The 70,860-nt window shown below is 41.4% G+C and overlaps 1 protein-coding gene across 1 annotated transcript; it reads right to left on the bottom strand.

Annotated features, from left to right (window-relative positions):
• Positions 1–19,173: 19,173 nt before the first annotated feature.
• On the bottom strand, positions 19,174–38,742 carry LOC134528606 (titin-like). The gene is made up of 5 exons (XM_063362357.1): positions 38,725–38,742; positions 37,877–38,035; positions 33,822–35,569; positions 33,551–33,737; positions 19,174–20,292 (listed from the first exon to the last, which is right to left on the bottom strand). The coding sequence occupies exons 1-5, from the start codon at positions 38,740–38,742 to the stop codon at positions 19,174–19,176; spliced, it is 3,231 nt and encodes a 1,076-aa protein (XP_063218427.1).
• Positions 38,743–70,860: the final 32,118 nt, after the last annotated feature.

Genomic DNA, 70,860 nt, shown 5'->3' with positions numbered 1-70,860 from the left:
TGGGGGGGGGGGGGGGGGGTAGGGGCGTTAATCCGGCGCAGATGAGATTTTTATCCCCGGAACAAAGGTGCGCGGCCCAAAAAACACAATGCGCGCTCCGGGACAGTTTTCCAATTTTTGTGTCCAAATAGACTGTTGCTGTCCTTGTCTTTCCTCGCACCCTTCCCCTACACTCTTTCCACCCGTACCCCCCTTCCCCTTCCCCCCTCCGGCTAGAGTTGTTCTCTTCGCCTGCCTCCACATAAGTATACCGATCATACTTGACTGTGTCGCCTGCTTGGGTTTTTACGAGTTTTCCTTATACTAAACATGTACATTTTAAACTCTGCTGTTATAATTATTACGTTATGCATTAATATAACAAAACAATTCTGTTTTTGTGTTTTTATCTTAAATAAAAAATTTATTTACTTAAAAGAAAAACTTTTTTCTGGAAAGAATTAAAAAAATATTTAATTCAAATAACTATAGAGCGTCTCACACTTAGATTGCAGAACACGGCTTATGGCTTGCGCTGTTGCCAAATCTTTATTACATGAAGAATTTTAGGAAATGTGTTTCTTTGTAATTCTGATTGTACAAGGTGCATTTTAAGAACTCGTCGTAATTTATAATATTTTATGCTACTACGCTTATAAATTTGTAATATATCGACCTTTTTTTACTTTAACTTAAAACAAGAAACCGTTCACACACATTAATCGATACGTATTCATATAATAATTGCGAGGTGAGCTTGATAAAGGAACTAATAAACTCGCACGCCTTGCAATGACCGCCGCTACCGCTGACAATTAGACGCCCTCCACCAATACTTGTGAAGCAGGAGGGGGGGGGGGGATGACTGGGATGAACGTATCCTCGCTATCTTCACAGCTCTTCTTCCTGGTTTCCCACCATTTCTTCATCATTTGACCGGTTTTATTTTGATACGTGGTCATAAACTTGTGTTGTTAAGGACTCCACATCAAGAACTTTGAAAGTTGTGTTATGCAGTCTTACGAACGTTTTCACTTGGGCCGATACTATTTCAATAAGGTTGAGCTTGTAGCTAGCAAAGTACGGTTCGACATACATTTTTGGCAATTTCTTCAATTGTTTTATTTATTTTACTTATGCCTTTCCCATCCCACTTAATCATACTGACACCATAAGGAATGCTGCTCTCCGTGTATCCCCACACTACAGCGTTGCACACATCCTGCTATGGTGTGACGCATTATCTAAAACAATAACATATCCCTCTGGAGTGTTTGGCCAAAGTTGTTCGGCGAACCACTTTTCATATCGAGTGTCAGCTGTAATCTTTCTGCAGAAGAAAGTAAGGGCAGAGTTTTGAACCAAACCGTCCTCGTTACCTGCGTGCTGTAGGAGGTTTAAGGCCTTCATTGGCTGCCTGTCGAGCGCTCTTCTCTGTTGTCTTTCCATGCCTTTTCCACACTGAGCCCACATTTACCCACGATGCATATGTTTAGACAACTGCCTTTCCTAAATCCCTAACCCTTTTTACTTCTCTCAAATAGGTATGCCGCTACCGAATTATGTCACCACATTCCATAAATCCCGACTTGTTTCCCCTCTTAAACACTCAAACCCAATGTCGTGAAGAATCCTGTGCGAAGTGGTGCGAGAGAAATCTGCTAGTGAGTTGTCACTATTCACTTTTGCTTAAAATAACGTTTACAGTGAAAGGAATTTGAGCAAAAAAAATCTTCCGTTACCCACTCTGTTCAATGCTATCGTAAGTTCGTTTTGTGGGAAATTTTCTGTCTGTCTTTTCTTTTAGATTTTGCTTTACCAGGCGTACTTAGGGTACCATGCCGCTGCAGTTCCGTCCTAAATGCGTGCATGTTCCTTTCACCTGTTGCTTTGGACGCTTCCTTAATTGCATTGTTCTCACTCAGGTTATTTTGAAAAATACTAAAATACTTTCAACACAATATTGCGCTCCCTCTCTCATAGCTACTAATGTAGTTTCTTTTCGGTGTTCCACCTGCCATAGTTTATATGTATGTAATCCAGGTAAAGGCAGAAAATAAAATCTCACATGTGAATAAATACCTAGTCGAAATTGTAACTGTACATAGTCGTATGAAACAACACATCACTTGGTGGTCGCTTACTGGCAGGCTGGTTTCCAGAGATGCGGTGAAGGAAATATCTGGACCAAGAAAGCCTTTAACTCTGAACTTGCTTGCAGGACAGAACCCCACTTCTCCCAACACACGGCCGTGTTTACTCTCACGACGGCAGTGTGGGAGTGAGACTACTGCAGCGCACTCTTGCTCTTCACAGCTGTGGACTCGAAAACTGTAGGAGCAATTGAGACGGTGTTGCTTTTAAAAACAAAACCCCTTAAATTGTGAACACATTTCATGCTCTGACCCCTATCTAACTATAATTACAAAATAACTACAGCGTCCCAGGACTACAGAGTCTTTACAGACTACAAAACTGCATCGTGCGTCGAGACAAAGTCTGGGTTGTGCTATACAGAAGTGTATAAAACCATTGAATGTGTGTTAAGTCAATAAGAAATAAATGTGAGGGCAAACACTTGCAACATTCGTTTCAGTTATGTTTATTCAAAAACATTAAAGCATAACGTGCTTAAATATTACACACAAGATAACTTTATAGTTATAGTGTGAAATTACAAATTATGATTGCGTGAATTGGCATAGCAAGTAGAGAAAATATAAAGAACTGCCGATACAAAAAAAATCAGCTCAAGTAAAATATTTAGAATTTCAATCATATAAATGAACCTTGTGTCTGCAACAAGTTACTAATGACACACATAAATACTTAGATACAATTCGCAATGAGCTAAGGGTATAAAATTAACGCATGAATTGCGTTTCACTCAAAGTTATACATTAAGAATACAAAATTTACGAAGCACGCATGCGTTTACAAAATTTACACTACATATACCATACCGTGGCACGTAAATTAGTATATATATATATACACCTATGATGCTGAAACATTAATAGACTATACGATCGAGCATTGCTCCAGGCTAATCAGTTACATGAAAACTAGACGTTAATAATTTGACATAGAACTGTGTCATAAAGAACTGAAACTTCATGAATGAACAAACGTGTTGAATGTGCACGCACGAAAAATCCGCAACAGGGGCAAGAAATCCTGCATGAATCAAAAAAGAACAGATCAAATACAGAAATTCAAATTATTAAAGAATTTACGTACAAGAAAGAAAAGAGAAAAATAAGGTTAAACTCAACTGAAACGAATATTGCAAGTGTTTGCCCTCACATTCATTTCTCAGCACACATTCACTTCCTGGTATCTGTCTCTCCGCAGTCTGCAGTATGTCGGGTCTCTGCAGTCCGTGGATACTACAAAACCTCTTTATGTGTCATATTTTGAGGAATGCAATTTAGAATTTATAAAATATTTTGTATAAATTAAACAGGGAGCATATTCTTTCGAGATTTATTCGGTGGCTTCCTAAAAATATTAGTTTATTGACAAACAATATGAATTTAATACACCTTAAAGTTATTTTTCTTTATGTTTTACAGTTTGGAAAACTTTAAAACAGATAAAACAGATAAAACAGATTATAGTGAATATGTTAGGGTTTAAATTTTTTGGGGCTTTTAAAATGCAATTACTTATAAAATATGAATCGTTTAATTCGATGATACACAGTATGGAAAAATGCTTTGTTCAAAAAAATTCAAATTGGCATTAAACTTGGCAACAGCGCACACAGAAACCAGAGAGCCGCACTGCAGTGAAAGAGTGCAGCGCTGAATAGCGCCTGGAAGGTAGGCATCTCGGAGACCGCTGCGCACCGCGCACTGCCTACCCACAAGGCGTTCCTCCGCACGTCATGAGCGCTAGCCATGCCTTGAAGCCCGAGCATGGATGCCGTATATTTGGTTTCTATTATTTCCGCTCGCCGGCCCGAGGAGGCAGATAGGTCCGTCTCACTCTCCCGCAACTCTTTCAATAAACGCGCGACGGAAATAAACGGGAGGATGCGGAATCTGGGTTGGGAGGGGGGGAGGGAGGTTGGGCAAAGGGTTCGCTGGGGCGAACAGCGCGGAAGGGGAGGGGAGAGTGTGCGCGCTTTTTAAACAGCGACGCTACATGACGCCTGGGAGGGCGGGGCGGGGGGAGGCAAGGCATCAGAATCCGATTGTTCATCTCCATGACAACGGCGCGGAGGGAAGGAGTGGTTTGTGCTCGCTTCTAGCTCCCCCCCCCCCCACCACACCCCCGGCAAACACCCGGCCCTCCGACAAACCCCGCACACGTCTGAGCGCTCCACTTGTTACCTCGGCCTCGTCTCGCGGCGGCTTAGGGCCTGGGGGCCTGCAGGCCTGTAGCCTGGAAGCCTGGGGGCCTAGAGGCCTGCGGGCCTAGAGTCCTGGAGGCCTAGAGGCCTGGAGGCCTAGAGGTCTGGAGGCCTACAGGCCTGGGGCCTGCAGGCCTGTAGCCTGGAAGCCTGGGGGCCTGCAGGCCTGTAGCCTGGAAGCCTGGGGGCCTAGAGGCCTGTAGCCTGGAAGCCTGGAGGCCTAGAGGCCTGTAGCCTGGAAGCCTGGGGGCCTGCAGGCCTGTAGCCTGGAAGCCTGCGGGCCTAGAGTCCTGGAGGCCTAGAGGCCTGGAGGCCTAGAGGTCTGGAGGCCTAGAGGTCTGGAGGCCTACAGACCTGGGGCCTAGAGGCCTGTGAGCCTGGAAGCCTGGGGGCCTAAATTCCTGAGAGCCCGTGGAGACACCAGCTCGTCCGAAGTGAAGCTGGGAGAGTTGGTCCCCGGTCAAGGTCACAGGGTAGCAGATCATGGTGCATCGCTCTCCTCTGTGTTCCCTTCGTTCCTGGGCAGCATTTGGCTAGCGCCGGGTTGTCCTGCAAGAGTGGGCCTTCTGCTTCAAGAACAATCCGTCTGCTGTCCACAGCCACTCTCTACCAGTTTCCAGTTGTCCCTTCTCAGACACACTCCTGCTCTACCCTCTGCCATTACTCAGTTCTATTCTGCATTATTATCATCTAGCTAACAGCTAGTCTACGTATAAAACATGACGTCAAGAAGTGTGCAAAAATATACTGTTATGTTATTATCAATTGATATTTAAAACATTTCATGACATGGGCGGTTGATACTCTGACAGTTGTTTGCACGCCACCTGCCAGCTGCAGTTGTCAGGGGGGCTTAACTGCTACTGCCCAGGAACCTCGATGGTGGGGCTGCTGTTGAAGGTCTCTCCCACGGGAACTGCCGGCCACGTTCAGTATTAGATGTATTTCTTACCGTTGAACTGGTAACCCTTGTTTGGTACGGAAAATGTTTCTGGAGAATCGTTTAAGTTTTAAGACCACCATCATGTCAATTTTTTTTCGAAATGATGAAACATTTTGTAACCATGCTCTTATAGCCAAACTGACTTTTGGTTATTTTTTCTTTTCCTTTAGAAAAATTGAGTTCGTCAGGTTCTGGCTTGCAATTTTTTGTCCAGCAAGTGCAAAACGCTTACTTACACTTATAAGTTCTTCTATAAATAGTTCGCCTATAGCATTTCTAGGGGCTGAGAACGTAAAATCTTTTTCAAGAGGTTTACAAAATTTGATATAAATTCAGAGCTGATAGCATTTGTACGATAAATTTTGTATCTTTCTTGGAAAATATCAAAGCCTGCATTACCTCGTGCTTTTTACTGTACATTTTGAATTTTTTTAAATTACGAAATAAACAAATTAATGGAAGGCTATATTTCTAGTACAAAATAATTTCACATTAACGAACAAATGTTAGAACAATTCTTAGTATTCGAAGAAATTTATATTATGGAGTTTCAAACTTTTTGCAATTATATTTATAATGAGAAAAATAGTATTTGCTTGCTCGGGTCGATGTTTCCTGTAAGAAATAAAAGTAACGGTTTCTCGTTTGGGCAGACACTTACCACATGCGAGGATAATGTGTATGTACACACATACATACATACATACATACATACATACATACATACATACATACATACATATATATCCTAGGATAAATCTCCCCTGCCCCTCATTTGCCACGCTGTAATTATTTATAGAGCGAGACAAATGTTTATCCCTGTATTGTTTTCTTGGGCCAATATGCTTTGAGCGGCTATGGAAATGTTCGCGCTCGCCACGTCTGCGCGGGCCGCGAGTTAATGGAAACAACAGAGACGAGCTCTCAGCGAGGGGAGGGCGGGCGAGTTTGCAAATGAAGGTTCGTAGCTTTTTAATTTTTATTTCGGAAATGTATTGGAGGATTTCTTGTTTAGGTCAGGAAGAATATATACATTTTTAAAAGTGGAAATGAAAAGGGGGGAGGGAGGATTAACGTAATTATTGTTTCTAGCTGCCCGCTGGGTCCGGAAGTCGGCGGAGGGCAGTATGGTCCGGGGGGTGGAGGGGGGGGGGGAATTGTGTGTTTGGAAAATACGGTAACCGGGCCTCGCTGGAATATTTTGAAATCCGATTAGGAGCGAAGCTGTGATCACACGATAGTTGACGGTGCTTTTGTTTTATGCGGGGTTTTCAAAATATTCCAACTCTGTATCTCCGGCTTGCCACGATGAGAGCTATTTTTTGGAGCGTGTTTTTCCAACCCCCTTCGCCCCGCCCCCACGTGATGAACCCCCTACCCCCCCCCCCCCCCCCGAGCCGGCCCAAACCCCTCCGTCGCGCTATACAGTCAGTTACCCGAGTGTCGATCCCAAACAGCAGCTGATGCGATCCAATCACAACACTTAGGTGTGTGTTGCGATACAATAATTACTCTAATGCCACAACCATGCGACTAAATCGTCTCCAGTGGCTTGTTCTCAGCGAGACGTAAAGCACTAGGGTCGAAGTCGACACTTGTGTGAATAGCGGGGTGCGCCTGGCTGCTCGTCAGCTCGGCAGCCCGCAGTACACATGGCTGTAGCGGGAACACCGCCCTCCAGGGGCACGGCCTCTCTGAGCGGAGTGAGCAGTGTACAGGGCTTGTCTCAGCGCCAGCATGCACTCTCTCCCCAGCACTGCTCTGCCCGTGAGAGGCTCGTTCACTCCACTTCCACTCCCTTCAACCTCCTGGCGACACTTGCACTGTGAAGTATGTTCACGTGAAATACTTGTGAACGTTATAAACTCATGGTAAAGTTGCTGCAGTTGTAATTTACTGCCCGCAACGAGTCGAAGAATTCTCGGATGAGTACATACTTTACCCCTGATTGCCGTCCTGCCTGCAGACTCTGACGTATTCCCGGTTGCCTAAGACTCGCCTGCTGCTACCGTGTGTCGAGCTTGAGTCGCGAGAGTGGAGGGGGTGACCACGTGATACCCCTCCTCTCCTGGAGAGAGGGGAAGTGTCTCAGGCCTCATCGGCCGGTCGAGGAGTGGACGAGCCGAAGGGGCAAGAACAGGCCTGACCTGGCGTCGTGCGCTCAGAGCGAGGGAAGCTCTCGAAGACAGACACCGCCGCTGCGTCCTTCTGCCCGAACGAGCGCCGAACACCAGACCGTGCTTGACCTCAGAAGATGGCAAGAACTGTGTTTCCTGAGTTCTCGCCCAGCGCCGAGGAACATGGTGCAGGCGTCGTGGTGATAGCGCCAAGAACAAGTAAGAGAAGCCTAAAATGTACATCGAGTTCTGTCCCTGCCCGAACACGCCCGAATATTCACCTTCGGCCAACCTCGGGATTTGTTTTATTTTTGCGCAGGAAAAATGAATTCAAATATTAAAAGTGGTCGGTTAGGTTAGCTACATTAAAACACTTTAAAACACTATGGACGGTTAGTTAGGTTAGTATAGCTACATTAAAATAAACAGAGAAATATAAATAAACCCAAGGTTGGCCGAAGGTGAACATTCGGGCGTGTTCGGGCAGGGACAGAACTTGATGTACCTACATCTTAGGCTTCCCGAAAAAGTAACCTTACTCGCTCAGCGGCCAGTGGAGACAACTCGTGCAACGAGTTGGCACTCGCCGAGTGAGTACTTAGTGAAAACTCGTTCTGCAGGATTTAGGACCTTTTGGGTTTATTGTGAGAGCACCTGTGGTTCAGAAAACACTCGCCGTCGACATTACCGAGTCTACTCGCCGAGCGAGTGAGACTGAGAGAGTAAGAATGTATGTTGAAACTATAAGGGCATTTGCAGGCAATACCTAGGTGACAGGAAGGAGTGTGAGGGTGGTTAGTCGGCGACAAACTTAATGAGGCAGTGTGTAACAGCCCGAGTAGAGACAGGAAAAATTCACGGGTTCAACGACCTCCAGAATAGACTCCACTATCCTCTACACACTCGGGCAAATGCCAACTGTTCATTGGCTGCTGACTTGTGAGTCGTCTCGACTGGGTGGCCTGTGATTCGACACTTCTATGAGTGAGGGTCTCTAATTGGCCCTCAGTCCTCCAGATTAACAGTGAACCAATGACAGAACCAGCACTAAAGTATAATTATTTGGATTTTAGCATAAACACGAAATGAACCCGCGAATTGTTCAGGTCTCTAAGCCCGAGTTTGACTTGGCCGACGAATCGCTGAAGTCTGTGGTGACGAAGCTATTCCGTCTCTGGAGTGCCTGCAGCACTGGTAGTGTGTGACAGTGAGCGAGTGTGGAGGTGCGGGAGAAGGCTGGGCTCGGAGCTCCTCTCTTCCTGCGCGCGTCCAGCCGGCCTGGCAGGACCTCCTCTGAAGGACTCCAAGGCGAGAGTCCTGCGGGTTGCGACACCGCCTCACAAGCATGTCGTGCTGATATGCTCTACGAGGCACCAAGCCTGATAGCTTTATAATCATAAGTGTCTTTGGTGTGCAGTAATTTGTGATGTATACTTATGATAATTTGTTAATATTATATGAAAGAGTTAAGCTTCTAGATAATATTTTAATTCAAGGATAAGTTATTGTTTTAAAATACATCTTGGAGTTGGAGTGAGTTTCAGTATGAGTTTGGTAGATTCTCCTGTAACATAATTCAGTGACAAATATATGATTGTTTATTGTTGTTAGCCAGTAATGATCTAAAAGAAAGTTCTTTACTATATGCTTAAAAATGTATTTTGAATTTTAAACTATAGTGCGAATTATATTTTGCAAGGAGCTCCGGTAGAAAAATTTAGCTGTATTAATCCCCTTTGTTTATAATTCTTTTGCTCGTGCTGAAAGCCATCACTGTTGTTGTGATTTTGTTTTGTACGACTAGGACGAAGAATGAACAAGCTCTAAGGCCCACACGAGTGTTCGATAATATTACATTGTAAATTGTTTTTTTGCAATTTCCTGTTGGTAAAACTTGTCTCTGTCACAAGGGTTTTTTGTGTTCGCTCTAGTAACGTCCCTTGTTTCCGCTCTCAGGGGGCAACAAAGTTAAAAAAAGAAATGACATTGGAAAATATAAGGAATTATTACTAGACTAATAAGAAAAAAATTACTTTACAAGTTGTAACTTTGCAAGGCTCTGCGCTCGCCAGCTTTTACAAGTATTTATTAAAATAATAAAAATTGCGTTTTCTCAGAACTGCAATAGATCAGCTGACTTATCCTTCAAGGTCGTAGCGAACTAGTTTTTCATACTTATATTTCATTATTTGTAATATTATTGTAATTAATTTTAATATTTAAGTATTTTATTTTGAAAAGCCTCTTGACTATAATTTTATTGGCTTTCACTTTGCTGGCTTGTATATCTAAATATATATAACTCAAAGGTGACTGACTGACATAGTGATCTATCAACGCACAGCCCAAACCACTGGACGGATCGGGCTGAAATTTGGCATGCAGGTAGATGTTATGACGTAGGCATCCGCTAAGAAATGATTTTGATTAATTCTACCCCCAAGGGGATAAAATAGGGGATGAAAGTTTGTATGAAACTTTGTCAATTTTAAACCGATCGGGCTGAGACTTTGCATGCATAAAGCTACTATGACGTAGGCATCCCCTAAGAAAGGATTTTGAGATGCAGGCTATATAAGATTAGTAACTTTTCAGTTTAAAATATACGAATTTCTGTATGCTGACTTACTCATCACGAGATCTCTAAAACTATACACCCGATTGACTTGAAATTTAGCATAGTTACTGATTTTGTGATTTAGACGCTCACTAAGAACGGGTTCTGCGGAAATCCGATCCCAAAGGGAGTTTCGGGAGCGTAATATATCATAATTTCCAGTTTTTGGTAGGAAATCACCATGGCAACGGCTGTTGCTTTGTTGGTGCTGCATTCGTCTCTGTGGCAACGACTATTTCATTGTTAGTGCAGTCCTCATCACCGTTGAAATTTTGCGGGTACTTTAAATATCAAAAATTGCCCTTTTTTTCAAGTATATATATTTTACAGACTTGAAATTTCACAGTAATGTTCCTTATGTTACGCAGGATGACATTTTCCGAAAATTAGATCCCATGGGTGGTTAAAACCAGGCAACAGTGGGTACTTTGTCTGCATGAGAACAGGATTTTGCATTGTTCATTCTTTCTGCGTCTCCATGGCAACGGGCATCGCGCGGCAGTGGCGTACCCACAAGGAGGGGCATGTATAATGAGCGGCGCAAGAGTTATCTGCCTGTAGACTGCCGTAGCGAAGTACGGGTACATCAGTTGTACGTTGCGTGCACGAGTCGGGAAACCATCGATGCTATTCATTTTCTCTCCGGTACATAATACAGCATTGTAATAAATTTTCACTGAATTTTTTTTATTTACCATTACTGTAAATGGGAGATGTGGCTTAATTTTTTTTCCATTAGTATAGCCGTGCGAAGCCGGGGCGGGCAGCTAGTTATTTGTATAAGTGTGAATTTCAGTATTGTATTGCATTTAAATATTCTTTTATAATAATACACCTATGTATGTGTTTTGTAGTGGATTTAAGATAGTGCTGTGTGAATAAGGAAAGAAATATAGGCGTGCGGCGACACAGCAAACTTTAAATGAATAAACATATTCACAATTATTATATGTGGTTTATTAATATATTTCAAATAAGTAAGCCATGTCCGTAAATAAACGGATACATTTTTTACATAATTTTTAACGTCTAAAACTCACCTAGGGAAGATATATATGCATATATATTTAACTACAACATGTACAACGTATATTTTGAATACATCAGGAACAAATATGGCACATAATTCAATACACAAATAATGTACATATCTTTATAGTGCATGGATGTTTTTAAATTCTAGGTTTTTAAGTACGTATTTGCAAAAAGGCCCATAGCTATAGATATTCTGGAAGTATGTAATGTAATACATGTATTTATTTACATTTGACTGATGTAATCCTGTAGAGCGTGCCCCGCTACATGTACCTTAATGTTGAACTACTACTTGAGGAGTACTTCAAGTCGAGGTTCTGGCATGGGACCAGAATGGCCATTCGTAAAACCAAGCGAAATGTTCTTGTAGGGTTAACACATTTTTATCAGCAACACACATCACATATAAACTGAATTAACTAAATTTCTTCTAAAAGAGATGTAATATAGCTGTGTTAATATTTCGATGCAAAGCAGTTAGAATTTATGTTTGCCTACCATTTGAAAAATGTTTTAAGTATCCATGAAATTTTTATTTGTAAACGTGAAAAAATACAAAATTGATTAAAATATTTGTTCTAGTAATATAAGGTAGTATTATGTATTGTTTATATTTTTAAGTTTGATTGATTTTGTATACATTTAAACGTATGATTTCCATTGTATCTCATGTTTTTTACAAAGAAATTCTAAAGATATACAACACAAGTAACTAAAATTATCAAAACAAAAAACCCATAAAGATTTAGGAACCACGTATGATCATAACAGTCAAATAACCATCGATAAAATGGTAAAAATTATACACAGTAAAATTCTAAACAAGTAAATTCACCAAAATCACTACACCGAATGACAAACACTTGTCTGTAAAATAGCTACGAATACTAATTACAATCTATTAAATTATTATAGCTATAAAATAACCATGTTAAAAACCAATAAAACAGTAACATAAGACACAGCCATTGTAACATGAAGTAGAGGCATACAGATAAGACAACACAGACTTGATGTTAAATCTCGGTGCACCAATAGGAGGGAAGTAGTCTCTGATTGGACGAGAGAGGAGTGGATCTTTTTGGACACAGAGCGCCTTCTTTTGAGACTGTTTGGATGATAATGTATTTTAATTTTTCTAAAACATTTTCTGTTTTCTGCAAAGAATGCTTCGCTCTGAACTTGTCAGTCATATTCCTTTTAAGGCCCTTGCCCACCCGGACACACGCGCTGCGCACAGCTTCAGGGAAAACCTCGCGATTTGAAAACTACTCAAAGATATCCGAGTAGCGTCTGTTCACCAGAACTACTTAAGAATTCGCTGAGGGCGGATAAGTAGTTTAGTTCCCGCATTAAGTTTTTAAACAGTATTTTTGGAAGAGTTAAAATAACTAAAACGCGTGTTCTCAGAGTAAGTTTAGGCATGAAACAACGGCACAGATTCCTTAAACCACTTAAGGGTCTTTCATTACACATTCATATTCATTTATTCGCCATATAATATATTGGTTACCACTCAAATATCATAATCGCTATATGCACGAATAAAAGTCAGCGCGCCAGTTCACAACCATGCGCTTAGAGGCGATACCGCCGTAGAAGCACCAGCAAGTGTCGACTTTATCATCCCGCCTCACTAACACCCCTACACCCCTGACTAGGTGGGCCCCTTAATATTACACTCTGTTGGTTGCTGACGCTTCTGTTGCAGTCAGTGGAAGCCATTTCCTTGATAAGTATTTGTTGACATGTTTCTGACAGTATTTTATACAATTATTGGTGCAGTCATGTTCTATATTTATTTGGAGTAAAAAAATACTTTTAGTTATTATTTTATTGAAAAATCATGTTAACATAAATTAACTGTCCGGTTTGAAAAGAGTGCCTAAGACATTAAGTTTAAGAACTACAATTTATATTCGGAACAACTTGTTTTTATTATAAGCCCACGCTTAAGACACAATTACAATATTTCAAATGCCACAACTCCTACATTGTGTGCCACACCAAGTCTCGATATTCCAGTAATAACAAGGTATTATCAAAGAAACCCGTAAATACGTAGTGAATAGTCACACACGAGCGGCTGTCAAAGGTGCCGCTCGAAGTGACAAGGGTCGGCCAGCATCAGCTCACGTGCTCACGTGCTCACGTGCTCGCAGCTGCAGGGATAGAGGGGTCACGTGACAGCGAGGAGGGGGGAGTGGAACCCCCCCTCAGAGGCCAGGCTGGGAGGCCTAGAGGCGTCTGAGTCCACCTGACTGCCACACTGGCTTACAGCGACGTTGCAAGTAAAGTAACAATATCTCATTCTCTATCAATAGCACTGCAGTAGAACCTCTCATGTCCGACCATAACGGGACCGGGCCATGGTCGGAACGGCCAAAAAGTCGGATATCCGTAGGAGCAAAAAAAAGCCTTTCCCAGCTATACAGTATGTACAGTAATACAACTGTATTTGTAAAAATGATGATGCATACATTTCAAACATTTACTTTTGTTAAATTATAGATGAGAAGATGAATACAATGTAAGCATACCGTATTTAAAGAATTCAGTAATATATTTTTGTTTCAGTTTTGCCAAATCTTTATTTTGCGGGAGTGTCCCTCCACTTTTTTTTTGCCCACAATACACAAATTTATGTTTAAAAAAATTAGTTGTCTGTAAAGTCGGTTTACGGACGATAGTTTAACGTGACGTCATAACAAAACATCGATGAAATGATTGATCCAGAAGAAAAGGAAATATCATATTCGGCCTGAGGCTGAGCTGTAATAAGTTTTTGCAACCAAACCAGTTAGGCATTAAAAATATTATATTCTTTGAGGAAGAAATTTTTTAATTTTTATATCTTTTGTATGATAAAATCTACGTCTGCACACTTTTATGAATAAAATTGAATCATTTTTATTGAATTATCACTATTTTGTATGGATACAAAGGAGTGAAATGAAATGTACAATTTAATTTATAAATTTACTTTTATTTGAATTCATTAATTCAAATTTATTTATGACTTTTGAAATGTTGCGTGCACCGTATTTATTTTTACAAGTACAAAAAAAACTCGCAGCTGCCGGGATTCGAACCGTCAACCAGTTAGCAATGCTGACCGCACGGCCACGAGCCCATACTAAGAATAGAATTGTTTCAGATGTTATATAAGATTTATAAAAATTTTGTTCACGGTAAGGGAATAATATTATTTCGTTTTTATAATACGATTTTATAACAAATACGCATCCCAAATACACCAAACTTATTTATAATGTGTTACAATATTTTTTAAAAAATTTGTGCAAATGATCCCGTGTGTAATTTGAATTATTATGTGTAACTGTAAAACACCATTGTTGGTTCAAAACGTATTTGAATATTCAACATTACTTTTAAATAACCGTACCGATTGTGCTGAAAATCGGTGGACGATCGTTAAATTACATAATATTAATAATCCAAACGACGAAAATATGATTGAAAAGTCAAATCGATGGTTGTTCCAATCGAGTGGAAGAGAGATGCCACGCATGCGTACAATGAGCAAACAGAACACATCCGTAGTGGGACATCCGTAGTGGGACACTTTTTCGTGCGTGCAGCCGGCGTTCATCGATTTATTAGACGTTGTCACGTCAAAAACATAGAAGAGTACAAGATTGTAGTACGAGCACATTCTACACCAACAATCACGGCTGAACTGACAGTTTGCGACACGAAAACATGTAGATGCGTCATTTTTTCTAGTCTGAACAGGCTCGCCAACTACGGAGACTAGGTCGGATATCCGGAGGAGTCGGTGGTGGGAAGGTCGGATATGAGGGGTTCTACTGTAAATAAACTGCAATACTTAGATAGGGTCACTGACCAGTTGCTATCTTGCATTTTGGTGACCTTTGACCTTCAAACTTCCTCAAATATGACCAGGAAAATTTTCCAATTCCAAGGAAGATATTACGGTTGGTGATGTTGGTACACCTAGCGCCGGGATCTCCTCCGAGGGCGTCACACCTTCCATAGATGTTGACATTGGAAATACATAAGGAGGCTTAACGAGAGCTAATCCCCACTCCACCAAAGCGACAGGCTAACTGAGTCTCCACCTTGCCTCTGCTTGTATACTCTCTGTGAGTTGTGCGATTTTGTGAGTCAAAACATTTAAATTTTAATTATTTGAATTGAATTTTATTTGTGTTTATTTTATATGAATTATATATACACATTAACATTGCTAAAGCTACATTTAGCTTCAGCTAGTTCCAATGGCCCCAATTGTTCCAACTGGCTTCATATTGCTACAATGTCTCCCATTGCTCTAACTAGCTTTACATAGCTCCAATGGTACAATTTCTTCAAATGGACACAATGTACATATGTACAATGGACATATGGACAATGGACATATGGACACAATGTCTCCTCCTGATCACATTTAAATGCAATAGTACCAAATGACTGAGTTCAACAGTCGTATGTACGTTATACTAACAGTTAATGTTATGTCTCAGTTCTTAAATATAGTCCATGCTTCTTTGGTGATGGAAAAATAATCAGAATTTTGCGAAAGCAAGTAGAAGTGTTAACTTGCTGACTAATACATATGGATCGTTCCATGACTTGTAATCAATTTCGTCTGTTCCTTTTATCTTCTGTTCATGTTTATTGTTAATTTATTTTTCAGTCTCTAGAGTCTTCATTAATGTTATCATCAACATAGACATGATACAACCCATTATTCCAGTGATCATTGACATCGTATACATTAAAACTAATATTTCCGTTCATTCCGTAACGACGTTTATATCGTTTTTGTCGCACAGCCTCATCATAGTATTCAATATTGCAAACTTCATGTGTTTCTATATTGTTCTAAAGTTTATGGTGAGTAGAAATTTGGGGAAGTAATTTTTTTCGTTTTTCAAGTAAATGCTTCACGTCTACATAAATAAGGATGTCGTGATGTCACACTGGTTGGAGTTATAGCGACAATGCATTTGTATAGGTGGTGGGATCAGTTGACTTGTAGGTAAATATTGTGAAGAGAACGTGTGATTTTTTTATGATTGCATTAATCGGAAATCCAAGCAAGTACTCTAAAATTTGTGCAGTAAGTAAAGTTTTTAAATGCATTATTAAAATTGTTTGGTGTTTTAATTATAATGTTATTAAATTGCTCTTCATGACATTATAAATAACTTAAATTCATATATTTATATATTCTATTTTTTTATATTTGAACTTGTTTGGTAAAAACACAATTTGTGTGTCACATTTCAGTCTAGATCAGCGGCTTGGTTGAAATTTTCAGAGTTTTAAGCAGCATTGAGGTTATTTCAAGCCACCTTTATTCATACATACTTAAAAACATGAATTTTTCTTTCGAAATAGGAAACTTTTGAGTTCTTTATGGTATTTTGAGTAATTTTTGAAGAATTCTTGTCAAAGGTCACCAAAATCCAAAGTGATGACTGGTCACTGTCCTATGCACAATCTTCAATCCCAGACTTAACATGTATTTACTACTATCAAAATATTTGAATAGTAACTTAACCTAAGAGTATGTACTTTAAATAATTTTTAAACACTGCCCTGGTGAAAAAAAAAAACATTTACACAATTTCAAATCTAAAACTCATTAAATAAATAAAGAAACCTTCCGTATTTCTATGAAGCTATGTACATGTCTGAAATTCTAATAATTACATAGATAAATACGGTTACATCATAAGTTTATCTGTACATGGGATACATAAACCTTTTACATCCACAGCTTGATTTATAAGGGATTTAAAACTTATCAATGTCAGTCCTTAAACTTAAATATAATTAGAAGTCGGATAATTTATAGCCGAACATTGTCAATTACTAAAAGTTATTTTACCATTTCTGTTATTAAAAACACTCATGTCGATAGGTTCTTCCCCCACAGTAGAAAAAGTCCTGTTTCAGTCATATTAAATAAAACTCTTAACTTTAAACTAACACATTTGATTTACCTAGCTGTCCATCGAATGCTATACAGAGAAATAACAACATATTTAAAAAAAAAGAGTTTAGAAACTAATGGTACAAATAAATAATTATTATATATATAGGTTACACTTAATTCATATCACATTCAGTCAAAAATAATCATCACAAGTATAACACGCCTTAACTTTGGTAGTCCATGCAATTGTTTGGTTTTTGGGTAATACTGTTGAATCAATGCCTATAAACATTTATAATTTTGTTTGATTTTTGACATCTCTAGGCGGTCCATCAATAAAATATGTACACAATATACAATGTACATCTCAAGCATTAATAATAGTGCTTGTAGCAGCTCCGGTACCACCTCCTCACCAGGCTGGAGGTACCAGACCACGGAGTCCCTGAGGACTGCTCACAGCTGTCTCATGGGCTCGTTGCTGGTCTCTGTCACCTCCTCACCAGGCAGGAGGTACCAGACCACGGAGTCCCTGAGGACTGCTCACAGCTGTCTCATGGGCTCGTTGCTGGTCTCTGTCACCTCCCCACCAGGCTGGAGGTACCAGACCACGGAGTCCCTGAGGACTGCTCACAGCTGTCTCATGGGCTCGTTGCTGGTCTCTGTCACCTCCCCACCAGGCTGGAGGTACCAGACCACGGAGTCCCTGAGGACTGCTCACAGCTGTCTCATGGGCTCGTTGCTGGTCTCTGTCACCTCTCCACCAGGCTGGAGGTACCAGACCACGGAGTCCCTGAGGACTGCTCACAGCTGTCTCATGGGCTCGTTGCTGGTCTCTGTCACCTCCCAACCAGGCTGGAGGTACCAGACCACGGAGTCCCTGAGGACTGCTCACAGCTGTCTCATGGGCTCGTTGCTGGTCTCTGTCACCTCCTCACCAGGCTGGAGGTACCAGACCACGGAGTCCCTGAGGACTGCTCACAGCTGTCTCATGGGCTCGTTGCTGGTCTCTGTCACCTCCTCACCAGGCTGGAGGTACCAGACCACGGAGTCCCTGAGGACTGCTCACAGCTGTCTCATGGGCTCGTTGCTGGTCTCTGTCACCTCCTCACCAGGCTGGAGGTACCAGACCACGGAGTCCCTGAGGACTGCTCACAGCTGTCTCATGGGCTCGTTGCTGGTCTCTGTCACCTCCTCACCAGGCTGGAGGTACCAGACCACGGAGTCCCTGAGGACTGCTCACAGCTGTCTCATGGGCTCGTTGCTGGTCTCTGTCACCTCCTCACCAGGCTGGAGGTACCAGACCACGGAGTCCCTGAGGACTGCTCACAGCTGTCTCATGGGCTCGTTGCTGGTCTCTGTCACCTCCTCACCAGGCAGGAGGTACCAGACCACGGAGTCCCTGAGGACTGCTCACAGCTGTCTCATGGGCTCGTTGCTGGTCTCTGTCACCTCCTCACCAGGCTGGAGGTACCAGACCACGGAGTCCCTGAGGACTGCTCACAGCTGTCTCATGGGCTCGTTGCTGGTCTCTGTCACCTCCTCACCAGGCTGGAGGTACCAGACCACGGAGTCCCTGAGGACTGCTCACAGCTGTCTCATGGGCTCGTTGCTGGTCTCTGTCAACTCCTCACCAGGCAGGAGGTACCAGACCACGGAGTCCCTGAGGACTGCTCACAGCTGTCTCATGGGCTCGTTGCTGGTCTCTGTCACCTCCCCACCAGGCTGGAGGTACCAGACCACGGAGTCCCTGAGGACTGCTCACAGCTGTCTCATGGGCTCGTTGCTGGTCTCTGTCACCTCCTCACCAGGCTGGAGGTACCAGACCACGGAGTCCCTGAGGACTGCTCACAGCTGTCTCATGGGCTCGTTGCTGGTCTCTGTCACCTCCTCACCAGGCTGGAGGTACCAGACCACGGAGTCCCTGAGGACTGCTCACAGCTGTCTCATGGGCTCGTTGCTGGTCTCTGTCACCTCCTCACCAGGCAGGAGGTACCAGACCACGGAGTCCCTGAGGACTGCTCACAGCTGTCTCATGGGCTCGTTGCTGGTCTCTGTCACCTCCTCACCAGGCAGGAGGTACCAGACCACGGAGTCCCTGAGGACTGCTCACAGCTGTCTCATGGGCTCGTTGCTGGTCTCTGTCACCTCCTCACCAGGCTGGAGGTACCAGACCACGGAGTCCCTGAGGACTGCTCACAGCTGTCTCATGGGCTCGTTGCTGGTCTCTGTCACCTCCTCACCAGGCTGGTCGGCGCTGGCCTCGGCCTCTGGTCCTCGAGTCTTGGGCCCGCCCTCGTGCTTCACGTAGTCCACCACCAGCTCGAGGCCGATGAGAGCACGCAGGTCCTTGCAGCTGGTCTTGCCCTCGGCGCTTGCCGGCTCCTGGTCTCCACCGGCCTCCTGCTCCGGGCTGCGCGCCTGGTCGGGCCCGTCCTCGCGGCTCCTCAGCTCCTGGTAGATGCGCCCCAGGTGGCGTAGCACGTAGTTGGTGCTGGCCGTGTTGTCCGCGCGCGGGGACAGCTCCCTGGCCTGCGGGCCCCGGGGCTGCGGCACGCTGAACGCCGAGCAGTGCTTGGTCTGCTTCACCAGGGAGGATGGCCCGGGCGGGGACCTGGGGGCAGGCTTGTCGACCGCCGCCGGTAGACTGTGCTCTGCTGGGGTCGACCCGCCCGCCTTGTCACCCGGCTTCCTGTCCCAGATGTGGCCCGACACCCGCAGGTCGATGAAGAAGTGCAGCGGGTCTATGCCGTAGGGTGGCTGGGGCGGCAGGGGGTAGAGGGGCGGGTACCAGAGGGGCGGTGGTGGGGGCAGCAGCATGTCTGGGGGCAGGGAGCTGTCCGGGGAGGGCAGTGGCAGCAGGCCACAAGGAGGCAGCAGGAGGGGAGGAGGAGGAGGTAGCACGGGGGCCGGTGGTGGCTTGTTGTCCTCTTGTTTGGGAGGAGGGGTGGAGGGCTGAGCTCGGGAGCCGGTGGTCAGCTCGAGTGGCTTGTCGGAGTAGCTGGCGAGCTTGGCGCCTCGCTCAGAGCTGCCCTCCCGCCAGGAGCGCTTCCTGGAGCGCCTTGGGGCGTGGGGCGCAGCCCGGGGAGGCGAGCGGGCCTCTGCCTTGGCCTGCACGAAGCTGCGCAGCATCTCGCTGAAGAAGAAGCTCTGCGGCACGACCGGCATGTTGTAGAGGTAGGGCGGCGTGGCGGCCAGCAGGCGCGACACCAGGTTCCCGTTGCGGTAGTCGAGCGGCGACTGCAGGCGCGGCTTGGAGTGTCCCATGGAGGCTGGGTCCTGGGGCGCCCCCACGTCCCCAGCCGAGCTCATCGCCTGCAACACCGGCACATCCCGGTGGCACGCGTGACAACACATTCCCACACATCACCCGCAACAAACCATTACAACATCCCTGCAGTCAAATAGAGGGGAGTTGTATAATGTTCAGGTACTTCATTATCTTGATGTCCGTGTATCTGTTAGTTATTTGGTGCTATATGTCACATTTATGTTGGAGAATGTGATCCATATTTTTGATAGTTTTATCAACTGTTACACTCCTCAGTCATAACAGAGTAAACTCAAGTTATGTTATAACTTTGTTACAATTCACTCTCTTGATGACCAGGGGTAACTAGTTGATCTTTTTGTTTCAGAAGGCAAAATAATGATTTCGTCTAGTTATTAGTACCCCTGTTTTTATTTTACTTTTGATTATTTTTACATTGGATATTTGATATGTTGATTAACAAAAATATACCTATATAACATGGATTTATATTCACATTATTAAAAGAATGGGCCGGCCCTTATTAGACAATTATATGGTTCATTAACACAATTTAAATACAATTCGTAACAATAAACATGTTAAGGAGTCGCAGTTCCAGATAATGGTGGATCTCTTAAGTCCTAAAGGAAACTTCTGGCGGTCTGATCTGAGCAACGTCGTGGTTGAATGCTAGTTCGAAAAGGTTAAAAAAACTGAAGGGCTGGCGGTTTGAAGGTTGCTGGACGAAGTGGAACAGCTGACTGGGCGTCAGAGGGCCATCCGGCCCGTGGAGACTGATCTGGTCCTTGGAATGTGTCCGGTTCTTGTACCCTGGTCCGGTACTTGTGCCCTGATCCGGTACTTGTAAACGGTCTGGTACTTCGTCCCTGTCTGTGAACAGATCCGAAACACATATGTTCAGGACTGATTCACAGACAGTTGGCGAAATAGGCACAAAATGCCTTCTAATCACGATGATGGTCGGGGAGTAAAAGTCGTCAACTCACCAAACAGGGAGATGGCTCGGATCAGCCCGGAGTCGCGGCGCTCGCGGACTCGCGGTTGTCGCGGACGTTTCCATAACTAAAAAATTAATATATTAATAAATTATGCAGAATAAAACATGACTACTCCTATGAGGTAGAGGTACATGGACTGACTAAAGGCTAATCACTACAGTTCTGGGAATCATATCCCATGTCTAACTGATTACATCTTAAAAGAAAAACGGAGAGGCGTCCTGATGACAAAGATACGATGTGGTCAGTCCAAAATCGCGGCGCGCAGTAAGTTTGGGGCGGCAGCGACACATAATTAAAAGGCGAAGTTAAAGAAAGAAAAGGGGGGAGGCTTCGGCTTTCGGACCGAAAGGTTCCTAAGATTACCGAGGGGCTTGTCGAGAAACACTGACTTCGATATCTCGAAGTTGGTGGTACTGGCCGATGTCAGCGCGACCTACTGAAGTGTGTCTGAACCAAGTAGAGGTCAACTCACACGAGGCGACTGCTAGCAGCATGGGGCTTATGGAGCGGACTAGGCCAGCGCTCTGGTGGCCTGGGAAGGAACTACAGGGTACGGGTTACTGCGGGAGACGCCAGAGGGCAGGCGTTAAGCGGACGTTCAAACACCCAGGGGAAGTGATTCACAAAACTACTGCCAGGTGGCATAAACATGTACTATTTGGGACTAGTGTCGTGGCCTTGGGACAGGCCGACCCTGGCTGGGGTTAGTGGTCAGTCAGAGCCCTGGGCAGAGTTCCCAGGAAAACTGGGAGAGGTGGGGGTGTGGGGACTGCTGATGACAGTGGGAAAGGGACTCTACTGAGCCCGGAGGCGTGACTGAACGCTGGTGAAAGTGGCTCACGTCAGGCGAGGTCTTAGAAGCAGCCTGCCCTGAGAGCTTGGAGGACATGGTAGTTCTCGTCATGGATCGGAGGCGAATTACAGGCGACATTCGTGCGCCAAGGCGGGAATAAAAGGATATCCAGACAGACTGGCCAAAGACTCGGCAAAAATCGGATCTAGAGCTGGGAAAAATTGGGGAGGCAGGCCTGGCAAAGATTGAATGGGAGTGTACAGTAGGAGGAACAAGTTTAAGTTCTTGCAGCAAAAGATTGACTGGAGATATTATTTTTTAAAAATTCAAATTTAAAATTGCGCCAAAATACTAGTTGGCGGCACACAACTCATATTCACATTTTGAAAAATCCTTTCAAATTCAAATAGAGCTCATAGAATATTATTTCCATTAAACTGTAAGGGTAATCACTTCAAAATTGAAATATGTGTGAGGATGAGAGTATACCGCAACAAAATATTCGAAAAAATAGTAAAATAAAAATTAAAAATTTGCCAGTACGATGTGCAGCAAAATACTGTAAATGGCTAGTAGTATATTAAGGCTGGTCCATTGTAACTAATCCCTGCAAACAGGATTCTAATATGTATTAACTTTGTTCTACTCGCACAATTCCTGTTCTTTGACCTTTTCTTTGGCTTTTAAAGTTAAATGTTTTATATAATTCGTTATATAATTTTAAAAAATTATTCAATAACATTAAAAAACCATTTTCACCCCAAAATGATATTCTAATCCAATATTAATGTGTTATGCCACAGAACATTACACGCATTCTGTGTCAGAACCAGCCAAATAACACCACTTCAAATCAAATTTTGTTTAGCTAGTTTAGTTTTTTTGGATCAATAACGCTTTGTCCAAATTATATACTTAACTTTTGTTTTCCAACTATTTATGGTAAAAATCTTAATTGAAACAAGGCTTTATTCAGTGATAGTAATTAAATGCAGCATAGTTGTTTGGTAGTTTAAAACATATCTGCTCAGCATTTTAAAACAGTAAGAAAAATAAAATCAGTTTGACAAAGAGGTAAGTAAATGACTTTAAGAAACTGGTCAGTTTTAAGTGTTGTAATGAATGCTATTAACCAACATCCAGGCAGGCTCTAGAATCCCTGGAGACAGAGACAGTGGAGGCAACTGTTAATCAACAAAAAAATATGCTCGGTGTTAGAACCGAGAGAAGACGAATCCGGAAAGTGTGTTATACTCAAGGTGTTAAGTAGCTAACTGATTCACTCAAAAAATAACTGTATTTGCAAAAGGTTAAACATTTATTGTAAATTAACAATTTTCAATTTACTTGAAATAGTCAGCCTCTACAACAACAATGTTAAATAAGGCTCGTTTACACCTTCTTATAAGTTTATATTTAAATCTGCAAACAGATTACATCGTAGTGACATTAAATATATTTAATGTAAGTTACATGAACTTGCTGATATCACCCAGAGCGCAGCTATGATATTATTAATGCAAAAGTCATTTTTACTGCGAACCAAGCTCCTACTATGCACTCTACAAACATAGTTATAAAGGAATATACAAAGCTGTCATACTCATACGAATGCAGTATGACTAGAATATTAGTGAACGATTAATACTGTAGGGTAATAATTACTCTTAAGATTTATCCAAATCGATCTCATAACTATGCTGAGCGAGTGCAGTAAAATGAATAAATGTACACATGTTTTTCTCTAGTTTCACTAAAGCATGAAAAAACTTACACTGCACGTGTAAACGAATACAATGTAACCTAATGACTATAATACGAGTATATACACAACTTAACGAAAATATCCAAATGCGAGCGGCAGTATTCCCACAAACATGATTACCGCGGAGTTGAAGATACAAATTTTGTTCTCCGCCAGCAAACAAAAAGGCAACCCAATGTAATCGATCCTGCCAAGCAGACGAACTAAGAAGACCAAAAACTACGCAGTCTAAGCGCGTACAGTCCCACGACAAAATTAAGAGCCTGACCTACCATTCATCAAAAACGTAATTCTCTACATAAGAATCTCAAATGCAGTAGAAATACATTTAAAAAAACAAACGACGAAACAATATTCAACCCCGGCGCACACGTCACTTAACGAGAATAATGACTTTTCTAACAATTACTGAAAGTTACATCATCCATCCGATGACAAAATAACATAGAAACCAGAACAGTTTTAAAGCGGTGGATCTCCAAAAATTTAATTTAGCAAAATCATCAAGAGTATCTTAAATACAAAAAAAAAATATCAGAAAGAGAGAGCAAGACAATCTCTTGCCAGACATCAAATTTAAAACTACTTATACTTAGCCATGCTGTCTCGTCCGCCCATATCGCAGTTTTTACTAGAGACCCAGTCTCTGCCTATTTACAAATCATAGTACAAGCCAATAAGACCGTCACAGGGCAGAAGCCTCCTGCGCGCATGCGTGGCTCTCTGTGGGGGAGGGGGGGGGGCAGCCCTGACACCCTGCCAGCTCTAAACTGACGATACTGAATCCACTTCACTGTCTTTACGTTTACTGCATTTACATGTTTCTTTTCTGGCAAGGTTCTAGATATCAAGAAGTAACTACAACACTTTGTTACTGTTACAGTTTTATGTAGATTGTTTCAGATTCCGCTGCCTACTAAATTATAATTTCTTGAAATAGTTCGCCACCAAAATGCCTCGTAGTTGAGAAATCATGTCAGAATACATTAATGCATTCCAGTTTGATTGAAAGTAATTATAAGGTTGTTGAGATTAAGTGACCATATTTATAAATATGGGGAATACTTATTCGCTATAAAAGAACAAGTGTGTCGACAACAAAAAATTTCAAGAACAATTTAGTTAAATTAAAATGCAACAGTAAACCAATGATTTTCCTAAAAAAAACTTTAGTTTAAAACAAGTAATATTACAACTGCCTACTTGCATGCTATTCTTATAAACAAATAATAATACTTGCTTGCACAACCAATACCACTAATTTTTGCAACATTCATACAATAGCAAGGGCTTATTTTTCTGTGACAATGCTTGATTTATGGTACTAACATCATGGTCGCTTGAAGAAAATCATCACAGGGTCTCTTTGACATAAATGTGCGACTAAAGCATTGATGAAGCATCAGTATACCTGTAAAAGGCTTCCCTCTAATGTGATTTCCAAAAATAGGTTCTTCTAACATTCCAATGCCGAATTCTCCTTTACTTTAAACTTCTAGGTAGACTGTTTTGTAAATACCTTTCCTCCTTTCGAACAACAAAACCCAAAACAAAGGGAGACAGAAAAATCAAAGGCAGTTAACTAAAGAAAAGGTACTAGGTTAAGGAACTCAAGCAAAGCAAACAAGTATATTTAATTTCAATTTATCGGTCACCACCAATATCTGAAGATAATTAGTAAGCAAGGGAAGATTAAAAATATCTAGGATCTAAGTACAGGCTTGTGTGTCCTGGAAATACACATGCACTTCAACACCATAAATGGTTAAAGTCTAAACATACATTACATAATTATATGACTCCAATCCCAGGCCTGGCTCACCAACCTTTATATACCACATAGATTAGAAAAATATCCTTACAGTTTATAATTATACATTTATACATGAGAACAGGGGCAAGTCAAGCCCCAGAACGTATTAGGTGATCTAGTTCATGCAAGTTTAAGGTTTTTATCTAAGACTCACTCGAAAAAACACACGTTTTAATAACTTTTCCTCGCATAAAATTATTTTTTCCAGAGCACTATAAACTGCATTTTTTTTCACCTAAGAATACATATGTATTTCCTCTCTATTATTTCGTCTCTATTACTACCCATAAAAGAAAAATCCATGTTTTTTCTGTGATATTACGTATAATTCAAATATTAAAGTTATTATTAAAAGTGCTAAGATTAACATTGCTTCTCGAGCTAGGCAACAGACGCAGCAACTTAAGAGAAGAAGCTATTATTCCGTTCTGACGCAGGAACACTCCTGAGGACTGCTCATCTCCCTGACCAGATATCCCTCACGAGCCGTGCATTTCTGCTCTACTTTCCAGTGAACATTATGATTTGAATATTTTTGGAAACACGATTTTTGACAAGGCTAAGTATTAATAATGTTCGCAGGCTTTCGCGGCCATTGTCTGAAGTAGCTTGGCTTCTGGGTTGTAGCCACGTCCTTGGCAACGTTTTGGTTGAAATTGCAGTCACCATCATCAGGGAGCAGTTACCTACTGAGTAAGTCCAACAAACCTTCCAGACGTGCAATGCAAATGAAACGTAAGTTCACCGTGGTGACGCAGTTATGTTTATTTCAAATGTTTTCTGGGCCGCGTTATAAAGTGTTAACTGGTAGTTTATAAAAGTAGCCGGGTTTGGCGGGACGGTGCTTGGATCGGGAGGCGACGGCCGGCAGCCCTGCACGCTGACCGCTGGTCCCAGGCAGAGCCGGAGAGACTGCTCCGGAAAGGTAACGAGATATCGTCGCCGCGGGAGGATGAGGAATGATAATAAGGGAGAACGAACCGGGCCGCGGGGAGGGGGGAAGCAAGGAAACTTCGGGCGCGCGGATTCCCCAAGTTGGGGATCTCCCCGCTCCTTTGTGCGGCTGTCTCCCCGTCGCGCCGCCGTCAGCCGGGGACGGGAGACGGTAATAAGCTTTTAAGAATCTGCGGCGAGGCATTGTTAGTTAGACTAGTAATTATCGTTCTCGCAGCGCGCACCGGGTGTTGCAGCCCGCCGGTTGAGGGGAAGGGGGGGGGGGGTGTTGCAGCCCGCACCGCAGAGATCTGCTGGCTGCCAGATACCGCCTCACCGCTCTGTGGGCCAATAGCTAGAGACCTGAAATATTCGCGGATTCTTTTCGTGAAATGCTACACTTCAAATAATTATACCTGAATGCTGCTTCTGCCGTTGGTTCACTGTTAATCTGGAGTAATGAGGGCCAATTAGAGATCCTCACTCGTAGAAGTGTCTAATCACAGTCGGTCCAGTCGAGACGACTCACAAGTCAACAGCCAATGAACAGTTGGCATTTTCCCGAGTGTGTAGAGGATTGTGGAATCTATCCTGGAGGTCGTTGAACCCGCGAATTTCCCCGGTCTCTACCAATAGCTGTTCAGTGCTGGCCTCACGTCTTGCCAGGCAGCTGGCGCGCGGCCCCCACGTGACATCACGGTGACATCACGGTGACATCACGGTGTCAGGCAGCGGTACTCGCCGAGATCCGTCCTTCACGTGGAGAACTGAGCGTGGCGTGACGGGTGCAAGTGTGTGCACCAGCGAGGCGGGAAGAGAACATGGACGACCGCTGGTGCTGCTAGCGGCTGGCAACAGTGAATATAGAGCAGAGAACCTGCTAGCTCAACAGGATCACATTCGAGCGTCTTATCACAAAACTCTTTTTTTTTTCCAAACATTTTGCAAAAAGATTGTAGAAAAAAATTGGTTGTCTGTAAAGTCGGTTTACGGACGATAGTTTAACGTGACAACGTCATAACAAAACATTGATGAAATGATTGATCCAGAAGAAAAGGAAAAATCATATTCGGCCTGAGAGTGAGCTGTAATAGGTTTTTGCAACAAAACCATTTATGCATTAAAAATATTATATTCTTTGAGGAAGAATTTTTTTTTTAAATTTTCTCTATCTCATGTATGATAAAATCTACCTCTGCATACTTTTATGAATAAAATTGAATCATTTTTATTGAATTGTCACTATTTTTTATGCATACAAAGGAGTGAAATGAAATGTACAATTTAATTAATAAATTTACTTTTATTTGCATTCATTATTCAAATATATTTATTACTTTTGAAATGTTACGTGCGCCGTATTTATTTTTACAAGTACAAAAAAAAATATTTCGCACCTGACGGAATTCGAATCGACAACCTTACAATTAAAAAATAGCGCCGCTGATCGCTCACCCACGAGGCCACATTCGATAATTAATTGTTTCAAATGTTATATATACATTTATAAAAATTTTGTTCATGGTAGGGGAATAATATTATTTCGTTTTTAAAACACGATTTTATAACAAATACGCATCCCATATACACCAAACTTATTTATACTGTGTTACAATATTTTTTAAAACATTGTGCAAAAGATCCCGGTTGTAATTTGAATTATTATGTGTAACTGTAAAACACCATTGTTGGTTCAAAACGTATTTGAATATTCAACATTACTTTTAAATAACTGTACCGATTGTGCTGAAAATCGGTGGACAATCGTTAAATTACATAATATTAATAATTCAAACGACGAAAATATGATTGAAAAGTCAAATCGATGGTCGTTCCAATCGAGTGGAAGAGAGATGCCACGCATGCGTACAATGAGCAAATAGGACACATCCGTAGTGGGACATCCGTAGTGGGACACTTTTTCGTGCGTGCAGCCGGCGTTCATCGATTTATTAGACGTTGTCACGTCAAAAATCTGAAATGTATGTTTACTGGAATTTAAAAATAATGAAGGTGTTTCGCACGGTTAACCCTGCTACTTTATATCCAAATGAAAACAGTTAAATATAGACGATAAGGAAATGATTCAGCAAGCATTGTTTTGGTGAAATAATAAACGCGTAAATCAACTCGTTATTGTTTACACCACGTGTCACGTGACCACGCCTAGTAGGGCCTGCGCATAGCAGAGCCCAGGCCTAGCAGAGCCCGCGCCTAGAAGATCCTTTGTCTGGCAGAGTTCTGTTCTAGTATGACCTTCGCCACACGTTTCCTTTTTTTTCCCCTTTGTTCCTAGTTTTTTTTGTGAAGTATTTATGAAATAACAGGAAGAGGAAGTATTTTATTATTTATAGCATTGAATTCAATGTAGGTACTGATAAATAATTTTCGATTTGAAATTAGTTTTCATTATTTCGTTTTAGAAAATATTTTTGAGATATTTAAATTTCTCATATAAAGACTGGATTTCAACGGAATTTTATCATTAATATTTATAAAAATAACCCGTGAATAATTTATTTGGATTAGAAATATACATTTTCTAACCTAAATTAGCAAAAATTTATTCGTATTTAAAGTAACTGGTATTCTTAAAAATATTTGTTGAAATAGTTTTTCCTTTTATATATGTTCCACGGGAGGGCTCCTGAACTACTTTTATCCTCGGAGGTGTATTCCCGGACATAGCCGCTCCAATAAACATAGGGCGCCGCAGTAGCAACTGGGCAGGGTCCCACAGAGTCTGCGAGCGCACAAGTTACCACTACTCTAGTTTATGACGCTCCACTTTCCTGTCCTTCCTCCATGGCGACAGGCCCAGTTCCTCCGCGGCGGCTGGCAGTTATTAATGCGGCCGGCAGGAGCGCTGGCGGCAGCTGTGCGCGGACACGTGACGTCACCGCACGCAGGGACATTAATATCGCACCCCGCGGGCCGGTGTGACAGTCGCTCGGGCGACCTCTAGACTGAACACACACACCACCTGCCCTGCGCCTCCGAGTGTTTACAGCGGCCGTCCATGCCACACACGGGCGGTCCCCTGGCCTCCAGCAGAGCAGTCTTGGCGTAACTTTATATCTGCATGCATGTCATTATTATAATTAAAAAAAAAAATAAAAAATAATTGGTTGTCTGTAAAGTCGGTTTACGTACGATAGTTTAACGTGACAACGTCATAACAAAACATTGATGAAATGATTGCAGTTTTTTATGAATAAAATTGAATCATTTTTATTGAATTATCACTATTCTGAATGGATACAAAGAAGGAATACAATGAAATCTACAATTTAATTGATAAATTGACTTTTATTTGCACTCATTAATTCAAATATGTTTATTACTTTAACGAAGAGATTATTTTAACTATAACTTTTATACATGTTTGCTATTTAACTTCAAGATCGTCGAGAATATTTTACGCTTTTTCGCAATTACACATTTAACGACGAAGTTTGTTTGTCGTGAAATTAAACGTAGAATTTAATAAAAATGCCCTTGCAGTTAATAAAATAAGTATTAGTAAGTTTAAGAAAGAATTTCGGCTTTAATCTCCAACCCAGACGCTCGTGGTGCGCTGGGTACGAGATTAAAATTCGTCGAGAATATTTTACGTTTTAATGTCTTCCAGTGCTCAAAATTATATGCAATTGTGGTTCCGGGCACGAAATTTATTTATAATTAATTAATAATAACGCCCCTCGCGATAAACAAAGGAAAATATGTATTAACTAGTGCCTGGTTGCCATGGAAGCGGCTAGATAGCGCGATTCGTTCGGTTCGCGTCCGTCACCGTAGATGGCAGATGGCAGCACCGTAGGGGAATAATATTATTTCGTTTTTATAATACGATTTTATAACAAATATGCATCCCAAATACAAAAAAATTATTTATAATGTGTAACAATATTTTTTAACACATTGTGCAAAAGATCCCGAGTGTAATTTGAATTATTATGTGTAACAGTAAAACACCATTATTCGTACAAAAACGTATTTGAAAATTCAACATTACTTTTAAATAACCGTACCGATTGTGCTGAAAATCGGTGGACGATCGTTAAATTACATAATATTAATAATTCAAACGACGAAAACATGATTGAAGACTCAAATCGATGGTTGTTCCAATCAAGTGGAAGAGAGATGCGGCGCAAACGTACAATCAGCGTAACAGGACACATCGTAGTGGGACAATGTGCGTTACGGGACACTTTTTCGTGCGTGCAGCCGGCGTTCATCGATTTATTAGACGTTGTCACGTCAAAAAGACTGCATTGATAATACAAATAAATACGTTTATGCAGTACTAATTCAATCAAATAAAAAAAATTAAAATAAATAGGTACTCATAATTCAATATAAGTAATTATAAACATGTGTATAAAAGTGATTGTTTAATTTAGTAAAATAAAAGAGATGAATTTTAATTAATAATGTAAACCAATGAATATGTAAATTTTATTCAATTTAATTCATTTAAATTATTTAAATATTAATGAAATCATTTATAATGCAAATAAATTATACATAAGGGAGCACAACCTCACAAAAACTCCCATGAAACGCCCAGGAGACTACTAAACCCTCCACAGACACTCCCTGCCAGCGACAATGGAAGCTTACAAGAAAACCGACATACGGGAACATAACCTCACTTACATAAATACACTTGAAAAAAATGTTTATAAACACAATTATTTCTATCAATAATATTCCCAATAAATGTTTTTAATAATATGTACAAGTATTCAATATCAAATCACTAAAGTATAAGAGTTTGGCTCATAAGAATAATTATTATTTGTATGTAGCTTTTATTTTTCATCCCGTGATAATTTCATTGCATGGTGCGCGCACATCGTAATAATTCACTTCCGTCATTTTTCCATAACGCGCCTAGAGAAGTATAACTTCAGTAATCTTATTCTGCAAGAATCGCTCCGACTTGCATACGGACACAGCCTGGAGGATCTCTACATGGCATTATGTCTCTCGGCGATGAGATACAAAGACATGAATCGTCTAGGAGTCGAGTGGCATCTGTGGAACATAGTTGTTTCTCTGTGAAGTCAGATGCAGGGATGCATGCAAGTACTTGCCAGAACATGTTGTATTGTGGAACAATTCCTGGTTTATTTTCTATACAGATCCGATACTTTTATTTTTTGACGTGACAACGTATATAATAAATCGATGAACGCCGGCTGCACGCACGAAAAAGTGTCATGTAACGCACGTTGTCCTGTTACGCTGTGTCCCGTTACGCTCATTGTACGCTTGCGCCGCATCTAGCTCTCTTCCACTCGATTGGAACAACCATCGATTTGACTTTTTCGAGGCACATTAAACTTGAAACACTCCCATTCGTTTCCTACTTTTCCTATCATCGTCCTATCCTTAACAGAATAACACAGATTGGAAGAAGTTAAATAGCAAACATGTATAAAAGTTATAGTTAAAATAATCTCTTCGTTAAAGTAATAAACACATTTGAATTAATGAGTGCAAATAAAAGTAAATTTATCAATTAAATTGTAGATTTCATTTCACTTCTTCTTTGTATCCATACAAAATAGTGTTAATTCAATAAAAGATTCAATTTTATTCATAAAAGTATGCAATCATTTCATCAATTTTTTTTGTTATGACGTTGTCACGTTAAACTATCGTCCGTAAACCGACTTTACAGACAACCAATTTTTTTTACGTGTGACAGGCCGTAAACGTCCATCACAGACGCCGCCGCTAAGTTGCGACATGGAGGACCTTGCACTGATGTTGGTCTCCAGCAGTTACTCCTGAGTACACTTGTTATCTCTGAGGCTCACTGGCTCCGATACAGCTCTACACGCTCTACAGGATGAGTCATGAGCCTCCATACTTATTCATTTTTCGTTGTCAGAAAGGTGCACCAACTGAAAAGAGATGCCAATAACGGGAAGCCTTCTTTTCATAGACGAGAGAGACAAAACCCGAAGTTCCCCGAAGTTCATTGTTTTTTCCGTATATTTAATGTAGCTATCCTAACCAAATCAACCGTCCACAATGTTTTAAAGTATTTATAATGTAGCTAACCTAACCTAATTGACCATTAGTATCCTTTAATCAACACCGCCATATTTATTTACAATGAACCAAAAAAAACCGAAGATGAACGATCGGGCGTTTGGCTCTCTCGTCTGTGAAAAGGATTCCCGCCAATAACGAAGGTAGAATGGGTTGACATTAGTTTGTCGGCAGGCAGTGGTACCAACCGCCGTGTAGTGGTACTTCCAAAACGTAAATAACCCATGACACGTTTTTTTTTTTCACAGGTCGACCAAAATCGAATTTTTATTTTTGCCAGTGGAAAAGCTTGGTAACAAATAACACGAGAAACATTGTCACGTGTTCGCCTTAACTGATCAGATCGACTGTCACTGTATGTTGACATGGTAGGGAGACATCTGGAATATATCCTGTAACTGTAGCATCATATGATACCTTTTGTTCAACAAACTAAACATTCACCACTGTTTCCTTACGTATGGAGACTTGTGACTCACCCTGTATGCACGGACACCTCCCTGGGTCGCGAGTCACGCAGAGTCACGCAGAGTCACGCAGAATGGAAAGGACAGACGCCGGGTTTGAGTCCACCTCCCCCCCCCCCCCCCCCCCCGTCATAATCAGGACCAAATCGCCAGAGTCTCTATCTGAAGTCGGTATTTGCGAGTTGAATAATTTGCAGATAGTTAAGACATTACTCAGGCCAGATGATATGGATGTTTCCGCTAGTTTCCCAGTGGTATCCACATGTTTAAGCATGATGTTAAAGACATGTAATTGGTTGAAAGCGAAGGGAGTGACTGAGGCCGCGAGCCTCCAGCCAAGGCAGACGAGGCGACGAGGGGTGTTCGGGCCGACTGCTCCAGCCGACCCCAGGACTGAGCTCACAATCACAAATGCGCGGCCTCGCGCCGTTTTAACGAAGGGCGCGACTCCTCGTTACCCGCGGCGCGAGACTCTTCTTGTTCTTCTGCGTTCTTCTGCGTTCTTCTGCGTTCTTCAGCGCCGCCGCGCACCTGCAGACCACGCAACAATTACTCCGACAATTACTGCGGCGCCCCGCCCCCTGCTCCGCCCACCCGGTGGCGCGCCAATCACCCGCCTCCTCCAGGCCCTGAAGAGCGAGGCTGCTGCCGCCAGAGGGCGGCCAGACGTCCTTAATGACGCCTCGCCAGCTCTTCTCTACCGCGAGCCCTGCTCTGAGGAGTCACTACCGCGAGCCCTGCTCTGGCTTGGAGACTAGTCGCTGTGGCTTGGAGACTAGTCGCTGTGGCTTGGAGACTGGTCGCTGTGGCTTGGAGACTGGTCGCTGTGGCTTGGAGACTAGTCGCTGTGGCTTGGAGACTGGTCGCTGTGGCTTGGAGACTGGTCGCTGTGTCTTGGAGACTGGTCGCTGTGGCTTGGAGACTAGTCGCTGTGGCTTGGAGACTGGTCGCTGTGGCTTGGAGACTAGTCGCTGTGGCTTGGAGACTGGTCGCTGTGGCTTGGAGACTGGTCGCTGTGGCTTGGAGACTGGTCGCTGTGGCTTGGAGACTAGTCGCTGTGGCTTGGAGACTGGTCGCTGTGTCTTGGAGACTGGTCGCTGTGGCTTGGAGACTGGTCGCTGTGGCTTGGAGACTAGTCGCTGTGGCTTGGAGACTAGTCGCTGTGGCTTGGAGACTGGTCGCTGTGTCTTGGAGACTGGTCGCTGTGGCTTGGAGACTGGTCGCTGTGTCTTGGAGACTGGTCGCTGTGGCTTGGAGACTAGTCGCTGTGGCTTGGAGACTAGTCGCTGTGGCTTGGAGACTGGTCGCTGTGGCTTGGAGACTGGTCGCTGTGTCTTGGAGACTGGTCGCTGTGGCTTGGAGACTGGTCGCTGTGTCTTGGAGACTGGTCGCTGTGGCTTGGAGACTGGTCGCTGTGGCTTGGAGACTAGTCGCTGTGGCTTGGAGACTGGTCGCTGTGGCTTGGAGACTGGTCGCTGTGGCTTGGAGACTGGTCGCTGTGGCTTGGAGACTAGTCGCTGTGGCTTGGAGACTGGTCGCTGTGTCTTGGAGACTGGTCGCTGTGGCTTGGAGACTGGTCGCTGTGTCTTGGAGACTGGTCGCTGTGGCTTGGAGACTAGTCGCTGTGGCTTGGAGACTAGTCGCTGTGGCTTGGAGACTGGTCGCTGTGGCTTGGAGACTGGTCGCTGTGGCTTGGAGACTGGTCGCTGTGGCTTGGAGACTAGTCGCTGTGGCTTGGAGACTGGTCGCTGTGGCTTGGAGACTAGTCGCTGTGGCTTGGAGACTGGTCGCTGTGGCTTGGAGACTGGTCGCTGTGGCTTGGAGACTAGTCGCTGTGGCTTGGAGACTGGTCGCTGTGGCTTGGAGACTAGTCGCTGTGGCTTGGAGACTAGTCGCTGTGGCTTGGAGACTGGTCGCTGTGGCTTGGAGACTGGTCGCTGTGGCTTGGAGACTAGTCGCTGTGGCTTGGAGTCTAGTCGCTGTGGCTTGGAGACTGGTCGCTGTGGCTTGGAGACTGGTCGCTGTGGCTTGGAGACTGGTCGCTGTGGCTTGGAGTCTAGTCGCTGTGGCTTGGAGACTGGTCGCTGTGGCTTGGAGACTAGTCGCTGTGGCTTGGAGACTGGTCGCTGTGGCTTGGAGACTGGTCGCTGTGGCTTGGAGTCTGGTCGCTGTGGCTTGGAGACTGGTCGCTGTGTCTTGGAGACTGGTCGCTGTGGCTTGGAGACTGGTCGCTGTGGCTTGGAGACTAGTAGCTGTGGCTTGGAGACTGGTCGCTGTGGCTTGGAGACTGGTCGCTGTGGCTTGGAGACTGGTCGCTGTGGCTTGGAGACTAGTCGCTGTGGCTTGGAGACTAGTCGCTGTGGCTTGGAGACTAGTCGCTGTGACTTGGAGACTAGTCGCTGTGGCTTGGAGACTAGTCGCTGTGGCTTGGAGACTAGTCGCTGTGGCTTGGAGCAGCCTTGGGCGAGTGAGAGCCACTGCAACACACGGAGGTGTTGGCTCTGGAGTGTGCTGAATGCCTCGGTGAACTGCGGCATACACACGGGTGTGTCCCCGAGTGAAGCTGCCTCCAGCCAGGTGCACCAACTCAGCCACGAGGAAAACTCCAGCTAAATTATTTCCAGAGCCAAATCCCCAGAGCAACACGCGCCATTGTCTGAACGAGTTACTGCAGATATCCCCCGGCCGCGCGCAGGTGTAATGGAGGTGCTCTGGTCTCCGCTGTGAAGGCACTAATCCAGCCCCTCCCCCACACACACACACACATACACCGACCACAAATGGAATGTGTAATGCCTTGTCGGGGCGAGTGCACTGCCGCGCTCACTTATTCACATGTCGTCACCATTCTCGCTGTAAATAATCATCGGAGTGGAATGCCGCACAGGTTTTATTGGTTTCTGAAAGTTTATTGGGCTTTAATATGCATAGTGAATTTGGTTTGATATTGTAGATAGATAATGTGAATCGAGATAATGAGTCTTGGTTGTAATCGCTAAGCTGTGCACACATGTAAGAGTTAGCGGAGCCACAATTTGGCTTCTATATATAATGGAAATAAATGATTCTCTCGAATATGGCTTAGTGGTATCAAAAAAAAATATTCACAGCAATGAAACCAGTTCCACAGTCAGTTGAAGAAGCTTTAGCATTTTGAAACAATTTTTCAAACATATTTTGCCAAAAATGAACGGAATGAAGTGTGGGCGTGTCGGCCGCTTGCTGCCGACGAACCAGCAGACAAGCTGCAGCGAGGCGGGCTGCGATTGGCCAAACACGCGTCCTTCTGTAACGACAGGATGGGCTCATGACCAACACAATCGCCAGTGAAGACATGTGAAAGGGGTTGCAGTCTGTCTGTGCAGGGCCGATTCTTATGACTTTGAAATAACGTTACAGCAGTGTTGATAGTTATAATTTAATTGTGTTTGATAAGCAAAGTGGGGGAAAGAGTACAGTTCCAGCGTGGGCACTCGAAGCTCCTGGAACAATGGCGTTCTAGTTACGCCACTTCACGCAGTCGGGGCTCCGGGAACGTGAAGAACCCTCTAGACGCGCTGAGGAACAGGGATGGAGGGGGAGGGGGTAGCATGCGCCGTTGCTGGTCCGATTAGGCAAGTAGCGGTAATGTACTGCGCCCCACATGCAACGTGAGCACCCTCTGTGTCGCTAGCAGCGCGGGGTGACACTGTCTGTCGGACGAGGGCACCACGAGGCGCCTCGCTGCACAGTTCCCCCTCCCCCCTGCCGCTGGTCCGAGGCGCGGGAATCAATCATCGCAGAAACAAAACAACATCCCCACCCCCCCTCCACGCCTCGGGGCTCACTTCCGGCGGCCGTATCTGCTGCAGGACTCGGCGTGACGTCACCGCCTTTGTGCCGGCCCTTTGTGCCTCCTTATTTCCTGCAAGACAATGGCGCGCCAGTTGGACCGCGCGCCGCTAGGAGGCAGCAGCGCCCAAGTCCCCTCGCCGCTTCAGCTGCTTGCTTGCTCGCATACTGAGGTTTGGTTTCAGTCAGTATTGCTCTTCAATATTAAGTTTAATATTTAATTCAGTTTTTTTCTGGTAACATATTTATATCCGTATTCTTTACAGGTCCTTTGCTTTAGTGGGTTGCATATCTTGGAATTCTTAATGTAGACTATGTGTATACAATTTGCGCCAGACTTATTTATTAGGTTTGTTAATTTGTGGGCCCGCAGCACAACTTCCTGACCCTGTGTTTGCCGCGATGGCCGCGGTGTGCCGACAGCGCTGCGAGCGTGTGTGGCGGGAGTCCTCCTAGTCGTCTGACGGTGCAATGTCTCGCACTTCCTTCAAGCAGTCGGGTTTGGTAGCGGCGTGACCTTGCAATGCGGTGCAGCCTGAGTACACGCTGACTGCTTGTGCGTGATAGTACCTGGTGTTCATGCACACGAGGACAAACTTCAATTTTATTTTGTGCTCATGAGTAATTCTACATGTGATGTAGAGACTTGGGACATATCCGTCTGGTCACATTGGGCATGACACACACTTTGATGTTTCCTAGACTTTTGCAATTTGAATGTGTTTTAAAATAAGTAAGCAGGTTATAAATATATTTTACGATTACTTTTGCGATGCGAGCTTCTGTATTTTTCTACGCAGTATAGGTCTATGTGTTTGATCGTCGGCTCACGTAACATTTACGTAACTTAAATGGACGCAAGCGTATTGTTACGGCGAGGCAGGCCAGCTGCGTGTGGGGCGAGGTACATTACCGCTACTTGCCTGATCGGACTAGCAACGGCGCCGTGCTACCCCCTCCCCCTGCTGCCCTGCTCCTCGGAGCCTCTGGAGGGGCAGGACCCTGAGGAAGGGGCACCTCCCCTCGGCCTGCTGAGTGGCCACAGCCCAGGTGCCAGCAAGGGGCGACTCCCGGGCTGGGAGCGGCGGAGACCCTGGCTGGCCAGTGGCTGGCTGCGAGGGGCACACGAGGGGTCCACGCGGTGCTCTTCCATAGCAGCAGGCAGGGTGGAAGGATGTCTCCTGCTCCGAGCCGCTGATACTGCACCTTGTCCTCCTCTCCTACGAGGTGCAGCTACTGGGGTGACACGAACACCTCGTGTCGTGTCGCGGTACTCCCTCCAGAGTCGGCCAGGGCCCCAGAGAGCCTGGTTTCCAGGTATCCTTTACCTGACAGGACGAGGATTACAAGTCTCTTTTGAATAATATTCAAAGGAAACCTTCCAAAGTAAAAAGATACGCACAGTAAATGTTAACAATTATGAGCACAGTGACCTGGTTTACAGTCTTTTGATTTTTTGTTTTAATGTTGGTGTTTGAAAAGTTGTTGACTCACTACCAGGGGAGGAACCTTGCTTCCTCTCAGTCGAGGGAGTAGATGTGCCACTCTTGCGCGAGACGAGTCCAGCCTCCACCTGAAGTGCGTCTCAATGGACCAGGCGTCTTGCTCCCCCCCCCCCCCCCTCCACACACACACACACGGCCTCGCGGTGCGAGAAGACGTACAGCGCCAGCTGCCCCGCCCACTGAGGACACTGCCTGCTCGCCATTGGCTGTCTCCCAGCCTCGCACCTCCAAGGAACCAGCGGTCTTGAGTTATCACTTCATCGCTCACTACCACTGCTCATTGTTGGAACACTCACCTGGTTGGTTTCTTCCATTTACCCCTGTTAGATATTGCTGGAACTTTGTCGAATCGTTTATAAAACATACTAGCATGAGATCAGTGCCTGACAGATAGGATATGGTCTCGGAATAAATATATATAAATTTAAATGGTATCTAAGTTTCTCATTTGTGATTCCACTAACCCAATTTGGTATTCCGTTTTAAATATGATTCACATCTCCAGTTAAATCTTAAGAATTATTTTGAAGGTAACGAATTAATTTGTTCTCAACAAATATACTATCAGCTAACTATAAGAGCCACCTCGAGCATGACAATGAAGTCATGATGACACAGTAGAAGCTCTTCCTGTGTTCCACAACAAATGATGCATCAGCAGGCAGGGTCTTTAGGGCTCCAGCCTAACAGCTGCAGTACAGCGAGGCTAGTGACAACAGTTGTGGCGGACTAGGACATCCTGCTCCACCTCCTCCTACCTCTATGGTGTGGCTGCTCCTCAGCCTCCTTCCTATTTGGACTGGGAAGTAGCTCTGAGGTTTCGGGTTCTCTGTGGCATGACTGCTCCGTCAATTTCTATCTCCTTGGACTGGTTGTCAGATAATGTTGTTTATTACACTCCTTGAAATAGACGTGTCGTGGAAAACAGAAACGAAAAAAAACTTGGCAGGTTTTTCATACACATCTACGAGTTTTTATAGTTGCATCTTATATGTGTGAAAATTAAATATTAAAAATACATATATACCATAACATGTTGATTACATAGTTGCCCTCTACAGGCTGAGTCTAAATTCAAACTAAAACATTGGCTGCAGATTCATCACTACAAAATAAGTTGAAAACCTCTGTAAGTCTTACTGTCTTAAATGTCTCCCATGGCTGGCATATGTCTCTGGAGTTGGAACTGAATAATATTTTAATTGTAAATAATAGAGAAAGTATTATTATGTAACACAGAGCATCTAGATAATGTTGAATTCTATTAAGTTCTACAATTACAACAAAATTTGTCGCTGCCATTAAATCATTTCAGTGAAATAATTAGTGGTAGTAACACCTCACAAATATATGTTGAAAATAAAAGTGTTTACTCCAATTATTTAAAAAAAACAATTGACCAGTTTTGTTGAACGCCATTAAATTGTATCTCCGTTACCAAAAGTTTTTTTCCGTAAATTTTATTTTAGCACCTATATTTGAAGTTTTGTAGACACGCTTGGGTTTTTTTTTGGGCTTGAAATAGCCCCGAGGTTTTAACAGAATGTTTTAATGGACTCCGCTAAGTTATGGAGTGAAGATTTTCCTCTTAACAGCTGGCGCGCGGATCCGGCAACGTACCCTACTTTTTTTTTGAGTGTGCAGCATGAGTGCAACTGTTTTTGAAATAACTTTCTAATCGTGGCCCACTTCAGCTAGTTAATAACATTATAATCCTTTTTAAAAATTTATAAATGATAAAAAATTTGTTTTATTCGGAAGAAATTTTAATGTTCCAAGGAGGAATAAGCATTTATCATGGTAAAAAATAAGTAATTTCAAGAATCCACGATTTCCTTGCAATATTCATTGTTTTGTGAATTTTTTTTATCTTTATAATATAAAAATGGATGTTGATATGTATGAGATTGATAAACTCCGACACCGTTTGACAGATCGCCATGGGTAAATTCTTTTATCACCCTGTGTTCAGCCCGGTCAACGCAGCTAGTCTATATACACAAAAAATTAAGCCTCCGTATGTTTGTGCACTCAAAACTTGAAAAGTAGTCGATTGACTGACTGAAATTTTGACAACAGTGCAAGTGTTTTAATAGTAAAATTAAAAATAAATGGGAATTTACTTGGCATTCCGTCATTTTCAAAGTAAGAAGCATGAATTTTGATATTATAGTGTTCGGTTAGAAATAAACATAAATGGGTCTGACCGTTTTTAGAAATAAAAAAATTTACGTTTTTAATAGAATTTTTATTCGTTTTATTCACATTCTGCCAATATGTAGTTTATAACCTAATTATCTCTGGAAGGTCTAGAGAGAAATGAGATTAGACTCTTCACGGAATGAATATATCCTCATTAGAATACGCAGGCGAAAAAAAAATTAATAAAATACTTGTACGCCGTCTTTTGTTTACGCTTGTCATAGTACGCGTTTTACGAGTTGGCTCACAAGAAGTTATTGGAAGCATTAGACGATACATTGAAAGATTTGAGAAATAATCAGGTAACTTTGGTGGAGCATTGGTGTTACTATCCGGTGACTGCAGGCAAACGCTTCCAGTCATAACTCGCTCAACGCCAATTCATGAATTGCATTCATGTTTGAAATATTCAATTTTTTGGAGCACAGTCAAAAAATGCATTTAGCAACAAATATGAGAGTTCAGCTTCAAACCGATCCATAGCTGACACATTTTCAAGACAATGACTCGGAGGTAAGTAACGGCAATGTACCTTCATGTCCAGAAACGGGAAAAATCACCTTCCCATTTAATTTTTGCAATATCGTGAATTCAAAAGTCAACTTTTCCAAAGCATTGAGACAAATTATCGAAATCACGCATGGTTAAGAGCCATTTTAGCGGCTAAAAATGCCGACGTGAACGATATGAACAACATTCTAAACAGAATCACAGATTTCGGATTGCCGTCACATATTCTGAATTTGAAAATTGGAGTGCCAATTATATTACTCCGAAACGTCAATCAGCCGAAGTTATGCAATGGGACACGATTAGTAGTTAAAAAAATAGGTTATGGACAATCTAATTGAAGCAACAATTCTGATTGGACCTCACAAAGGTGAAGACGTACTGCTTCCACGAATACCACTCAATCCGACCGACATAACGTACGACTTCAAACGGATTCAATTTCCAATACTCGTTGTGTTCGCTATGACTATTAGCAAAGCGCAAGGGCAATCTTTGCAAGTGTGCGGTTTGAACTTAGAAAACAAATGATTCTCTCAGGACAATTATATGTTGCATGCTCAAGAGTCGGTCAACCATCTGGTCTTTGTGTTTATGCAGAAAACGGACAAACAAAGAAGGTCTTTAAAATAAAATAAAAATATTTTATGTTAAAATCTTTTTTTCTTTATTTCCTTTCATTCCACAGCATAGCCATAGCAACGCAAACCAGGGTATTCAATCGAATTATCTTTTTCCTCGGGGAACATTTTTTCACTGTTTACTTTGATATACTTTCGTATCCATTTCATATCAGACTGGCTGGGTTTAGCTAGTTTTAAATAAATTTGTTTCGGTTTGACTTTGAAGTGCAATATTGTTTTGACGTCATGACTATTGTTATTGATACTACCCTTACGCACGGTATTGCGATAGACGAGCCTGCAAGAGGACGCAGGGCAAGACGAGCCTGCAAGAGGACGCAAGCACCGGCGAGGGACAAAGCAGTCCGCGCGCCGGACATGGCGTGGAGAGCAAACGGCGGAATGTTATTACTAATTAAACTTTATTGGCTGTAGTTCTCAATTACATAAAAATGATTGCTCAGTAGTTTCCCCAGGGCCGCTGCCAGCTCGAAAGAGAGAGAGTCTGTAAAAAAAAAAATCGCCCGCAAACGGCAACAAAAAAGAGAAGGGGAGGGAGAGTCGAGGTTATAACCCCCTCCCCCCCATGCACCGAGCTCCAATTGGCCATTACATTTATCGCAAGAGGGCGAAGGGCGCCGACGGCAGGGCCTTTTGGGGGGGGGGGGTCTCCACCCTCCCTCAGGAGTCAGGAGCGACAGGGTGTGCCCACAGGGTGTGCCCACAGGGTGTGCACCAGCACCTAACACTAACACGTGCAATGGCACAAGGCTACCAACTAAAGACTGAAAAGACAAGTGAATAGTGGCGACCATCCTCACCAGCAAGTTGACTAACATCCCGAGGATTGCAATGACCCCCACGGACTGGCCGATATGTTTCAAACGGCTCCAATTATCCGTAACAACTTCGTTTGCTCTGACCATCAATAAGTCTGAGCAAAAAACATTCCTTTCGGTTAGCATTGATTTATGAAATCAGTGCTTCTTACAATTCTTTATCACGAGTTGGAACTCTAGAAAACCAATATGTTTTGCTACCAGAACATAAAACGATGGCTAACATTTTGTACATAGAAGCGCTAAACCAATAGTTACTTTGTAATAAAAATAAACATTAAATTGTTTAATACACTGTTTGTTGTGCACGGTTATAGGGTAATACGAAGATCTAATATGATTCTAATTTAATGCGGGTTGCGGTTACACCACGGGGTTGTGCTAGTCTTGCTGTAAGCCACTGGGACATTATAGTACCTGTCAATGCTTCCCTTGGACACGAACCTTGCACCAGTCCCTAGTGATGATAAGTTGAGCTTAGTTTCCATGCTTTTTGTAAATTGGCTGCGCAACAGTTTGTCAGCTGCAGATCTTGTTGTTGGTTATACTTTTGTGCCTTTTGAACATTTGCATTAAAACTAACCCTCTTTTCCCGTCTAGTGTTACTGCCCTATGCTCTCCCCTTTTGGCTATTGGTGAGTAGATCAAAGCAAGGGTAGTGACAGGCTGCGTCACTCTGCCGACTGCTGTAAGGCGTATTAGTTTATAAGCCGTGTGTTCTTCCGGTATGCTGTAACCATGATGCCGACTACCTGGATCAATGGCTCAGTAAAGCCAAAGTGAAAGTAAAACTGTCTGCTGTGGTTGCAGGGATTATCAGCTGTCTTCGTAAACAATTATTGTCATTCATAAAATGTAACAAGGTGGAAGTTGAGAAGGATAGGGGTGAAGGAAATCATAGCACTCCAGGGATTGAGATTAAAATACAGTTAGTCCTGTCTTCGTTCCAGAATGTGTTAGTTATGACATCAGATCTATGTTAAATTTCATAGTAGCTTCATCTTTATCACATCTGGTGTTGAATTGGTACAAGGGTTGTTGCCCAAATGATCTGGTGTGATCTTATAAGTTCTGTAGGAAGGTCTAGCTATAGGTGAGACCTGGGTGAATATAAGATCTGGGTTGTGGGAGGTGTTATGTCCCGTGAGAGAAAGGTAGCAGTTGACATCAGGTGTTTCAATGAAGGGGTGAGCGTATGACCGAGTTCATCCAAGACATCAGAGAGAATGCTATCGCCTTGGGCAAAATGATTACTGATCAATATTTCATTAACTTTATGATAAAAAAACATGAAGCCAAAGATCAGACAGCGGCACTCTTTCTACGGAGTCATGGATTTAGAGGAGTTAAGGGATTGGGCTCTCCATGTGGATAACCTGGTATACGCTTGCCAGTTATGAACTACAGAGGCATTCTGGGGAGAGGGAGGCTTAACTGTGACAATTCATCATCCTAACCTTGTAATCCTCTCAGAAAGGTCATTGTTTGTTTTAGGTACCACAAAATAGGGCATGTGGCTATGAAATGTATGAATAAGGTGAAGGTAACCACAAATGTTTTTGTTGTGGCAAAGTAGGACATATTGCTAAAAATGGTACATCTGGGTCTTGTAATTCACTAACTGCCGGAGCGGGAAACAGCAATGAGGTAGTAGGCATGCGATCATCGAAGGTCTAATTCTCGGTGGTGTAAAAGTACATGTCATCTTAAAAGGTATTTTTGTTGTTGATTGGTTGTCCTAGGGGTTTACATGTGGTCTAGTCTCCTTTGAGTTTCTGTCGTGGTGTTGTGAGTGTTAGATATTCTTTGGGGGGGTTTCACTTTAGTTGGGTGGGAATGTTTTTGGTTTTCGGGAATCTTGTTCGGTTGCCACTGTGTGTGTGTGTGTGTGTGTTGTCGTGAGTATGTTTCCTTTTGGAGTTGACCGCGCGGCTGAGGTTCTTCTTTGTCCACGTAGGGGGAGGTTTAGGGGTGGCTGTGACTATGATCTCAGGTCGGCACCTGTCTTGGTACAGCGTGTCGTCGAAGTTGTTCCACGTGGTGTGTATGAGCGGCGCGCTGTTGTGTATGCGTTGTCCGCACGATGCGTGCGCCTGTCGCTTACAGCGCCACTGGCTGGCGTGGCATAGAGTTAGGTGGTGTGCCGCGCAGGAGCGAGACTGTCTGTCGGGCGCCATCGGGTGTTTCCACCGCTGTTCGCGCCGAGGAGTTGGTAGTCGTCTCCTGAGGAAGACAAAAGAGTGTAATAAGTGGGTCGTGGTCATGACCTAGTTAACGAAACATTATAAGTAACAAAATTATTGTATAAAATTGATTTTTTACCAGTATTGCAGCGAGGGAAATAGCTCAATAGTTATGTTCTTACTGTGTGTGTGTGTGTGTGAAGCTAGTGGTTTCGCAAGAGAGCTGCGAGAGGTAAGTGGAGATGAAAGAAAATTCTTGTTAATGAATACAGTGTTTAAACTGTATTTATGTTTTTGGTAAAAAGACGTGTCAACATGGCACAAAAAATTTGGCTTGGATGCGGCTTTAGACATGTTGAATTGGGAAGTCTCGTGCCTGGCTGATAGCTGTGTCGGCTGCATCTTTTTCAGATGCAGTGTAAATTTAGTTGATGACTGATGTGCAATACCTTCAACTACTGCTGGGTCACCGCTTCAAAACTTCTAACTCCAAATTTGTTTGCTTCCATAAAATCGTTCCTGACTGCAACTTAAGCAGTAACTGGTGGTAACTGTTTCTGAACATAATCTTCCTTGGCAGCCATAGGAGTTCGCCCGGTATCTTACCAGAATGCTTGGTTATACACAGGGCCGCAACTAGAGTCTCTGGCACCCGGGGCATGAATGGATTCATGCGCCCCCCCCCCCCCTCTTTTTTTGCACATACCACACCAATAAAGCGGGGGGTCCGGGGGCCCTCCCACGGAAAAATGGTGCTATTTAAGGATTTTCCATACCTACATGTAACAGTTTCTGTGCTACTGTAACTTCCATGCATGAACCCACTATGTCCATAAAGTAGTCCGTATAATCACTAGACTTGTTCATTAAATATGTTGAGACGTTATATTGTAAATCAGATTAGACATTCCTGGCATGCAAGTTAAAAAACATTTTACCAGTTACCAGTTGTAGTAGGAAGGAATTACAATGCAAGCGATTTCGGCGCCCCCACAGCTTGCTCCCCCCTAGTTGCGGCCCTGGTTATACAAGCTGTTCAATTGTGTTTAATAATGTTGAGAATTTATCATAAGACAGTGATGATCTTTTTGGTCATTATTTAAATTGTGGAACAGTGGTTTCCAGTTCTCTATATTTAATTGTTTTTACGTCAAGGAGGCAGGATTTATAAATTGGTGCGACAGTAAATCATGCTTCAGTATTACGACATTATTTAAGAACAGCGAAGTTAGTAAATAACTTGTAAATTTTCAACTAGTATAGTGGCTAGGAAAGAAAAAAACATTTAAAGAAGAGGAATGGTATTTCTTCGAGTGCACCATTTGGAAAAGTTATAATTGTAAATAGGTAAATAGGAAAGATTATAATTATAAAAGTAATTCCTGTGATAGAAGTATTTGATTCAGAATTATTGGTGAATAAGTTGTTAAAGGAAATTAGGAAACTGTTTAATGGTGCCAAGTGCATACTACGCGTTTATTTAAAATTATTTACTGTATATAACTTGATAGCCAATTTTTTGTAGAGAAATTGTGATGAGTGATAATATGAACTGGAAAGAGCCTGTATAAATATTTTTCTGGAACGATTCTATATTGGGTTATAACCTAGAGTATCCACTTGGTAGGCGCATACGATTTACAAAAGAGGTAATTTGTTGAGAAGTATTCTGGTTTTCAAGAATTATATATTTAATTTATTACATTATTATATTGCAGTGAAAGATTTATATTTAACCAGTTGGTTGTAATATTTTGGTATCACTTAAGAGGTGCTTATGGAAGTAATTTACTGCAATATAATTAATCTGATGCGATATATTTTATGCACACTGCATAATTGTAGAAGCGTTTTTTAAATTATTGAGAACATTTTATTCTTGTTTTAATGCTGAGATATATTTTATAATTGGTCATATCTTTATATAACTTTGTTTCGGTGGACTATCTATACTAATATTATAAAGCTGAAGAGTTTGTTTGTTTGTTTGAACGCGCTAATCTCAGGAACCACTGGTCCGATTTGAAAACTTTTTCAGTGTTGGATAGTACATTTATCGAGGAAGGCTATAGGCTATATTATATTATCAATAACCTTAGGGATCCTTACTAAAAGTCAAATTTAGAATCAAATACGTTGGAGGGAGTTAGATACAACATGCAGTACACGTACGAAGTGTGTGTTGACAATGCCGCAGGCGCTAGAAGTTTATTTCCTATTGCCTATTAACATTGTTTCAACGCACTAGATGCCTTATCATTCTTAATTTTCCCATACAAGTAAAAAACACCCATGTGATATTAACAACGAAGCAATCAGTACCCTCATAAAAGTTCAATTAGTATTTAAATACTTTTTATCACTTTAAATCGCAAACCTAAACTATTGTTTTTTCCCCCTCTCTGTGTTTAATTTTTTTTTTCTTTTACTAGAATTATTTTTATTATTTTTAATTAATTTTTTTATTTTTCGGACCATCAATAATTTTCCTCTCCCGTTACAATTCTGACAAGGACTTGTATGTGTGTGTGTGTATATATATATAAATATATATATATATATATATATATATATATATATATAAGCGAAATACCACTCACTGACTCACTCATCACGAGATCTCTAAAACTATACACCCGATTGACTTGAAATTTAGCATAGTTACTCACTTTGTGATGTAGACGCTCACTAAGAACGGGTTCTGCAGAAATCCGATCTCAAGGAAGTTTCGGGGGCTTAATATATCAAAAGTTCCAGTTTTTGGTAGTAAATCACCATGGCAACGGCTGTTGCTTTGTTGATGCTTCATTCATCTCTTTGGCAATGACTATTTCATTGTTAGTGCAGTCCTCATCACCGTTGAAATTTTGCGGGTACTTTAAATATCAAAAATTGCCCTTTTTTCAAGTATATATATTTTACAGACTTGAAACTTCACAGTAATGTTCCTTATGTTACGCAGGATGACATTTTCCGAAAATTAGATCCCATGGGTGGTTAAAACCAGGCAACAGTGGGTACTTTGTCTGCATGAGAACAGGATTTTGCATTGTTCATGCCTTCTGCGTCTCCATGGCAACGGGCATCGCGCGGCAGTGGCGTACCCACAAGGAGGGGCATGTATAATGAGCGGCGCAAGAGTGATCTGCCTGTAGACTGCCGTAGCGAAGTACGGGTACATCAGTTTTACGTTGCGTGCACGAGTCGGGAAACCATCGGCGCTATTCATTTTCTCTCCGGTACATAATACAGCATTGTAATAAATTTTCACTGAATTTTTTTTTATTTACCATTACTGTAAATGGGAGACGTGGCTTAATTTTTTTCAATTAGTATAGCCGTGCGAAGCCGGGTCGGGCAGCTAGTCGTCATATATGAACATGTGTACTACATATTAAGTGATTTAACCGACTTGGAGGGTTTAAAATATTGAAGTTACGGCACTGGCATGTGATTCTGTACCGTAATCTGAGTGTGGTGTAGTGTGTAGGTTGGTTTGTAGTGACATTGTTGGCAACAAAGTAAAGTCACAGGAGCGACGCCTCGTGTCAATGCCGACCCTTGCGATGGTCCCTAGTGAAGATTTCATGTTGAGTAGAGTTGCTGTTTGTCAATTTGCTGCGCAACAGTTTGTCAGCTGCAGATCTTGTTAAAGTTGTTCTTTTGTGCCTTTTGAAGATTTGCATTCAAACTAAACATTTTATACACGTATTTCCTTACGTTACTGCCTTTTGCTTCTCCCTTTTAGTTGTTGGTGAGTGACTTGATGTAAGCTTTTGGACATACGCCATTGCTAAGCACATGTATGTCTGTAGAAGAAAACTACAAAAAAACACAAAAGACAAAAACACAAAGTAAGCAAAAAAATTGTTGTTGTCAACAGGATATAAACACCACATAATATTCCATAACAGGAATATGGTCAACAAACAAAGAAAAACAAAGAAAAATGGACTAACAGAACGAAAAAAAGCCCACAAATGATGACAGCACAAAAATATTGAACCCAAAAAAATTCAGCACAACAGTTGAACGAGACAAAAACACGACAAAACGAAAAGACGAAACAAACAAAATAGATTTCTAAAACAGAAACAAGCGACTTTTCGGGAACTGCTATCTGCTCCCGTCCTCAGGCAGAGACGCACATGGTACGAAAACACAAGTGCGACTCACAAACATACATGTGCTTAGCAATGGCGTATGTCCAAAAGCTTACATAAAGTCATGCACCCCCATTGCACAAATCTTTCAAAGATAATATTGTTGGTGAGTATTTCAAAGCAAGGGAAGTGACCGCGCTTTAATTACTCCTGTCACCAGGCAGTTACGTGTTTAACCAAATAGGTATTTTACGCGTAATGTCTGATAGAAGTATTTTTTGTCACTCTTTTCGGGTATAAATTAGTAATAATATTTTTATTATCTATTTTATGTAACTAAGTGTATTTTAGTAATATTGCGCAGTGTAAGTTTGATTCACGGCCTTTTACTTGGTCCTGTACACAGCTGAACTGAATTTTTGGTAAAATAAATTGTCAGTTGAAGTTAAAAAAAATCCTTTAATTTAGTAACTAACCTAAGTCAAAACAGCAATATTTTTGATACTCTACCTTTCATTAATTTTAAGTCAACCCCTCGCATGAGTATTTTGGAGAAAAATATTTTGGCAATAAATTGTAAATGTTTAAAACTCATTTTTGGAATACCAGTTGGGTGTCGAGTGTGTGGAACATACGAAGGAGGTCCCACACCAGGTCACGTGACACAGACAGGCGCGCGAGACAGACAAGAACAAACAGAGCAGACGGCACAGACGTAGAGACCAGCTCAGCAGTTTTCTAGTGGCGACACCTTTGCGTAGAGGGGAAGTTCCGTAAAATTCGGTTCAGTCCTGTTATTTACCAACTACTGCTGGAAAATTCAATGCCTGCAAGCCATATAAAGTATTAATTAGTTTAGATGTTAAGTAGGAAAGTATTTTTAATAAGAAAATCATCCAAGCTGTATAAGCTTATAAAAAAAACGTAAATAAGAATCGGTGTCTGAAAAGTAAAAGTGTAAAAGAATTATGTTTTTGACGTGATAACGTCTTATAAATCGATGAACGCCGGCTGCACGCACGAAAAAAACATGACTCATTGTCACGTTCCGCCTGAGCCGAGCGTGCACTGTTAAGGCGGGCTTTTTAAAAGCAGCGATTTAAAAAATATTTGATTTATTTGTCCAATTTCGTCATTTGAAATTAACAATTTAATATCATTGATTTGATTTCAGTTTATTTCTATAACTAATTGATCGTGATTATATTTAAACAAATTATTTAAATTAAATTTGTCAAAACTGTAAATAAAATTTGAAAATTAAAAAGTATTCAATTTTTCATCAATGTTTTCTTATGGCGTTGTCACGTAAAATTATCGTCCGTAAACCGACTTTACAGACAACCCCCTTTTCTTATCTATAGTAGCGTGTACTGCACATATGATGGTAACTCTGGCACGAGTGTGCCAGCGAGGCCGGGGGCAAGCCCGCGCAGGTTGTCACAGAGCAGCCAACTTTGCAGTTTATTGTCGGTTAATTACACAGCCCGCGGCCGGCCAAGCGTCATCAGCCTAATTGTCGAGGGCGCCAGAGGGGGAGAGTGGGAGGGGGGAGGGCAACCCGCGGACCGCGTGGCAAGAAGTTGCAGGAATTATGGCGCCATTCATTGCATTACGTCACAAATAACCGCCGGCGACCAGATGCGCCGCGCCCGTTGCATACTGGCCCTGCTCTAGGGGCGCCACCCTCGTGTTGGTAGCACTGCTGCTGGCTGCCATAGACTCACGGCGCGGCTCTAGGCACGCCACCCTCGTGTTGGCAACACTGCTGCTGGCTGCCATAGAGTCCTGTTGATGTAGACTGGCGTCTGTCTTCTGGGCATGTGTTCACTAGCTAGGGTTCTACTTGTGGGGCTGCCAATATTATCGGAGGTAATTAAAAAATTGTGAATTTTTTTTAAATTTTCTTTTCAGATATCCCGGCGTTTGTAAAAAAAAATTCTAAAAGTAATTTTTTTTTTATCTTGAAGGTGTTACGGGGGCAATTGCGAGCCTCAGAATTCGCTCGGACTAGTTGATGGAGTTGCGTATTGCGAGCTACTGAGTGTATCTTTGTATGCGCCGCGCGCTGGTCTCGACACTGAGTCTGGCCATGTGAACACAGCATTGTGCTTGTCCGTGGTCGGTAGAAGGAGAAAACTTCCCAAAGAAGGGGGTTGGTTCCAGAACACCGTGGTTACTCGCTGGGAGGGTTGTGACGCATTTCCTTCGTGAGACGTCTCCACTTGGCAGCCTTCACCCATGCCTAACCATCGACACGCCTATAATACCATGCAACATCGTCACCGTGAAGATTCACGTGTAGACGAACTGAACTCTGTTATCCGCGAGACGTAGCAGAAGTCCTTGGTGCTCGGTGTCTTGTTTGTAAGCTAGGTCACTAGTGTTGTGTGATCCTGCAGTGCTCTGCCGTGTGGAAGTGTTCACGGTGTCACCGTCTGTGCTGTTCAGGCACGTGAGATCTCACCGGGCATAGCATCCACGTATCCTTATCTAGAGTCAGCCCCGACGGCAACACTAGTTGTTAGATGTCATGGCACAAGTCTTATCATAATTTTTGACGTGACGTCTAATAAATCGATGAACGCCGGCTGCACGCACAGAAAAGGATGACTCATTGTCCCGTTACGCTCATTGTACGCTTGCGCCGCATCTATCTCTCTTCCCCTCGATTTGACTTTTTCGAGGCACATTAAACTTGAAACACTCCCATTCGTTTCCTACTTTTCCTATCATCGTCCTATCCTTAACAGAATAACACAGATTGGAAGAAGTTAAATAGCAAACATGTATAAAAGTTATAGTTAAAATAATCTCTGCGTTAATGTAATAAACATATTTGAATTAATGAGTGCAAATAAAAGTAAATTTATTAATTAAATTGTAGACTTCATTTCACTCCTTCTTTGTATCCATACAAAATAGTGGTAATTCAAAAAAAATTATTCAATTTTATTCATAAAAGTATGCAATCATTTCATCAATGTTTTGTTATGACGTTGTCACGTTAAACTATCGTCCGTGAACCGACTTTACAGACAACCAATTTTTGACGTGACAACGTTTAATAAATCGATGAACGCCGGCTGCACGCACGAAAAAGTGTCCCACTACGGATGTCCCACTACGGATGTGCCCTGTTTGCTCATTGTACGCATGCGCGGCATCTCTCTTCCACTCGATTGGAACAACCATCGATTTGACTTTTCAATCATATTTTCGTCGTTTGAATTATTAATATTATGTAATTTAACGATCGTCCACCGATTTTCAGCACAATTGGTACGGTTATTTAAAAGTAATGTTGAATATTCAAATACCTACGTTTTGAACCAACAATGGAGTTTTACAGTTACACATAATAATTCAAATTACACCCGGGATATTTTGCAAAATGTTTTAAAAAATATTGTAACACATTATAAATAAGTTTGGTGTATTTGGGATGCGTATTTGTTATCAAATCGGGTTATAAAAACTAAATAATATTATTCCCCTACCCTGAAAAAAAGTTTATAACTATATATATAACATTTGAAACAACTAACTTTCATGTATGGCCTCGTGGTCTTGCGGTCAGCGTTGCAAACATTCAATCTAAAGAATGTCGTTTCGAATCCTGGCTGGTGTAAAATTTTTTTTGTACTTCTAAAATAAATACAGCGCACGCAAAATTTTAATAGTAATAAATATATTTGAATTAATGAATGAATGCAACTAAAAGTAAATTAATTAATTAAATTGTACATTTCATTTCACTCCTTTGTATCCATACAAAATAGTGATAATTCAATAAATATGATTCAAATTTTAAAAAAAATCCTTTCTCAAAGAATATAATATTTTTAATGCCTAAATGGTTTGGTTGCAGAAGCCTATTACGGCTCAGTCTCAGGCCGAATGTGATATTTCCTTTTCTTCTGGATCAATCATTTCATCAATGGTTTGTTATGACGTTGTCGCGGTAAACTATCGTCCGTAAACCGACTTTACAGACAAAAATTTTTTTTTAACAAGTTAATATATTATGATATATTTATTTATGCTATATTTTTACTTTTTAGGGCATTTTATTATTTCGCAGGACATTTAAGAAATTATATAGTGTTTGTGATTTTCTTTCCACCTGATGAGAGCGTATCAAATCCTGTCTCGCTGGTTCAGTTTGTGCAAAAATATGTATCTTACAGTTTGGGCAAATTAAAGGCTGAGTTTTCTTCTCAAGTAAATTACAAATATTGTTTAAAAATAGATTTTGTATTTTTTCTATAAATTCATAACAATAAGTAATTAAAATAATTAATTTATAAATTATGGAGAATATATGTGTTACATTTATAAAAAGTGATACGCACACCCCGCCTGCTCCAGGCTGCGTTATGCACCCCGCAACACGGCCCTGCTCGGCTCGCAGCCTAACGCCACGAATCCAGGCTTAGCTAAACAACCCAAGCGATCTGACTAAACAGACAGACAAGAAAGCGGTTAACTACAATTGTCATCCAGTTCAGGGCTATGTTCAAAACTTATTGTCTCTATTTCATCAGGAAGTTAGTTTTAAATCTATTGTAAAATTTATAACGAACATACTAACAGACAAAAAGAGTGTTAATAAAACGTGATATAAATAATAATAGCACAATAAACTGAAACAAAAAAAAATACTCCCTAACTCATCACACCTACTTTTGTAAGAAAATAAGTTTCCATAAATTATTCATGCATAAACCAATTATTTATAGGCACTGCACCACTGTTAATGAATAAATAATAGTTTAAAAAAACTTTAAAAAAACACACTTTATATAGAAAACCAAACTAAAAAATAGAAAATAAATTTTAATAAATTTGAATTAAGAATAGTGTAATTTTTATTAAATAAATATAAATTAATAATAGTGTAAGTAAGAAAAAAATGTATTTTATTTAAAAAAAAAAGCGTGGGGTGCATGGTGTCAATAGTTATAAATATTTTATTGACATTTATGAGTAGAAGAATTATCATTTCGATGATATCTTTAAAAAAAACCACGCTTTTTTTAAATAAAATACATTTTTTTACTTACACTATTATTAATTTATATTTATTAAAAAATTTTACACTATTCTTAATTCAAATTTATTAAAATTTATTTTCTATTTTTTAGTTTGGTTTTCTATATAAAGCGTGTTTTTTAGTTTTTTAAACTATTATTTATTTTCTACTTTTATAGTTTGGTTTATTTATAATTTTTTATTTGATCCACTAGGTATAGATTCAGCACTTTTTGTTTTTTCCTCTATTTCTTCCAGGTAAAAATCCTTAAACTGTGAGTTTTGCTCTCTATCCAAACATGTTTTTGATATATCATCTGTCAAACTTATCCATATTTTCCGTGTTTTATGTCTCTTATTTAATGATTTACTGATCTTGGCATAGTTTGGAGTATTTGTAAATGCTTGGTGTAGATTTGCAGGTTCGTTTTCGAGTGTAATTTCAAAAATCTGCCCATCAGGTGTAGCTATTGAGGTTATGCATGTGGTGTTTGATTTCCCATCTGCTGTTGGTTTCACAGCAAAATCAAACCTCAATTTTTTCCATGTTTCGTGAAATATTTGCAAAAAATTTTGTTTTATAATAATGTTTCACTCTTGGTTAATTGGTAAAATGAAACAAAGACGTAATTGTGTTTCTCATATTTTTACAAATATAGATAACATTCTCTTTAAGAAAGTATATTGTTCACAATAATCATAACCCACTCTCATTTTTCATTTAATTAAATGTCACAATATTTAGTAGGCTTTGTTTACATCGCGCCAAAGACAAACTGAAAGAAAAGAGTTCGTAAATGAGCGAAATGGTTTTCTTAATGTGCGAACTATTTTCTTTCATTTTATCTTTGGCGCCATATAAACAAAGCCTACTAAGATTGTGTAATTTATATAAATTGACAAAAATCTTATTTTGCAAATCGAATAATGGAATAATCTTATCAAATTAGTGTATTGTCATCGGTCCTTGATAAATCTACAAAGTTTGAATGAAATCTGGCCGTTTAAAGTGGGACAAAATCGCACCCAAAGGAGTCGGTTACAAACATACAAACATACAAACAAGCAAACATACAGGTGAAGCTAATATAAAGCGTGTATAAAGCGAGCTGGATTTATATCACTAAGAATGTAATATTTATGGGCATTACTATTTGCTTTGTCTCAGCTGGTAAAAAAAAGTATACACATATATCAATTTTTAAAACTGATCTTATAAGTTAAAAATCTAAAAAAAAATCAAAATCTGTAAAATGTTAAACTCTTAACATTATAATATTGCTGTGAATTATCTTTATGACGTGACTGATTACATGTAATTTTATGTTTTTTTAATAAAAAAAACCTACATTAAATCATACTCCAATTCCCTTATATTCATTTCATTTAATATTATTAATATATTTTTTAATTAGCCGAACAGGAAAATTCAATTTCATTAGGTAAGAAATTCACAGAATGTTTTTATTATATTAAGACAACTTTGTTGCATTTTGCAAGTGAATTAAATAAGATAAAATAACAGAAATCCATTCCCCAGGTTATATAATTCTAGAATTCACTGTTGGAATGTTCGTGTCTTTTCAGTTGCTTTGGTCGGCAAAAAATAGTGGCTGTGTTTATGGTTGGCACATTAGGTAACGTGTGTGTGAAGAAAATAATTAATTCTTTTCTGCTGCTATACAAACTGTCATGCCCACTTTTTTACCCATGAGCATAGCAGAAGATATGGCAGAAACTAAACATAGTGTAAGGTGGGCTAATCGCAACCTAAAGTCGGCTAGAGACGAAGCTCGGAAGGATCGCTCAGCCTCTCGTCATAGCTGGAGCTCTGACAGCTCTCCCGGCTGCTATTGGAAGGAGTGTGTGTGATGTGGTCTAGTCTGCCTGGGCCTGGGACTAGATGACCTTCAAGGTGCAGTCGACCTGTGGTGGGTGTAAGGACTCAGCGACCTCCCTGCACTGCAGCGCCCAAGAATGGGCCCTCTTGAAAGTACGGAAGAATGTCTCCTGTTCCAAAACTGGTGGCGCCAGGCCTTCGTCTCTTGATAGAACTAGAATGTTGAGATTACTATTGTTCCCAAGTTCTACCCGAGTGATGCACGTTCTGACAACAGCATAGTAGACAGTAGACATAGCCCGATAGCACGTCCCTTGAAGGTTCGGGACGCTCCCACAGCGTCGTCTACGTTCTCGGAGCTTCGAGTGTTAATCGACCATAACGAGGCGACACTAAGGAGGGATACGAGAGTAGCTTGGCCTCTGGTTTGTAGCCGTGTCCTTGGCAAATACATCACCAACGTTTTGGTCGACATTGCAGTCGCTATCATCAGGGAGCAGTTTACTGTAGGTAGCTGTGCAATAGGTAACTGCTCCCTGATGATGGCGACTGCAATGTCGACCGAAACGTTGGTGATGTATTCGCCAATGACACGGCTACAACCCAGAAGCCAAGCTATTTCCGACAATGGCCGTGAAAGCCTGCGAACATTATTGAGGGATACGAGAGTGGCTTCCCGGGTGTATGAGACCACCCCAGTGGGGAGACTGGATCGTGGACTTGCGGTCCTCGACAGAAGCAGGACACTGCAGCCACCACACACGCGAGGCCGCGCAGAAGGAGTATTCCCCGACAGAAGCAGGACAGCTGCTCCGCTGAAGTGAGGCAGACACCATGTCGGCTGGCCCCAGGCGCGAGTCTTACAGACGCTGGGAGTGTGAAATATAGCAGAAAGTTTGCGCAAATGTGGACGTGGCTCAAGAACCCACCTGGAATAGCAGAGCGAGTATCTCGAAAGGTTTGTGTTTCTTTTCGTCGTTTATTTCTTCTATTGTTGCGGCAGATTCCCCCACCCCCCTCGGGAAGTTCCCAGGAGTTGTTTCCCACCGCGGCCGCGTGGCGCGCCAGGGTGGCGGTAATCCGGCGCCATCTTGGTGACTTCCCAGTCCCCTCCACGCCGCCCTCATTAATTATTTCTCATGCTAATTGTCGAGTCTTTGAGGCGAGAATATTTATTTCCCGCGGCGTCCATTATGCAGCAACTGCGGGATATTGCGAACCGACCAACTCCGTCCGAGGCGGGAATAACTAAATGTGGCCGCGAAGTTAAGAAGTGAAGTGAAACTGGGGAAAGAGAAAATATGTCACCACAAACTTTTTTTAAAGTTTTTTTCGCAATCTTTTATTCTTGCCGTTCTGAGCTCTGCTCCCGCGTGGCTGGAAATAATTCATGAACATTTAAATAATGCGTCGCCTGAGTTGCTGCGATGTTGAAAATGCTGCGGGTCTCTGCAGCGGGAGTGACTGGAGAAGTGTCGCAGCGACACTGTACGGTGACTGGAGAAGTGTCACAGAAACACTCGGCACTTACAAGTGGCCCGGGTTTCCTGTAAGACCCGCGTCCAATAAACACGTGCTTAGATGAATGAAAATTAATTGGCGTATCAGCAATTACTGGAGCGTGGGAAAAATTATGCTTGTCTGTATGATTAGAGACTTTACCACTCTTAAGTTCATACATGGGAATTTGAAATAGCTACTGGAAAATAGATGTAGCAACATGGGCCTATTGAAACTATTCAAAACGTTTAATAATATAACATGTATTTGCAAAACATCAGCAAATTATTCTTTTTTTTGTTTTGAATTTTCTTATTTAATACTAGCTAATGCTCGGCATTAGTTGCAGTGCCTCATTCAATTTATTTTTTGTAATTTATTTAAATTAAGTATACATATGCAAAGCAACTCTCTAGCTCTCACTCTCTCTCTCTCTCTCTCTCTGTCTAATTCTCTATCTACAATGATTTTTATTTAAGAAAACGTGCGTTAGTTTTCTCGGTGTGCCCCTGAATATTCCTGGCGATACTTCTGCTGATATTCGTCGAGTGTTTCTGGTTTATCCTGAGAAAACAATACTTGCGTGCAATTTTTTTTTCATTATGAAAAAAGCAATTTTATTCAGCGTTTTGTTTACTTTGTGCATTCATGTTTCCAAATCAGCACTTTCAATATCTTCCTTTATTTTAGGAAGTTCAAACAAAAGAGATTCATTACCAAACGATTAATGTGTCTCAAAACAACTGAGAAGCACTATCATGCAAGACGAACTTCCTTCTCCTTGTTGTCTAGAGAAGCCCTCCTTCGCTTGCGATCGTTAGTGAGCATGCCGCATCCCGCATAAAAAATAAAAAATAATTACCTGCATGCAACATGTGGCGCCATCTGTTGGGAAGAATAGGAACTACTTGCTACAAGTTTCTTGTATAAGATAAATTAACCTTCGCTGATGAAAAAAATAATTAATTCTATATAAGTCATTGTTCTAATTTAAAACTCTCAGTTTGCATCTGGCATTAGTTGCAGAAGCTAACATGCATCCTGGTTCAAGCCTGTAGCTGTATCAAAAGGACACTGCTGTATATAGGCAACTGCAGCAAGAAATTTATCCTAAGAAGGAATGCTAGATGTCACGAGAAGAATAAATGTGTTAAAATACCGCTACGCATAATGTTAAACTGTGATCGGTGTAGCATGTTGTTTACACGAATTGAAGGCTTAAAAAGACATGGCAGAACTTGTAAACCCAAGCCCACTTATGAAATAGAGGACTTCGGTAAAGCCACTACACTAAGGAAGAGTGTGCTGTATGATTGAAATAATATTTCCTGTCTTGAACGTTATTATGATCATAACTGTCATGACCTCAACAAAAAAAACTTAAAATGAAGGATTCTGGCATTTAAAAGAAGACTGAAACCAATGGAAGTATTATCACCGTGAAAAGCGAGAATACATTCAAGCCTATCTCAAGAAGATCCTCCATTCTTCGGAAAAATAATGGACACTTAAAAAAGAAGCTTTTAAACTATGAAGAAGCTTCAACGTTAATGATTTCGAATTCTTTCAGTAATCCCGGTGAAGATCCTGACTTCTGCGATGATGACAGTGACTCTGAAGGAGTTGACAAGACCAAACACTGCGATGAATCTCTTAAAGCTGATAACATCGAAGACTGTGGTGAAGCACTGAGACCAAGACGATGGATATGTTCGTGATAAAATAAATTGTTCTGATAAAGCTTACGATGACCTCTGCGGCAATGACGAAAGTGACCTTGAGGCTGGTGTTAAAACGGGACACTCCAGAGATCTTAATAATATTTATCACAAACATGCAAGGAAGATGATAGCAGAAAAGATGATTATGCATCATGGGAGGATCCTTACGTATTGACAGGTTAAGACAACGTCTACATGCTTCGCTTTTTGCAGGAAACTATTCGCATATCAAAGAAATAGCATTCATGCTCAAAGAACTGATGGAAACGGGCTACATACAATAATGACTTTTTACTTGCATGTATAAAAATTAAAATAATAAGTTATATTTTACATCATTTAAAAAAATGATTGTTTCATCTCTCAAAATCTGATTTCTAACTAAGACTGAGTTTTCGCGACTGTGTGTTTTAATGTGTGCATTGCGTGTTCATTGCATGTACTGTGTGTTCATTGCAAGTTTGGTGTGTGTATTGCATGTCCATTGCATGTACAGTGTGTGTCCTATGTGTGTACTGTGTGATCATTGCATGTCCTGTGTGTGTATACTCTGTGTCCATTGCATGTTCTGTGTGTGTACTGTGTGTCTCTGTGTCATTTGCATGTCCTGTGTGTACTGTGTGTTCATTGCATGTCTAGTGTGTGTCCATTGTGAGTCCAGTGTTTGTACTGTGTGTCCATTGCGTGTACTGTGTGTCCAGTGTGTGTGTGTACTGTGTTTCCATTGTGTGTTGTTTTCGTTTGTTAAATGTGTGTCGTTTCATTAAATGTGTGTAGTCAAATCTGTAGTAGCTCTGAACATTTACTGGTTCAAAACTTCTTGGCCTTGATAAAATATTTTTAAAGGGAATCTTGAACCTTTAGCTAACATAATTCATGTTCGAAGTAGCTTGACTTCTGGGTTGTAGCCACGTCCTTGGCGAATAATTCACCAACGTTTCGGTCGACATTGCAGTCGCCATCATCAGGGAGCAGTTACCTACTGCTACTACTACTACTACTACTACTACTTACTACTACTATGATTATGGCGACTGCAATGTCGACCGAAACATAGGTGAATTATTCGCCAAGGACGCGGCTACAACCCAGAGGCCAAGCTACTTCATACAATGGCAGTGAAAGCCTGCGAACATTATTATAATTCATGTTCCGTTGGTCTATTGCTTGTAATTGATTTTTACGATACTTTAGGTCTGACAGTTCAGATATATTTTCTTGACTGCTTGCACTATGTTATATTTTGTGGTTCGGAGACGTCTGGTCTATACGCCTGACATTTAACATGAAATGGCTTCGTGGTCCAAAGACTCTTGGCCTATGTGTAAGCATTGTATATGAACTGGTTGGAAGGTATTCCATGCATCGAAAAATTTGACTTCCATTGTAGGCAGTACGACATTTTGGATTCGTTGGACGGGTATCTTGAATAGAGTCGTTTTTTTCGTAGAGAGAATGATTAATAAACTCCATGAAATATACTAAAAAAAGGGGGGGATTGTCTGTAAAGTCGGTTTACGGACGATAAATTATACGTGATAACGTCATAAGAAAACATTGATGAAAAATTGCATACTTTTTAATTTTCAAATATTATTTACAGATTTTTCAAATTTAATTTAAATAATTTGTTTGAATATAATCACGAACAATTAGTTAAACCTGTTTGATATTATAGAAGATTTTCTAGCACGGTGGTTGGCCGGTTCTTGCACGCTCAGCTCAGGCGGAACGTGACAATTTTTCGTGCGTGCAGCCGGCGTTCATCCATTTATAAGACGTTATCACGTCAATAAAAAACAGAATTAAAAATGTATTTTAAGTTTGAACTGCTGTTATCACAGAACTGAACCTAGCTGCCGTGCCGTGACGGGGAGTGACCAGGCAGGCGCGCTGTTGCGTCTCGGAGCGAAGCCCTCGGCTGCCTGGCGCCGCACTCGCGAACTTAAAAGACCCGCAGAAACGCGAGAGACGGGAGAGCTTCCCGCACCCCCCGCAGCGGATAATCATCGTGACAAGTAGACAGCGACTGAGAGGGTGAGATGGTGAGAGGGGGGGGAGGGGAGAGACAGGCGCGTGATCTGCCAGGACGAGCACACAGAGAACTCGTATCGATTCATTCGCACATGATCATGAAGTGCGTCAATAATTCACGGCGCGAGTGTACTTTGTAATGAAATGACTCAGGGGGTAAAGGGCTGCGGGGAAGGGAGGTCGCCTGCCATCTAGCGGCGGAACCACCAAGTGCAGCTCGCAGCCGCTCGCAGCCCCGGGGTGAGTGAAGAGAGCTGTTGGCCTACGAAACGGCTTTTACTTAAATATTTAAATGTTTTATATTATGATTTTTGAAGACATTTTGGTAAAAATGTAATAGGGTCGTCCAATTCCACCCGATTTCTGGTGCAGAACTCAAGGTTTATGGTAATCGGCGAAGGTTAAGGTTGCTGTAATCCAAGATGGCTCGCACCAGCCTGACTCTGTGCACACTCGCTGTGGCTGTCTGGCGCATGCGCTGTCTTGCATCCAGGAGCCGACTGACTTGTCGCTACGGGCGACTCTGTCTCGCGCACCGCACGCCTTGTAGCCTCTACGCGCCGGGCGCAGAACTGGCGTGCGCCTCTGTGGTTCTCCGACTCTGTGACTGTATGCTGTGATGACTCCTTCCACTTCCCTCTACCGTTTACAATACTGTGCGTAGAGATTTTCATCCCTCAAATAGCCTTATTCACTGTCCAAAAACTACACGTTATAGACAAAACCATGGAACAAATTTTGTATAGACAGCTTTAATGGCTCTTAGATGCTATTCGTAATCAGACTTTGTTGATGAATGTTGGTGAAGGACGCGTCAACACCTGGCCCAGGACTATACTTGGCGCATGCGTCTCTTTCAGCTCTGCTCGCGACACTGGCGCTATCTTGGGAGACAATTCTTATTCCCGGTTTGTTTCCAGAGAGGTTTCGCAGGACCGTGCGTGTTGCAGTTTCCTCTCGGCTGCGGTTCCTGGACTTGTTTGCTCCGAATATTGCCCGAGAGCGGTTCATGCGCATCTTCGCATTTCCAGACCATGTTCCGTCCTTCGCATTTCCAGACCATGTTCCGTCCTTCGCATTTCCAGACCATGTTCCGTCCTTCGCATTTCCAGACCATGTTCCGTCCTTCGCATTCCCAGACCATGTTCCGTCCTTCGCATTTCCAGACCATGTTCCGTCCTTCGCATTTCCAGACCATGTTCCGTCCTTCGCATTTCCAGACCATGTTCCGTCCTTCGCATTTCCAGACCATGTTCCGTCCTTCGCATTTCCATACCATGTTCCGTCCTTCGCATTCCCAGATCATGTTCCGTCCTTCGCATTTCCAGACCATGTTCCGTCCTTCGCATTTCCAGACCATGTTCCGTCCTTCGCATTCCCAGACCATGTTCCGTCCTTCGCATTTCCAGACCATGTTCCGTCCTTCGCATTTCCAGACCATGTTCCGTCCTTCGCATTTCCAGACCATGTTCCGTCCTTCGCATTCCCAGACCATGTTCCGTCCTTCGCATTTCCAGACCATGTTCCGTCCTTCGCATTTCCAGACCATGTTCCGTCCTTCGCATTTCCAGACCATGTTCCGTCCTTCGCATTTCCAGACCATGTTCCGTCCTTCGCAAGAACACGCCGTGGTTGGGGAACCCTCGCATGATCCAGGTGGTCACATCAACACAAACCCGACTCATATGTACGTCATTGTCAGCATTTCGTATGTATATTTCGAATGTTTAACTGATGAGAATCAAACATATTTCCGACCGGACAGATGTTCCAAGGGTGTCGGAGCTGTGTTAACAAGAGCCCCTATCCAGGAAATCGCCAGTGGAGCACCCAGAAAATAAATATGATCACTACAACGACATTTATTTTTATAGTATGTTGAAAACCCCTACAAAATAGAAACTTTAATCCTTCGATGGGGAAAATAATTGTTTCCTATATATACATATAAATTTAGAATACATTCATGGGCATTTCTTTTCCGTTACAAAAAGTTAATTCCAATTTCGGCAATTAATAGGCTATGGATGATTTCTAGAAATTTAATTTATTTTTAGCCGCTGTTATTTAAATAAATTAATAGAGAACCCGGAAATTAGCGGACTCATTTGGTGTGTGCTCTGCCGACGTTTGCTTTTCCAGTGGATGGTTTTCCAGTGAGAAACTTGTTTCTCTCGTTAGTCGGCGCTACCTTCTCTCCGCAAGGTCATGGGGGCGTGTCCATGGAACCGCGATCCAATCAAGAGCCAGGTGCTTGAGTATGGAGGTTTGCATTCTAACTTGCGACCAAATTAATTAGCGAAATTTTCCATATCTCTAATAATTACCTTGCACAACCGCATAACATATTATTATTCTCTTCACGCGCCGGCGTGTACATTGAATGAAGTGTCACTCACAGTGAAGAGGCAGTAGGTTGTGACGTTTTTGATTGTCCGTGAAACTTCAACGAAGTGTATGTTTTGGTAATATTCTCCTTGTGCACGGACGGCTGAAAGTGAAGTATATTGCCCTCCAGCTGTGGTACACATGGTTGATCGTATGGATTTCCATTTCGTTTCAAAGCGCTCTGATACACTCCACCCCATGTATGCCTATATCGTGTGCTGCCAATTAGTATTTTTGGCACGATTCTAATTTTGAATTTTTGAAAAATAATGTCGCCAGTCATTCTTTGCTGCAACAACTTAAACTTTTTCCGCCTCCTGTACACTCCCGTTTAATCATTGTCAGACTTGTTTCTTCAATAGTTCCCAGCATTAATACAATTTTGCCTACCATCTAATGACCCAGCATGGCTATCGTTTTATCCCCGCCTTGGCACACGTTCCGTCGCCTGTAATTCTCCTCCGAGCCGTGACAAGAACTGCTAGGTCCTGCAAGCTCTCATGGCAGGCTGACGTGAGCACTCCATGGCATGATCTCGAGTCATGTTCACCAACGTCCAGTCACGCCTCCGGACTCAGTAGAGCCTCGTTCCCACTGGCATCGCATTTTCCCCTTATTAAACAACTGATACCCATAGTACAATCATTACATAGTGGTAAGAAGAAATATAACATTTTACATTTGTAGTGGTAAAGTGCTACTCGGAATATTTCAAATGCACTCCAACTCTCCTCTTATCCCGTGCTCTATCTCTCCCCCATTCCTATTGGTCGTCTCTTGTCGTGGCTTGTCGTGGCTTGTCTAAAGGGTTGTCATGACCTGCGCAGGCGCACTGGCGTCTCCGCGAGGCTTGTAAGAGCTTGCACTCGGCGAGGCATCTGCGTGCGATGTGTGGCATGTCCCTTTTTCTTCTCAACTTTACATTCCTATTTCATGTTACCGTGGGTTTCAGTAACATGTTGTACCGTTAAAGAAATTCATCGTTTGAAAGCTTTGCTGACCTTTTATGAATCGAACGACTGGAGCGATCGCCCAGTGTAACTTGGCCTTGAAGATTTTAGTCTGGCGTTTGATTGCATGCGCCTGCGTAGTGCTTTGGCGGAATATTCGAGCCTGTTTTCCCCCGGTCCGTGCAGTTGTGAGCGTGTATGTGCTTGCTTTTAGTAATATTAGTCCATGTTTTGTCGTACTTATGTGATTTGTCTTTCGTCACAGATCGTGTATTTTTGGATGACGTAATATTAATTTATACGTATACATACTTAAATTTGGAAGGCTTTCAAATTAATTTAATTTTTATAATATTGTTTTAATTCTTCATCTAATAATACAGACGTCACCTGATTCATATTGTAACATGAATATTAGTTAAAATTCTAATGAATGTATACTTGCTTATTTAAATTTTTTTTTTTTTTTTGTATTTAAGACTACATTTGAAAGGGATAGTTCCTAATTATTTGTGCACCTATTTGATTTAGGTATGGTAATCACTGTGCATATCACGTTAATGTGATGAATTCCCTATTGTTTCTTAATTTTTAAAGGGGCTCACGTTTATAAATTATTGTGTTACTGATTTCATGTTTGTCGTTCATCAATTTATCATGAAATCATGATAAAGTTGCAATGCTTTAAAGGAAAGAATAATGGTCCTTATTGCTGGTGTCACACACCCTCACGTCTCGCCGACAGGTCGTGCTAGTAGCAGCTCGGATAAGCGATCGTGAAGTGTGTCTCCGAGGCTGACACTGGCTTCAACATTCACAATTATCACACAATCCAAACAAAATGATAATGAAAATAAAATGTTTATTGAGACTCTAAACAAAGGCAGTTGGCTTGCTACATAAATTACTTAATTATCGCTCCTCACTCGCTCGCCATTCCAGTCCTAAGTTATCATTGCAAAGGGATTCCGATGGCCTTCCCCTAAGGAACTGTGTATCTTTACGGGCTGGGAAGTACCCTATCTATGCTTTAATACAATATATGAGTTCAGCTATTCCACAAAATTCATCGATAATCGGTTCGATAGTAATGATGTAATTGAGTAACAGACATCCAAACATCCAAACTTGCACATTATAGTAGGATGTTACATATCGTTTTATTACATTCAGAATTATGAGGTTTTATTATAAAACTAAACTTAACCCTAATTCTCAACATAGTTGTTGAATCAAAAATAAATGGAATATATATATATATATATATATATATATATATATATATATAACACTACATGCATGTAGTTCATACTAAGTATGGTAACTTCCCGTTTGTTAGGTTCGGGAATATGAATTCTTCTTTGTGAAATTAAACTTATTCTATTTTCTCACTTGTTTGAGTTGGGAACTGAGAAAACTTGAAAACGAAGTTTATATTTTTATTAGTGTTTATTTTTAATACTCATTATCTTGATTTCAACTTAGTTGGCTTTCGTTATACGATTATTATAAAAAAACTAAGGTAACCTCCTTTTACCCTTTTGAGGTGGAATTTCAGAAAGTGGTCAAAAATGACGATATTTTTGGCTTTTTATTATTCGCACCCAATATCTCATCTGTCTGTTCAGCTCTGGAGATATGAGTTAGTATTATAAAAACATTTACACCCTTTTAACCCTATTTTCGGTCTAATAAAAACACATTACGTTAGTCTTTACAAACGTTTTTCACAATGAGTTTTTTAAACCCCCACTTAAATAGATTCGACAATATGAAATTTATTTTATAGAAAATGGCATGCTTCATTTTCACCCTATAGGGGTTATTTTCGGGAAATAGTAAAGTTATGTTAATAGTTTTTTTATCATACATACCCAATATTTCAACTATTTTTGAATAACTTCGGATGTACAGTTTTTCTATCATGATACCATATCTAACTTATTTTCATTCCATTAAGTGAAGAATTTAGGAAAACAGCAAAAAAAAGTTGGTATTTTGTGGATTTATTATCATTCACACCAAAAATCTTACCTCTCGCTTGATTTTCTTCGGAGATATTTCTTATAATGAAACAAACTTGCCTCTTTTCACCACTAAAGGAGTGGAATTTCGTAATGATATACATACATATAGCCTGTACTAATATGCGCTGCCTCTGTTACAAATGTTATCGAAATATGTTTAGTAGTTAAGAAGTGACTGAGCAATAAACATTCAAAGTCATGTAGTAGTCAAGTGTAGTATTATATATGCCAAAATATTTCAGACACATGTCAACATGCATGCTGCTTTGGTTCACCTATTATAGCCTAGTTCTAGTAAGTCAGTAAAATCACTTAAATACGTAATTACTATCGTCGTAGTAAAGCGTTTGAAAGTGCAAATAATTTTTTCTTATTACTTGGCGGTTTCTGTGAGTCTTATTCATATTCAATATGTTTGAAGTTATACTTATTTAGGCATGTTGTTAAAAAATGATGAGAGTTAATTTTTTCGATGCGCGCCATGCAACGACATTATTACAGGAAGAAGAAAAAACTACATACAAATAAAAATTATACATATGTGCTTTAAAATCTTATACTTCAGTTATTTGATTTTGAATACCAGTCCATATAATTAAAAACATTTATTGTGAATATTAGTGATAGAAATTGTGTTTATAAAATTTTTCAAGTGTATTTATGAAGTGAGGTTATGTTCCCGTATGTGAGGTTGCTTGTAAGCTTCCATTGTCGCTGGCAGGGAGTGTCTGTGGAGGGTTTAGTGGTCTCCTGGCCGAATAATGGGATGGTTTGTATAATTCATTTGCATTATAAATTAAAATTATTACATTATTATTAGTAAATAATTAAAATGTATACATTAAAATAAACATTCAGCATATTAATTTTTTTCATTATTAATTAGAGTTTATCTAGATTATTTTAATAAATTAAATTTGGTTTATACACATGTTTATACTAATATTGAATACTAAATATTTATTTAGATTTTATAAATTTGATTGACTTTATTTTTTACCAACCGTATTTATCATACCCCTCCAGTCCTTTATTATATGTTCTGTTAATTATTTGAATGCAAAATTAAAATTAGTTTTTTACTCTGCCAAGTAAGTATAACTTCTAACATGCAAACATTTTTTTTTTGTTCAAGTATAAGGTTGGAGCGGAAATAGTGGCAACTACACATATCCCTTGCGAGGTGAAGAAGTGCATACTTAAAATGAAAAATTAATAAATAAAACATGCGAGACGAACCTGATATAATCCTGTGTTCAATGCAATCTCTGGGAGACTCGTCAGTTATTGTCACTCCAAGGTTATTCTGCGAGGCCTCCTCTTCGCGGCATTCAGAAGGAAGAATAATCGGCCGGTTGATTTATGCCTTTCAGGGTTTAGACGTCACAAAGAAGATAAGTCGCTTCCCTCCTTCGCTCTTTCTCCCAGGGCTCGCTCTTCCGTCCTAACTAGTTAGGACTGCACTTGGAGCCCAGGCCTTGAAGCAATTGACTACAGAACACATTCCTGTTGGTAAATGTAGACTGTGCGAGTGTTGGGCGCTCTGGTTCCACTTCTATTGGCGGTTGGACTGTTGCAATGCGCTCAATGCCCAGTTTAGTATATGCCACGTCGAAGTAAATGACACGTGTCCAAGTACACAGTTATATCATTCCTCAAGTCTTAGTACATGACTGTCAATCACATCTCCAAAATGCTGACTTTCTAGATATATGTACCACTAAGCACACCAAGCCACGCTCTGCTACCAGGCACGCAGATAAACACTCGCCAAAACTACAACTTTCTTTTCAACAATTCAAAAATATCAGCGCGTGGAATTTGGAGAGATCAGTATAGGCTATGGAAGTGACGCATCGGCAGCAATACGCTTTTCTTAATTTTCATAGCCATTTCTATAAATGAACAATTTTATTTCCATTTAATTTCAGTTTACAATGCAGCTTCCATAATGTCATACCACTTAAACAATATATGAAACTTATTCACAATTTTATAATATGTTCATTTGCAAAAATGAATCTCTTAAATTTTATAAAATGATCGCTCAAACATTTACAATTAAATGATGTGCCAAATTTATTCTAAAACTTTAAGAATATACTATAGCGTTCTCAAAACTGGTAATGTATGAAAGCAATCTATGCGACTTGGTATTTATTTCAATACATTTTAAGAATATCATCCATAAAGGTCAATAAAAACATACTCTTAATGAATTCCACTACACATTTTGAAGTTTCAAAGCTTTGCAATAGAGCATAGGGATGTTGATATTCCAGCACCGCGTTAGCTTGGACTGGCATAACACTCGTCACTCAACACAGGACTGCGCCTCTACACCGCCATGCCGGGCAGATAACCTTTTAGAAATAGTTTGCCAGGAATGATGACGATATTCTTGACGGACCGCTCCACTGTTGAGCTCCAGAGTCCCTGAGCGCTGTAAGCGTGTCTCGCAGAAGCGGGATCTCAGAGACTGTGTCCCTGCGGTTCCTGCTGATGACATTTTGTCAATTGTGTACTTGGAGGGGGTGTGTAGTGTCATTCATCTCTCGAGCTCGGCCCTGGTTATCCTACCCGGATTGACCAGTTAGTTGGTTGAAGCCTGTCTGGTGGCAGACCCTGGTTGTCACCAGTTCCCGGAGTCAGTACGCACTGGTGGGGTCTTGGCTAACTTCCTGTGAAACTCTGTCCACTGACTTGCGCAGGCAGTTGGCGGTCCGCTGGTCGGACAGAGCGGAGGGGACCTGTCTTCCAAGTCTAGTTCAGATGTTGGGCTCTGGATTGTAAGATCTGTAAGACGACTCCTGCTCCCCCTAAAAGGGCGCAGACACAGGAGGGGAGGTGGCGGGTGAGCCAGCCTTCGGCCGGAAAACAGTGATGAAATTTTGTAAACCAAATTGCATTGCAAGTTCTTGGAGATTGTAGTTCAGTGTAACTTATATTTGTAGCGCGGAATCGCCACCGCTGTGTGTTCGATTGAACTTGGTCTATATGTTCTTCACAGTTCATATCCCCACATGAAGTATTTACTAGCGCCGTATGTACTCGGCAGGTACAGCCACTAGAGGTACTAGATTAGGCAGTGTTCAAACAGACGCCGATGTTGAAAGAGTGACTAACTATATTCCACTAGCAGAACCCAGCAGGCTTTGTTTTGCTAGTGTTTATTCGTCTAAAATATCCATACATAGTAGGTATATATACTTATATCAAATGGATATTTGCATGAAATTTGTACGTATTTTTTTTATCACAGTCACAATCAACTATTTGTTGTTATTGAGAATTAAGGACAGTAAGAATCACAATATACCAATTTTTATGCCATATAGTGGGGAGTTATAGCAAAATGGATAGCAAAAAAAGGGGGTTGTCTGTAAAGTCGGTTTACGGACGATAATTTTACGTGATAACGTCATAAGAAAACATTGATGACAAATTGCATACTTTTTAATTTTCAAATATTATTTACAGTTTTTGAAAATTTAATTTAAATAATTTGTTTAAACATAATAACGAACAATTAGTTAAAAAGCCCGCCTTAACGTGTTTGATATTATAGAAGATTTTCTCGCACGGTGGTTGGCCGGTTCTTGCACGCTCGGCTCAGGCGGAACATGACAATGAGTCATGGTTTTTCGTGCGTGCAGCCGGCGTTCATCGATTTATAAGACGTTCTCACGTCAAAAAAAACCTTCTCCTTAAAAAAAACACTCAACTTTCATGCGGTCAAACGGTGTCGGAGTTTATTCTCGTCATGTATACCAACAACCATTATATATAGATATGTACTTTAATGTTTATAATAAATGGAGGCCTTATCGCGGTCTTGGAACATAGTAAGTGTCTGGATGACCGAGCTTCCGTCGGTCGCTATGTGTCTAAGTAGCTGCGTTTAAAAGTAAAATATTATTGCTAGAAGTTTAACAAAATATAAGTGAACAAACTAAATTAATTCAAGCAAAGACAAACGTAAAATACACAGACTCAGGAGGTTGTTATTTGCTGGTGACTCGTGGCGCTACCTGTATTGCAGTAGAGTTCCCAGAAACGCGCGAATTTAGAAGAGACTACTGGAGAGTAAAGTTAGCGGGTATGCATTATCTCACTTTTAAAAAAAGTAGAAGTTAAAAATTCTTCTGTGCTTGGAGAATATTTGGCTTCTGTATCAAGAATGATAAGGCATGACAAATTAATGTGTGATAACGATTTAAAAAATAAATGACGAAATATCAGGAAAAGTTTTGATTTTAGTTTATTGGTGAAGATTTTTTTTTAAATTTGTGATAAATTCATTTAATTTCACCGGCTAAAATGGTCAACAAAAACACCCTTGCTCTTGACGAAGTGTTCAGTGTAAGAAAAATGAGTGCATAAATTGATTTCAATTCTTTTTAGCGGTTGTTAAAGGATAATAAGAACAAAATCTAAGAAGAATGTTAACAGTATTAAGTATTTAACTAAAGGGAGTA

Source organism: Bacillus rossius, chromosome 1 (assembly GCF_032445375.1).
Source record: "Bacillus rossius redtenbacheri isolate Brsri chromosome 1, Brsri_v3, whole genome shotgun sequence".
NCBI classification, from domain to species: domain Eukaryota; kingdom Metazoa; phylum Arthropoda; class Insecta; order Phasmatodea; family Bacillidae; genus Bacillus; species Bacillus rossius.
The sequence above is the reverse complement of the archived record's forward strand: the minus strand, read 5'-3'. Positions and strand labels throughout refer to the sequence as shown.

What these genes read in the sequence shown, in the direction of transcription:
- LOC134528606 (XM_063362357.1), bottom strand. An exon ending in CAGGGCAGCAGGGGGAGGGG is followed by an intron (nt 35,570 to 37,876) that starts GTAGCACGGCGC and finishes CGTGTGTTGCAG; the next exon opens with TGGCTCTCACTCGCCCAAGG. An exon ending in AAGCCAGAGCAGGGCTCGCG is followed by an intron (nt 33,738 to 33,821) that starts GTAGTGACTCCT and finishes CTCTGGCGGCAG; the next exon opens with CAGCCTCGCTCTTCAGGGCC.